Raw genomic sequence first — 72,089 nt, 5'->3', positions numbered from 1 at the left:
CACACACATACATAGACACACACATACACACTGAGACACACACACACACTTAGACACGAACATACACGCACATATACACACTTAGACACACACACACACTTAGATCCGAACATACATGCACATATACACAATTAGACACACCCATATACACACTGAGACACACACACACACACTTAGATACGAACATACATGCACATATACACAATTAGACACACCCATATACACACTGAGACACACACACACACACACTTAGATACGAACATACATGCACATATACACAATTAGACACACACATACACACACACACACTTAGATACGAACATACATGCACATATACACAATTAGACACACACAGATACACACTGAGACACACACACACACACACTTAGATCCGAACATACATGCACATATACACAATTAGACACACCCATATACACACTGAGACACACACACACACACTTAGATACGAACATACATGCACATATACACAATTAGACACACCCATATACACACTGAGACACACACACACACACACTTAGATACGAACATACATGCACATATACACACTTAGATACGAACATACATGCACATATACACAATTAGACACACACAGATACACATATACACACTTAGACACACACACACACTTTGATACGAACATACATGCACAAATACACAATTAGACACACACACACACACACTTAGATACGAACATACATGCACAAATACACAATTAGACACACACACTTCGACATACACCTATAACAAAGTTCTGCACACGCTCCCCCATCCGCATCGTCGATGGAGGTGGAGCGTGTCCCCAGCTTCAGGTTCCTGGGGGCCACATCTCAGAGGACCTGGACCCTCAACACCTCAACCCCGATCAAGAAGGCGCACCGACGTCTCTTGTTCCCGAGGAGACCGGAGGAGATCCACACGTTACCATCGAGAGCGAACTGCGTCACGGTGTGGTTTGGCCGCTGCTCTGTCGCAGATCGTAAAGCTCTGCAGAGGGTCGTAAAAAACGCCCAACGCATCATGTGTATATATATATTATTTATATTATTTATATTGTCCGACATTGTATTTATTCACCATACTGCATTGCACTTTATTACTGCTTCACTTTTGCACTCTGGTCAGATGCTCAATACATTTTGTTGTCTCAGTACTCTGTGTAATGACAATAAAATTGAATCTGAATCTGAACATCCGAAAACATATTTATGTGCCGTTTTACCACGAAGTTATGAATATAAACCTCAGAGATATGAATATAAACCTCAGAGATATGAATATAAACCCCAGAGATATGAATATAAACCCCAGAGATGAGAATATAAACCCCAGAGATATGAATACAAACCCCATGGATATGAATATTAACGCCAGAGATATGAATATTAACCCCATAGATATGAATATAAACCCCATAGATATGAATATAAACCCCATAGATATGAATATTAATGCCAGAGATATGAATATTAACCCCATAGATATGAATATTAACCCCAGATATGAATATTAACGCCAGAGATATGAATATTAACCCCAGAGATATGAATATAAACCCCAGAGATATGAATATTAACCCCAGATATGAATATTAACCACATAGATATGAAAATATACCCCAGAGATATGAATACAACTGTTACACAAACACCGTAGGAGGCCCTGGCTCACTCCAGAAGGTTAAGAGGTGCCTTTCCTTCACTTCCTCCCTTCCTGCCAAATAGTGCCCTCCTGAACCAGTTTAGCCGAGATTAGCCGGTCCTTGACTCGAGCCTCTGAAGAACCCTGGAGTGAACTCATGCTCCAGCGGGTCTTGAACAGACAGCTGACCTTCAGGCTGGACAGGATTAATGGTGTCCACTGAACGAGTGCCCTTTTCAGACGCCGACAGGAGGCCGTCACATTGGTTGAAGTGGATATTTGAAACCACCGGTTTAAGGCTGGTGGGGCGAAGAGCACCAGGAGACTTGTTTAAATGTTATTTCTCTTTCTTTGCTCACTCTTTAAAGCTTTTTTCTTTCTTTTTCAAGTGAATTCCTTCCTTCCTGGTGCTGACATCAGCATTGAAGCATTATTGATCAATTAAAATCACCGGACCTCATCTTCTCAGAATCTATTCAGGACTTTCACCGATAGTCGGGCATTACAGATTATTATAACGCGGGTCGATGAAATCAAGCATTCTGATTGGTTGAGAGTGAGTCACGAGGCGTACTTTATTCAGCCATAATGTCCGACAGCTGTTTACATTTATCTGAGCGTTCCATATCAGTGAAACTCAAAATAACAATTACGGTAAATTTTTACCATAACCAGTAGACCTGAAGACCATAACCAGAGAAGGTATGAATGAAATTCTGTAGACCTGAAGACCATAACCAGTAGACCTGAAGACCATAACCAGTAGACCTGAACACCATAACCAGAGAAGTTATGAATGAAATACTGCAGGATTTCTATGGCACTGTGCGCAGTGCAAAGAGTGACCACTAGGGGGTCAGCAGTTACGTCTGAACGTTGAGTCGGTGCTGGTGTTTGAAGAAGCGCGTTCACGTCCGCAAACGATGTGCTTTTTTCGGCGTTGTAAAAACTCGGAGACGTCAGGGACACGACAAAACAAAGTTCGGTAAAGTTGGAAAGATGTTCACAGATTCGGACTTCCCGTTGCATAACGATTATTTAATTTTCTCTCGGCTAATGAAATGCGATACACAACGTTTGGTGGCGACAACTATTTTTAGATGAAAGGCAGCTTACTATTTACTTACTATTTATCATGTCGCACGCAACCGTATTATAAAAGCAATAAAGTACTCGAGGCAGTACTGTATACAATACTGCTTCGTACCTTATTGCTTAATTATTGCTTTTTTCGTGACAGGTTTTATTTATTTTATCAAACAAAGGTCTATTTTTATTTATCTTGAAAGCAGAAATTAAATCATAGCAATAGCTCTAATTCTCTGTGGCCTCTTAGAAATAAGACGGTGATCCTCAGGGGGAAGAAAATAAATTACATTTTGCTCCATCACATCTATAAGAGTGACGCTTTTTTTTCTTCCCCCCCTTCTTTTAAATTCAGTGTTTACAAATACTGTCGATGTAAAACAACCCCCGTTCGGCTTCAAAGCTCATGTAAAATTCATGCTCATGCCTAAAACATCAACAGAGCCGGCGGCGTGGCATCAGCGTGACTCATAAGAGGACGCCGTGTTGTAATGATGGATGTGGGCTTAAAAGAATACCGCAAAAAAAGAGAGAAAAGATCGGATTATTCTGCACATGCTCCCCGAAGAATGAACAAACAATTAAAGATTCTAGTTTTTATTTGCCATCTATGCCGATAGAACAGCAATCCTGACGCATTGGAAATCTAGTTTAGGGAATTCTCCAAGGCAACAGTTTAGAAATAACACTATAATAAGAAAGATATATAAAAGAAAACACTTTACAGGAGGTTTTAATATGTACAAGAACAAGAAATGTGCGAATGTTTACAGTTTTAAATTACAGATAGTGATAATATGTCACACATTGCACATGATAGGTGTCGTGAGGTTGTGTTATTACACATATTTCAAGCTGTGTGTGGCTCCATGTAAGAAAGGAAGACGTGCGACTATGGTTGTACGAGGAGGAATTGAGTTGTGTGTGTGTGTGTGTGTGTGTGTGCGACAAATATGTAATCTTTCTACCACGATTCCTCATCATCTATGTGTTAAATCCAGTGTGAGCTTCAAACTGGGGGAACCAATACAGCGGATCATGAGGCCCAAAGCCAGGGCTGACACACACACACACACACACACACACACACACACACACACACACACACCATGAACAGCCCGATCCAGTAATTAGGGCGCCGCTGGTTAATTAAGTCCACCTGGTGACAAGTGAGCGGGCAGGAGGTGACCTATTCCGCTATCCATACTAGTGCTTAGGACGCCAGACACGTAGCGGCTGAGCTCCGGTGCTGTGGCGGATGCAGGATGCCAACAAAATGGGAAACATACAGGGATGAACTGTAATTCAAGGATGAAGGCCTGAGATGTAATGTCGGAGGGTGCCAGCAGGGGGTGCTAGAGAACGGAGGGATTTGGTGGTAAAGCTCGGAAGAAAGGTGGCGGAACAATATACTTCAAATACAAAGTTATTTTATTGAGGATCTTTTGAATATATTTACAGAATTGCCAGTTTCACCCATGTGGTATGTTTTTATATATATGTTTATAATATATATATATATATTATATATATGTTTTTAATATATATATATATATATTAGAGATGCTCCGATCAGGTTTTTTGGTGCAGATCACCGATCACTGAAATCAGTATCTGCCGATCCGATAATACCATTACCATAGCATTATTTTTTAAATGAATTATTCTTTACAACATTGGTTTTGTATTTTAAGTATTTAAAATGTAAATACATTAAATACACTCAATTTAAATGTAGTACATTCAAATTGTTTGATTGCCAGTGTAGGGGATTTTAGATATGTATGGAACACATCTGCATCAGTCTTTTCCTGGAACTCTTGGGGAAATCTATATACAGGACTTCAAATAATCAGAAATGTGCTTTTTTAACATACAACAGTCTGACTTTTGTTTTTATAAACTCTTCCTTGGTACAGTAAAAAATAAATAATTTAAGATTAATCTCAGAAACGATCTATAAAGATACAAAATCAGTTCATTGTTTTCTTTTATATGCTAGTGTTTGATTTGTCGACATCTTATTTTGAAAACCGGATGTTGTTTCACGTGGTTCTTTCCGCTAACTTTATCAAAATCCTCGCGCGCTCCCGATCAAATGCGTGAACCGTGAACATCAGTATATAGGTGCACAGACATGTGAGTGTCGACTGAGTTGACCCAGTGATTCAACTCGTTGGACAGGGACGCCGCTCGGTGCGTGAGGATCCCCTCGTTGACCTCTGACCTCTGCGGCCCTCGCCGGGCGCATTGTCTCCGTTGGGATGCGCCGCGATTGAAACGTCTCTGATAGTTCTCGCAGATGTTACGTCATCTGACCGGCCAAGTTTGATTGACCGTTTTGAGAACGCCGATCAAAACCGATAATGGGAATATCGGCCGATATGATCGGCGCCGATCAGATCGGAGTATCTTTAATTTATAGTATGTAGCCTACATATAATGTAAATATATATGTATGTGTATATATATGTATATATATGACGAGTGGAGAACCACTGCCCCAGACCAGTTGACTTTGTGAGTTGTGATTTTGGTCTATACAAAACAAGATGAATTGAACAAATAAACCGGTCATTCACAAAGAGTTATATTAATATTATTATGAAGTAGTATTAACTTCAGTGGCACTTGAATAGCACTTACTTATGGTAGTACTTATGGTATTACTCATGGTTTTACTTATGGTAGTACTTATGGTATTACTCATGGTTTTACTTATGGTAGTTGTTCTGCCCCACTTAGTCATGTGTTGCATTCGAGACGCCAAGTGGTGTAGAAGGCAATTGCCTTTTTTGTTCTTGGATGTGTCCCTCCTCTCTTTCCGTAGTTAGTTCCTGTTTCACCTTTCTACTGAAAGCTCATTCTGCAGCTACGTTTCACCTTTACTGCTTGGTAGCCTCTGAAGTTCTAAGTCTGTAAGTATCTATGTATGTAACATGTAAATATCTGCTAACTGTGTCGTTACTGTTTTAATATAATATTGTGTTGTAGCACTAGACGCTAATTACTAATTAGCGTCTAGCTAATCGCGAGTAGCTAGATGCTAATCGCGATTAGCATTTGTCATGTTAGGGTTAGCTTGGACTCTTAAAGAGTCAGGAGCTTCATGTTGATGGGTAGGGGTAATTTCTGGCATGATGGCTTTCTGTTAATCATAGTGTTGTTTGTGTACATGTGTGTGGACAGTTTGTGAAGTTAAGTCATGTTATGTCTCCACAGTTTTACAATTTCAAAGATTTATACTAAAGACCCTAAATTCAACTCCGGATTCCTGAGTCTTCATTTTATGGATCTGCTGTTAGCTATCTGCTAAACTACCTTAAATAAGCAAGAGCAGAATAGTAGTACTTATGGTCGTGCTTATGGTATTACTCATGGTTTTACTTATGGTATTACTTATGGTATTATTTATGCTATAACTTATAGTATTAATTATGGTATTACTTATAGTATTGCTTATAGTATTACTTATGGTATTACTTATAGTATTATTTATGGTATAACTTATAGTATTACTCATGGTATTACCTATAGTATTACTTATGGTATTGCTTATAGTATTACTTATGGTATTGCTTATAGTATTGCTTATGGTATTACTTATGGTATTGCTTATTACTTTATTAGTGGTATGGTGTACTTATGGTATTGTATACTTATGGTATTATGGTGCTTATGGTATATAGTGTGTTTATGGTGTTGCTTTATGGTATGCTTATAGTATTACTTATAGTATTACTTAGTTGCTTATAGTATTATGGTATTACTTATGGTATTGTTTATAGGTATTGCTTATGGTATTTATGTGTTACTTATGGTAATATAGTATTACTTATAGTATTGCTTATGGTTGTATTACTTATGGTATTGTATAATTGTTATGGTGTTATAATTATGTTATGGTATTATTACTTATGGTATTATTATATTATTATATGGTGTGCTTATGGTATAACTTATAGTATTACTTATGGTATTATGGTATGTTATATTGCTTATGGTGTTACTTATAGTATTACTTATGGTGTTATTACTTATGGTATTATATTACTTATGGTATTATTATATAATGGTTATTATGGTTATTACTTGTATTATTATAGTAATTATTATGGTATTGTATTACTTATGGTATTATATGGTACTATGGTATTATGTACTTATATGTTATATAATATTATGGTATTACTTATGGTATTGTATAATTATTACTTATTACTTATGGTATTATTTAGATTATTACTTATGGTATTACTTATAATATTACTTAGATTATTACTTATGGTATTACTTATAGTATTACTTATGGTATAACTTATAGTATTACTTATAGTATTACTTATGGTATTACTTATGGTATTATTTATGGTATAACTTATAGTATTACTTATGGTATTGCTTATAGTATTACTTATGGTATTATTTAGATTATTACTTATGGTATTACTTAGATTATTACTTATGGTATTACTTATAGTATTACTTATCAGAATCAGAATCAGAAACAGGTTTATTGCCAAAGAATGTTCATGAGTCACAAACAAACGAGGAACTTTTTTTGGCGGAAGGTGCAAGAATCGCGCACCAAGACACCGAGGCGCCGTCATGCGCCATCTAGAAAGGGTGGATAAAAGATGACAGCATAACATGAGGGAAGAGGCGAGAAAAAGAAAAAGCCACCCCCCAACTATGCCCCTAGAGGGGTACAGTGTGGGAGCAGGAGAAACAAAAAACACCATTGCACATAAGCACATACATCTTAGACATGACTTGCAACGAGTAGGAAGGGGGGGAGGGGAGGTAATCCAAAGACTGGGCGATAGCCCCGTCATTGGGGGCAGAAGGTAACCAGCACCGACAAGCAGCCAGCCCGGTCCATCGCCGTCACGGCGCCGGACGCAGACCCCGTCCTGTCACCCTGGGGGGGCAAAGCAGGCGAAGGCGTGGGATGGGGGGGGGGGTAGTGAGTGCATTTCAGTTTGTTAAGTTCGTGTGTGAATGGCCCGGTGTATCGTCCTCCCCCAGTCCACAACAGACAAAGTTCTCAGTCCACAAGATGGTCGTTGCCATGGAGATGGCCTTGAAGGGGCCTGGGGAGAAAACAACCACAGGTGTCTGTGGATAGGGGGAAGGGAATGAGAGAGTCTCGCTTCAGTGATCTTCGGGGGAGTTGTTGTTCCAGTCACGGCCTTGGCCAAGGCCCGTCCGGGTAAGGGAGCCGAAAGCAGATAAGATTGGGATTGTTTGGTCTTCCAGTAGCTGCAATTCAGTTTTGCGCACCCACTATTCCTCCAATTTCCTCCCGTTTGCCAATAGGATTTCAAATCGATCCAATTTCATTTGCAGAGCCGTCAGCTTCTCCACGATGTTGTCATTCTGACGGTTTAATGCCAAAGTCTGAGTGCCAACAACTCTGCCCAACGCGTCAATCATGTCGGGCAGCCTTAGGGGCTTTAACGGCTGTCACCGTTTCCTTAATTTTCCGATAAGCCAGGGCAGCGCCAAATCCAAACAGCAGAAATCCTGTAATCAAAGTTCCGAATATGTAGATGTCTTCTCGTCCTCCACGGAGAGTGGTGCTAGGCACAAGACCCGCCACTAGCCCATCGTCGTCCATCGTGTATCCAGCAACATTCGTCCCAGCAGGACAGGCAGGTTCCCCGAACCCGAGCTTCTCGTCGAGAAGATGGTGTCAATTGCGTTTAAGGACCAGTTGATTACGTCCATGGTTTTTAGTTCGAAGAGCGATGCGGAGAGAGTCTCTCAAGTATAGAGACAGACAAGACATGACGAGAGAGCCAAGCAGGGAGGGGAAGGTCATGGGGAGGAGAGGGGGAGAAAAGTGCGACCGCCTTCGTCGAGAGCCAAATCCATAGATTTGGTATAACTAGAGATTTGGTATAACTAGAGATGCACCGATCAGGTTTTTGGTGCCGATCACCGATAATACCGATCACCGATCACTGAAATCAGTATCTGCCGATCCGATAATACCGATCACCGATCACGGTGTCGATTGAAGCATTCTATTTATTGTGTAGCATTATTGCCTAGGACTATGAGGAAATACATTTATAAAGCAACTCAAACATTAAAGAAATTACAGATTTCTTTAAACATTTCGGACTTTTACTTTGAAAAATGTCCTAATTGATACATTAAAATTGTTTGATTGCTATTGTCGGGGATTTCAGATATGTATGGAACACATCTGCATCATTCATTTCCTGGAACTCTTGGGGAAATCTATATACAGGACTTTTTTTAACATACAAAAGTCTGACTTATTTTTATAAACTCTTCCTTGGTCCAGTAAAAATGTTTTAATGTTAGCATAATTTAAGCTAAATCTCAGAAACGATCTCTAAAGATACAAAATCAGTTAATTGTTTACTTTTATATGCTAGTGTATGATTTGTCGACATCTTATTTTGAAAAACGGATGTTGTTACACGTGGTTCTTTCCACTAACTTGATCAAAACCCTCGCGCGCTCCTGATCGAATGTGTTTACCGTGAGCATCAGTATATAGGTGCACAGACATGTGAGTGTCGGCTGAGTCGACCCAGAGATTCAACTCGTTGGACAGGGACGCCGCTCGGTGCGTGAGGATCCCCTCGTTGACCTCTGACCTCTGCGGCCCTCGCAGGGCGCATTGTCTCCGTTACGATGCGCCGCGATTGAAACGTCTCTGATAGTTTTTCTCGCAGATGTTACGTCACATGATCGGCCGTTTTGAGAACGCCGATCAAAACCGATAATGGGAATATCGGCCGATATGGATCGGCGCCGATCAGATCGGTGCATCCCTAGGTATAACTTATAGTATTACTTATGGTATAACTTATAGTATTACTTATATTATTACTTATATTATAACTTAGAGTATTACTTATGATATTACTTATGGTATTACTTATAGTAATACTTATATTATTACTTATGGTATAACTTATAGTATAACTTATAGTATTACTTATAGTAATACTTATATTATTACTTATGGTATAACTTATAGTATAACTTATAGTATTACTTAAAGTATAACTTATAGTATTACTTATATTATTACTTATGGTATTACTTATGGTATAACTTATAGTATTACTTATATTATTACTTATATTATAACTTATAGTATTACTTATGATATTACTTATGGTATAACTTATAGTATAACTTATAGTATTACTTATATTATTACTTATGGTATTACTTATGGTATAACTTATAGTATTACTGATATTATTACTTATATTATAACTTATAGTATTACTTATGGTATAACTTATAGTATAACTTATAGTATTACTTATATTATTACTTATGGTATTACTTATGGTATAACTTATATTATTACTTATAGTATTACTTATATTATTACTTATGGTATTACTTATGGTATAACTTATATTATTACTTATAGTATTACTTATATTATTACTTATGGTATTACTTATGGTATAACTTATATTATTACTTATATTATAACTTATAGTATTACTTATATTATTACTTATGGTATTACTTATGGTATAACTTATATTATTACTTATAGTATTACTTATGGTATTACTTATAGTATAACTTATAGTATTACTTATATTATTACTTATGGTATTACTTATGGTATAACTTATATTATTACTTATATTATAACTTATAGTATTACTTATGATATTACTTATGGTATTACTTATAGTAATACTTATATTATTACTTATGGTATAACTTATAGTATTACTTATAGTATTACTTATAGTAATACTTATATTATTACTTATGGTATTACTTATGTTATAACTTATAGTATTACTTATATTATTACTGATGGTATTTTTGTAGTTTGTCTTTCTTGAAGAAATGTTACTTTCTTGATTCTTGTTGTCCTGAGTTTGTACTCATGGTTGAATTCACTTATTGTGAGTCGCTTTGGATAAAAGCGTCTGCTGAATGAAATATAATGAAGTAAATATTGCTCATAAACCGCTCTTAGTCTGGACTCTCCCCCGAGACCTGTGGACCAGGGTCTAATGCCCCGAACAACAGCTCCCAGGATCACTGAGCCTCTCAAACTCTTCCACCACGATAAGGTGGCGGTTTCGCGAAAGAGACCCCCCCCCCCCCCGTCGCCGGCTCTAGTCCCCCGTGACAATCTCCCCCCACCCACCCACTCTTTTTTTTGTGTTTTTTTTTTTGTGATGGGTATCATGATATCTCACCCCCCTCCCACCCACCCACCCGTTGTCATTTTTTGTTTGTTTTGGGATAGGTATCATGATATCCCAACCACCCACCCACCCACCCACCTACCTGTTGATGTTGACCTTGAGGACGTCTCTCACCTGGAGGACGTTCCTGAGAACAGACTTGAGGATTGCCCCCTCCTTAAGGACGTTCCTGAGGACGGCCCTCACCTGGAGGACATTCCTGAGGATGGCCTTGAGGAGGGTACTCACCTTGAAGTCAGTTCTCACCTTGAGGACCTCGGAGACGGCCCTGTGGTGGCAGGTATGGTATAGAAGATCTTTTTTGTTGTTTTTTGGATGGGTATCATGATATCCCCCCCCCCCGCCCACCCACCCGTTGGTTCCCCCCGTCGCCGGCTCTAGTCCCCGGTGTTCAGTCGCCGGCTCCAGTCCCCCGTGACAATCTCCCCCCACCCACCCACCTACCTGTTAATGTTGACCTTGAGGACGTCTCTCACCTTGAGGACGTTCCTGAGAACGGACTTGAGGATTGCCCCCTCCTTAAGGACGTTCCTGAGGACGGCCCTCACCTGGAGGACATTCCTGAGAACAGACTTGAGGATTGCCCCCTCCTTAAGGACGTTCCTGAGGACGGCCCTCACCTGGAGGACATTCCTGAGGACGGCCTTGAGGAGGGTACTCACCTTGAAGTCAGTTCTCACCTTGAGGACCTCAGAGACGGCCCTGTGGTGGCAGGTATGGTATAGAAGATCTTTTTTTTTTTTTTTGGATGGGTATCATGATATCCCCCCCCACCCACCCGTTGGTTCCCCCCGTCGCCGGCTCCAGTCCCCCGTGTTCAGTTGCCGGCTCCAGTCCCCGGTGTTCCGTCGCCGGCTCCAGTCCCCGGTGTTCAGTCGCCGCTCCAGTCCCCGTGTTCCATCGCTCCAGTCCCCCGTGTTCCGTCGCCGGCTCCAGTCCCCCGTGTTCCGTCGCCGGCTCCAGTCCCCTGTGTTCCGTCGCCGGCTCCAGTCCCCCGTGTTCCGTCGCTGGCTCCAGTCCCCCGTGTTCCGTCGCTGGCTCCAGTCCCCCGTGTTCTGTTGCCGGCTCTAGTCCCCCGTGTTCCGTCGCCGGCTCCAGTCCCCCGTGTTCCGTCGCCGGCTCCAGTCCCCCGTGTTCCGTCGCCGGCTCCAGTCCCCCGTGTTCCGTCGCCGGCTCTAGTCCCCGTTGTTCAGTCGCCGGCTTTGGTTCCCCCCGTCACCGGCTCCAGTCCCCCGTATTCCGTCACCGGCTCTAGTCCCCCGTGACAATCTCCCCCCACCCACCCACCTACCTGTTGATGTTGACCTTGAGGACGTCTCTCACCTGGAGGACGTTCCTGAGAACAGACTTGAGGATTGCCCCCTCCTTAAGGACGTTCCTGAGGACGGCCCTCACCTGGAGGACATTCCTGAGGACGGCCTTGAGGAGGGTACTCACCTTGAAGTCAGTTCTCACCTTGAGGACCACGGAGACGGCCCTGTGGTGGCAGGTATGGTATAGAAGATGTTTTTTTTTTTTTTTGGATGGGTATCTATCCCCCCCCCCACCCACCCGTTGTCACTTTTTTTATTTTTTCAATTTATTTGGGATGGGTATCATGATACATCTTGTTCTTCATTTTGTCCAGCTCTGTGACTCTGTCTTGCATCTTTCTCCCATAGGTGCGAGAGTCTTCTTGAGCCAAAGGCAGAGGTCCTCCAGGTTCTTGCTTTTTTGTGAGCTGCTTGACTTTGACTCGTAGTCTGTTGATGATACCCGCCAGGATCTGCTCTGCTGCTCCTCAATTTCTCTTCCACAGCTCATGTTCTGAGAGCATGTTCCTGATTTCTATGTTCCATAACATTAGTTTCAGCTCGCTCTGCCGCGCAAGAGCCTTGCATTTGTCCTTCCAGAACTGGGTCTCAACTGTCTCAATGAGACTGTCGATCTCCTTCAGGTTCTTGCTTTGATCTGTGAGCTGCTCGACTTCTGACTCGTGGGTCTGTTGAGACTGAGCCAGGACCTGCTTCTCCAGCTTCAACTGTGTCTCGGCGAGCTGCTCCTTCAATTTCTCTTCCACAGCTTTGTGTTCTGAGAGCACCTTGATGTTTTTGTCCCAGATTCGTCTCAGCTTGCTCTTCTGCTCAAGAGCGTTGAATTTGTCCTTCCAGACCTGAGTCTCAGAGCTCAGCAGCTGGCATTGGGTCTCAGCTGTCTCAGTGAGACTGTCGATCTTCTCCTTCATGTTCTTGCTTTGATCCGTGAGCTGCTTGACTTCTGACTCATGGGTCTGTTGAGACTGAGCCATGACCTGCTTCTCCAGCTCCAACTGCTGTCTTGGCGAGCTGCTTCTCCAATTTCTCTTCCACAGCTCTGTGTTCTGAGAGCACGTCCTTGATGATATTCTCCCAGCACTTTTCTCTCAGCTCGCCCTTCTGCTCAAGAGTGTTGAATTTGTCCTTCCAGACCTGGGTCTCAACTGTCTCAGTAAGACTGTCTTCCAGTTGGCTCAGTTGCACCTGAGGCACCTGAGGCTCAACGTTCAGAGTTTTTTCCAGGTCTTCACTTGTCTCCTGCTCCAGCGCCTCAGTGGTCTGGCTTACCAGCTTGCTTTGAGATTTGAGATGTTTGTTCTCTTCCTGCAGATCAATAATTTTTTTGTCCTTCTTCTGGAGCTGGTTCTTGAGATTATTGATATTATCCTCATAACAAAAAATAATCCACTTCAGATTGGCTGTATGTGCCAGAGATCCTGGAATTTCCTTAGGTTGGCTTTGATGTTCACCTTGAGGACGTTCCTGAGAACGGACTTGAGGATTGACCCCACCTTGAGGACGTTCCTGAGGATGGCCCTCACTTGGAGGACATTCCTGAGGAGGGTTCTCACCTTGAAGTCCGTTCTCACCTTGAGGACCTCCCTGAAGATGACCTTGGAGACAGCCCTGTGGGCGATCCTGAGGACAGACTTGTTGACGACCTTGTAGGGTTAGGCTTATGGTTAATTTTTTACAGGCTTGAGGACGGCCAGCGCCGTTTCCTTCGGTATTTCATGATCCATTTAGTAGAGTAGAGAAGTAGAGGATGTGTTGAAGATCTCTGGTGCGCAGTAAAGACTTTGCTGGTCTTTGAAATGCTGGTTGTCAGTAATATCCTGCTGTGGAAGCTGTGAGAAAAAGTAATTCATCTGCTGCTCTATATAGCTTCTGGAGTGGCTTTAATCTGTCACACATGATGTCACACATGTGTTGTGACACAGATCAAAGGTCTTCCAGAACCTATCAGACAAAGGGCAACTTTAAGGGGGCGGAGCATAGCAACAAATGACATCACACTTGATCACATGATGCCTGGCATTACTTTAAGCCAAACCCTTCTGGGCGGAGCATTCCATCGCCATGGAAACAACAACAAACCGAGAGTGTGCTCACCTGTGTGCGCATCATGGCTGAGCAATGCGAGCGCTGAAATCGGAGTTGTTGACGGGGGAGGGGGGGGGGGGGGAGTAAGTAAGTAAGTAAGTAAATCTTTATTTGTATAGCACCCTTCACAACACGAATGTACAAAGTGCTTCACATCCTTAAAATAGGTAAGATAAAAATAATAAAATAATAAAATAAAATAATAAAATAAAAGAAAATAAAATAACATCAAACAGATCATTTACGATTTAAAATCAGAACATAGAACACGCACAGGGAGCAACAATTAAAAGGACCAGACGCTGAAAGTGTCTATAAATATCCAAACGCCTGCCTGAACAAAAGAGTCTTTAAATTACTTTTAAACATGCTCTCGGAAGGCAATGATTTCAGGGCCAGGGGGAGAGCATTCCAGAGCCTTGGGGCTACCGCCCCAAAAGCTCGGTCACCTTTGGTTTTAAGTCTGGTCCTGGGTATCTGCAGAAGTTCCTGGGTGGATGACCTCAGAGACCGACTAGAGGAGTGTGGTTGAATGAGATCACAGATATAAGCAGGGGCTTGACCGTGGATGGCTCTGTGGGTGACTACTAAAACTTTAAAATTAATCCTGAGATGCACTGGAAGCCAGTGCAGTGCGCAAGGATGGGGTGATTTGGCAAGACCTCCTAGACCTGGTGAGCAGCCTGGCAGCGCATTTTGGACCAGTTGTAATTTATTGACGGATGATTTATTGAGGCAGGTGAACAATGAGTTACAGTAGTCTAGTCTGGATGAAATAAAGGCATGTACAGACATTTCTACTTCCATGGGATATAATGGACCTGAGTTTTGCTATATTTCTTAGGTGGAAGAAACATGAGCGGGTGAGGATATGACATGTTTTCTAAAAGCATCGACTGATCAAATATTACACCAAGGTTTCTCAGATGGGTACGTACATTTCCCTTAAGGGACCCCATGTGGTGTGCCACTTTGGACGCGATGTGGTCAGCAGCTATAATTAGCACCTCAGTTTTAGCTGCATTTAATTGGAGGAAATTATTTGCCATCCAACTCTCTATGGCAGATAGACACTCATGGAGTATGCAGAGTTTCTCCAAATTATCCGGTTTGAAAGAAATCTGGAGCTGGATATCATCAGCATAACAGTGGTAAGAAATGTCCTTAAATTTGCTGATCAGGACACCCAGGGGGAGCATGTATAGAGCGAAAAGGATTGGAGCCAGCACGGAACCTTGTGGCACACCACATGGGAGGGGGGAAAGGTCAGACCTAAACGGGCCAGCGGCCACCGAGAAACTTCTCTCTTTAAGGTATGAGGCAAACCAGTTTAGGACGCTCCCAGATATGCCCACCCACTCCCTGAGCCACAACACATGTGTGACATCATGTGTGACAGAGTGTGCTCACCCGTGTGTGCGCGCATCACGGCAGAGCTCCGATGCCGGCGCGCGCATCGCTCTGCCGTGCGAGCCGAGAAGTGTTGAGGAGGGGGAAGAAGAGAGAGAGAGAGAGAGACACCGCCACCCTGTTATAATGGTAGGGGAAACACTGATATATATATATTAAATACTAACACGTTATTAAAATGTTTACTCATTTTGGAATATTCCAATTATTACGCATATATTAATATTATTTAAATATATATGATATATGTATATTTTTATAAAACTACAACCAACTTTTTTGATTTTCATCTAAACGTGTTCCAGAAACTGAAATAGTTTAAAGTACCGATGAAGAATTACTGGCTGAAAATATTTTTCCACGGAGAAAGGCAACGGAGATAAGCCACGCCCCCTCACCGTATTAGGCGTTTAACCCATAAATAGCCAACTCAGGAGAGTAAACCGCTGTCAGTCTGTTTGTGACAGGGTTCATCACCATGGTCACCAGTGAACAGGTTCATCACATGCTGACCAGTGGGTCTCCAGGACCTTTCCATGACTTTAAACCAAATTTCCATGATTAAACATTTAATGAAAACTCTGTGTAGACATGAACAAGTGAGACGATGTAGTATTTAAAATAACAATGAGAATTCCAAAGCATACCGTATATATACCGTGTAAATTAACATTTGAATAAAACAAATTTGCATTACTTTTCCAAATATTTTGGGATTTTATTTTTTTCAATTACTTTTCTAGGCCTGCTAATAGCCATTTAAAAATGCCATGACTTTTCCAGGTTTTCCATGACCGTACGGACCCTGTTTTCAATAAAGGGTTGAAAATTAGTGTTTTTGTTTTTTTATCCGATTAATCGATTAATCGATAAAATAATCAACAGATTAATCGATTATCAAAATAATCGTTAGTTGCAGCCCTACGTGGGTTCATAATTTCAATATGATAATAATATATAGAATATTATCCGTCGACAGCTTCTCCAGGAACTGCAAACAAACCCAGATGGCATCCAGTAAAAGACTACAAAACCCAGAGTGTGTGTGTGTGTGTATTATTTGAATGTATTTATATTATTTAATGTAATAATTACCATAATATATATAATAAATACTAACACATTATTAAAATGTTTACTCATTTTGGAATATTCCAATTATTACGCGTATGGTAATACTATTTAAATATATATAAATGGCGTGCTCTGCTTTGTATGTTTTTCAGGTGGCAGTGACAGGGGCACCCCCGGGGCAGGACCCATGAGGAGTCATAGAAGATGCTCACAGCCTGGGCGCTTCTGCTCTTCTTCGCCATGTGGGTGAGAAGCACCTCCGCTGGCCCGCTCTCCTTCAGGATCGGTAAATATTCTGCAAATAAATTGAAATATTGTACAGTCTGGTGGCGGCGGGAAAACATGTTGACCCAGGAAGTCTTATAGTTGATGGTTCAGAGAGAGTGAGTTCCACTCGCACGTCTAGAATATCCATATGTATGTGCATCAAATGATTTTATTTCCCATATTAAATAGTAAATCTGTGAATGAAATGAATTTCAAATTGTATTTATCAAGTTTGAAGCAAATTGCTGTTGGAGTGTCGGCTCAAATTGAGAGAGCAGTCTGACTTCACAGCGTCTCATGGGAAGTACTGGCTCAAGAAATCCAATCAGAAGTGTGTGTGAGGGGAAAAAACATGTTTCCCTCGTCACACAAGGCTCGAGGTATCAAGTGGATACGAACTTTATGTGAGGATTTAACTCGGTCCTAATTGGCTCTGAAAAACACCAGACAACAACTAATGTGATCTATGGTGTATTGCAAAGAGAAATGAATTTCATATCCTATAGTAGAGTTTAACCATGTTATATATATATATATATATATATATATTCGTTAACTATACGACAATGTGCCATATACATCCATTGCACACATTCCTCAAATGTCTAATAGATATTAACATATTTTACTCTTTGACTTGGAATAAGTAGCCGTGACCGTGGTCTTAGTGCCGACTCTTTTAAAATCTTAATATCTGCTCAAACCCAGAGGTTAAATATGTGGATCAGTGGTCAGCGGGTTGGTCTTTCGATCAGGGGGTTGGCGGTTCAATCCCCGCCCTAGTCGATGTGTCCTTGAGCAAGACACTTCACCCTGAACTTGTTCCTGTAGCTGAGTCTACGGTGAATGGATGGAACGTGATTGTAAGTCGCCTCAGCTAAATTAAATATAATGCACTATAATATATCGGCTGCTTTCCCCCCTGTTGTGAATGTCAGTTGGAGCTCAGTAGTCATTTCACTGACACATTATAGCGTGTGTATATATATATATATATATATATGTGTGTATGTGTATATATATACATGTGTATATATATGTATGTATTTATATATATATGTATGTATTTATATGTATATGTATATATATGTGTATATGTATACATATGTGTGTATTTATGTCTATATATATACATACATATATATACATATATATATACTGTATGTATATATATATATACACATATATATATGTATATATACAGGACTGTCTCAGAAAATTAGAATATTGTGATAAAGTTCTTTATTTTCTGTAATGCAATTAAAAACATGTCATATTCTGGATTCATTACAAATTAACTGAAATATTGCAAGCCTTTTATTCTTTTAATATTGCTGATTATGGCTTACAGCTTAAGAAAACTCTAAAATCCTATCTCATAAAATTTTAATATTTCCTCAGACCAAGTAAAAAAAAGATTTATAACAGCTGAGTGTTTGTCAAGGCTCAGGAAACCCTTGCAGGTGTTTCAGTTAATTAGACAATTCAAGTGATTTGTTTAATACCCTACTAGTATACTTTTTCATGATATTCTAATATTTAGAGATAGGATATTTGAGTTTTCTTAAGCTGTAAGCCATAATCAGCAATATTAAAAGAATAAAAGGCTTGCAATATTTCAGTTGATTTGTAATGAATCCAGAATGCATGACATTTTCGTTTTTTTAATTGCATTACAGAAAATAAAGAACTTCATCACAATATTCTAATTTTCTGAGACAGTCCTGTATATATATATGTGTGTATATATATTATATATATATGTGTATATATATGTGTATGTATATATATATAAATGTATATATGTGTGTATGTATATATGTATTTATGTGTGTATGTAGGGCCCAGAGCTTTTAATCCAGATACTCCATCAGCGTGTGGCGTGGTAAGTGGCTCGGCGTTAACGGCGAGCCACGCCACCGGTGCCCATGAGGTCGATGATCACGGGTCCCACAGGAGGCTCCCGTCGTCCTGCTCCTTGTCGGGCGGCATAATGTCCGCGAGGCCTTTCAGCAGCCGCACGTGGGATGCATACTCGTCCCGTTCTTTCATCCCCGGGCCGACACGTCCTCTCCACGTCTCGCCGGCGTGCTCCGGGCCGGGCCGGGCGATGGCTCGGCGGAGGCCGTGGATTAATCGGCCTGAAGAGAGGGCATCGATCTTCAGGCCAATCCATCAGATATTGGCTGGTGCAGGATGGAGAGAGGGGAGGGGGGAGGGGGGGTGGGGGGGCGGATTGCAGCGTGGAAATCAATCCCATAATGTCAAGGAGTCCACTTTGGGGAAACAGGTTATAATTGAGGTGACTGTTACATAATGATCGTCAAACGTCTTGATTATAGGATGACGTGGATTTGACGGCTCAACCGGATTTTATAAACGGGCTTTTAAAAAAGAGATTTATGAGGGAGGGGGGAACATGGAAATACTTGATGTGTTTAATAACATTTCTTTAATGTAAATAACATACATAATATATGTATTATATATATTATTTATTATATTATATTTATAAATATATTAAACATATATATATTATATATATATTAATATATATATATTATTTATAATATATGGATAATGTATTATATATAATTATTAATTATATATGTGTATATGCATAATTATATATATAATATATACAGGACTGTCTCAGAAAATTAGAATATTGTGATGAAGTTCTTTATTTTCTGTAATGCAATTAAATAAACAAAAATGTCATGCATTCTGGATTCATTACAAATCAACTGAAATATTGCAAGCCGAGTTGTAGCTTAATATTGCTGATTATGGCTTACAGCTTAAGAAAACTCAAATATCCCATCTCTAAATATTAGAATATCATGAAAAAGTATACTAGTAGGGTATTAAACAAATCACTTGAATTGTCTAATTAACTCGAAACACCTGCAAGTGTTTCTGAGCCTTGACAAACACTCAGCTGTTATAAATCTTTTTTTTTACTTGGTCTGAGGAAATATTAAAATTTTATGAGATAGGATTTTAGAGTTTTCTTAAGCTGTAAGTCATAATCAGCAATATTAAAAGAATAAAAGGCTTGCAATATTTCAGTTGATTTGTAATGAATCCAGAATGCATGACATTTTTGTTTTTTAAATTGCATTACAGAAAATAAAGAACTTTATCACAATATTCTAATTTTCTGAGACAGTCGTGTATATATATATATATATATGTATGTGTGTATATATGTGTGTATGTATATATATATGTATAGGCATATATATGTGTATATATGTGTGTGTGTGTTTAATAACATGTGTTTAGGAAAAACATTTTCCTTCTCTCTCTAAAAAAATAATACAGCCATAAATCGGCATCCTATTGCACCGTAAAACCAGCCTACTGGGCCTCTGCTCATAAAAGTAATGGAAGATATATAACAAATTATTTTGTTGGCCCATCTTAAGATGGACCTCACACCATCGGGCCGATCCCACCTGGTGATGGAGCAGCAGCTCAGGATGCTGCGCGTGTGCCGGCGGCTGATGAATATGGATATCGGCGCGCTCCACCAATCCCGGAAACAACGCGGCGCGCGGAATAGAGAACGAGGCCCGTTCTGGTCGTGATCCACGGAGCGACAACGGGGAAGTTCCCCAACATGAGTAGAGTGGAACCGGGCGCTCTGCGTCAACAGGCAGCGACAGAGTTCACATGCGATGCGGCCGCCGTGCAGGACGTGGAACATCAGGACGGGAATACACGCACGTGTTCATGCATTAGCATGAGCATTAGCATATTGATGGGACACAGGTGTGAATGTTGCTCAGGATCTGATTGCAAAGCTTGTTTTGGGAGATGTGGATGAAAAAAAACGGAATTCTCCAGAAATTTCTCCCCGTTTGTTTTCCGTGACACGGAGGTTATTTAGTCACGCCTCCTGATCTTGGAGTTAAGCCCCACATAAGGATGCGCTCCATCTTCAGGCACCTGCAGCGGGTCTTCGTGGTCCACGGCATCGGATCCTCAACTTCACTCTCAGATATCCTGAATGTTTGCAGATTTATTATCGGACAAAAACTATATTTAAATGGCAAAACGCTTTTGAGTGAAAGTAGGAAATCAACGATGCGCATTTTTTCTCTTGGTTGAAGGATAAAGCTTCGCTAGAGGAGAGGAGCTCAGGGGTGGGGGAAGAGGAGAAGAGCTGAGCGGGAGGAAGAAAAGAGGGAGGAAGAGGAGAGCACAGAGGGAGGAAGAGGAGAAGAGCTCAGAGCGAGAAAAGAGGAGCTCAGAGGAGAAGAGCTCAGAGGGAGGAAGAGTAGAACTCGGTGACAGGTGCTGCTGGAGAGATGAGACCATCACCATCTCTTCTCCCTCTGACTTCATCACTCCGTCCTTCTCTTTTCTCTTCTTTTCTTTTATATTGCTTACAAAATATGACGTTGCTGCAGCTTCAGCTGGATCCGCTTCACTCGATGTTTTAATGGTGTTAGTTTGCCACCTGCTGGTTATGATAATTTAATCAAACCTCTTGATTCCGTAATTTTTTTTTTTTTAAACACAAAATGTCCCAAAAAAAAGAAGCACTTCCTTCCGTTAAGGTCAAAAAAGAATTTCTAGACATCCGACCAAGAGGATGAAATAAAAAAAGCTCAAACGTCCGACGCTGAGACGCCGTTCAGTTGTGGTTGCTAACGACAACAAAACATCTTCGGCCCTGTATCCATTAACGTCTCGTATTCATGTATCAACACACCATCTTTTTATTTAAATGAGCATTAAATCATCTTTGTGGACCTGGCAACCCAAAAGAAAAGGAGTAAAGGAGTATGCACACCTTCTCTGTATTGTTCACACCAGAAGATTTGACGGGAAGTTATAAAACCATATTTATATATGAGACATAACGGAAACTTGAAACCATAAATAAAAACAAAAAGCATCTTTTTTTTGCCGGTCGACCGGTTTTCATTGAAAAAGCCCCGATAACAACCAGCTGGTTACTGAGAAGTTAAAGAGCCAGAAGTTAGTGAATATTAAAGAAAATGAGTGAATATGTGACTCGGTGTGTGTTTCTGTGTGTATTAAATGTGTGTATTATGGATCACATGGTCACCACAAGGTGATAAGTTGTGTTCTCCGTTTCCTTCCAGCTTCAGGTGGAAATGAAAAGCACTTGTTATATTTAGATTCATGAATCGTGATCTGACACCCGGTAAGAAGGGATTTTATCAAGAGATTAACCATAAATCTTCCATGACGTCTCATCGGCGGCAGCATAACGAGCGCGTGACGAGATCCCGACATGAGGAATTTATAGCATCTGACAGGTGAGGACCAGAGGTCAGGACAGGTATATTATGACCAGCGGGCGTATAATTGGTTTTAAATATTGCATGTCATGTCTCCCATTTCATAAACTGTGATTCAATAACTGCCGTACAAGTAAAATGTGAGACCGACCGCCTCCTCGTGAAATTCATTTAAAAAAATTAAAGTTGAAATGAGGAAAAAAGAAAGCAAGTTTTTTTCTTTTTTGAATGTGTCATTGCACCATTTATTTATTAAAGTTATGCATAACCTTCCAACGTGATCATTGTACATATGTTGAAACTTCTTGACATTATTAGAACATCAGGCAGTCGGGATGAAATAATAATTAAAAAAAGCAGAAAGAAGAAGCAGCATGGAGCCGATACGGAAAAGAGAGAGAGGAGTTGTAGAGGATCGGGGGCGAGATACCCCCAAAAATGAAAAAGCGTGACATATAGAAGGGGGGGTAAGATAAATAAGCATGAAAGAAAGACACTGGGGTTGTGAGGAGGAAGAGGGTGACACCCGTAAGTGGAAAAAGAAAAAAAGGGGGAGGGGCACATGCATAGGAGGAGAGGAGCCGCCGAGAGGCAGAGCACCGCTCGCAGTGAGGAGGAAGAGGAGGAGGAAGAAAGAGGCAGCACGAAAAATGCAACAGGACCAGATCAGAGACGTCGCTCTTCATTCTAGTTTCAACGTCACACGAGAAAAACATTTCCAGACGGGAGCACATTGCAAGAGGTTTTTAAGAAGAAAAAAACCGTCCGTCCGTCAGTCCGAGTACATCCTGCCGAACGCCAACACCACGGCTACAAAATAAAGCATGCAAGCAATGTTGGAAACACTTTTCTTTTTTTTCTCTTCTTTTTTTTTTTTTTAAATGAAAAGAAAAGAAAATAAATACATCTCGGGATAAAAAAAATCTTAATACATTATCTTAAAATTTTCCTTTTCTTGTTTTTGTGTTTCTCAGATATATATATACATGTATATATATGTATATACATATACATAGATATATATTCTAAACACACATCTTTGTACATTTTGGTATAAGTTCTCTTTCTTGCAGGGAGATCCGGGGGAACATGGGGTGTTATATGGGGGGGGGCACTGGGGCAATCCCACTTTCCTGATTGCCTTGTGCTGATATGGGGGGGGGGCTCCACCCTTCAAAACATTTCTTGCTCACTCAAGTCTCTCATTCTCTGTGGGCGAGGGTGATGGAAAAACAAAAAGGGGGGGGCTCAGCAGTGAGAGGACGAGCTTATGGGATGTCCAGAATGTCCAGGACACCAGAAGCAGGAACAGGAAACACACGAGTCGGTACTTCCTCTTTGGAACGAGATAAAAAATAAAAAGCTGCGGTGCCGTTTCCCCCACTATCTTTTATCTGGAGGAGAGGAAAGAAATGAGAAAAAAGGTGAAAACATTTAGCATTTAAATTAAAAATGAGAAAACATACAGAATAATATGTAAATGAACATAATATGTAAACTAACATCTGATTATAACAACATTTCTATGGTTTTTTTCAAAACTTTTGGGAATCAAATTTGTTTCCAATAGACTTTTCCAGGCCTGGAAATAACCCTAAAAAAAATTCCATGACTTTTCCAGGTTTCCTGTGCGAACCCCGACGTAATCATAATGAAAACGCTGACGCGGCGAATCGAGGTACCTTTGTTTCCATCCGCGTCCGCTGCCGACCTCTCTGGCCTTTGGCGTATTAGATTATTGTACTTGGCCTCAACATCCTGAGCGAAACAAACAAACAAACAATGAGCACGACGTTGAAACGCAACGTGATGATGAATCCGTGTTGCCGGGGCGACCGCTCCACACCTTCAGGTAGTTGAGGTTGGCCTGAAGGTTCCGGAGGTGGGACAGAACCCGCCTGCTGAACGAGGAGAGGCTGCCGGCCTGCGACGCCGTGGAGAAGCGCAGGTTGATGCCGGAGTCGGCGGCGCAGCCCCGAGACGACCGCAGCTGCTTCCCGCCGGCCGACGCCAGGATGTCGTCGTCGGTGCTGCTCTCCCCCGGGCCGCCGTACCCCTCCAGAACCAAGAACCCTGCTGATGGAGCCGAAGGACGAGCTTCAGTACCGACGAGCGACGGCATTTATAATCCGTTTAAATCTACAATTTAATGTATGAATAGTAAACGGCTAACGCGGTTCATACTCGTGTCGACCAATGGGCTTCCAGGATATTTAATCACATTTCCATGACTCAACATTTTGTGAAATCTCGATGTGTAACATGAAAAAGTGAGAAAATGTCATATTTAAATGAACAATGAGAATTCAAAAACATAGTGTATATAACCTTACATGACTCAAATGAATGAGACAATAGTTTGATTAAAAGAATAAAACATTTATGTCTTTTCAGTTACGGTGCGTTCACTTACAGCACGAAAAAAGTGTGCTGCGAGTATGAAGAGGATGTCGGCGTATATTTAGAGCGTCATTCTATTAAAAGCATATTAATTATTTAAAACCCAGTGTAAATGCTCATGAACTAATTTCCATGACTTTTACAAAACGTATGGGACTTTTTTTCTCCCCAGGACTTTCCCAGGCCTTGAAATAACCATTAAAAACAATGAATGAGACGATAGATTGATTAAAAGAAAAAACATTCAGTTAAGGTGCGTTCACTTAAAAAGCATATAAAGTATTTAAACCTGAGCGTGAATGCACATATGAAAATAACACATTTAAAAAACTTTGGGGGGTTTCTTTTGTTTTTCTGGACTTTTCCAGGACCGGAAAAAAAAACAATTTTCCAAGTTCCATGACTTTTCCAGGCTCACCGTCATCCTCCGGAGAGTCGAAGAAGCCCGTGTCCCCGGAGCCCAGGTCCTGAGCGGGGTCCTCGGTGTGGGCGCCGTTGTGGACCGGCACGCGGGCGCGGCTGTCGACGGGCGTGCGCAGAGACGTGGTCCTGAGGAGGCGGACCCCCGTGGAGCGCTTGGTTTGCTCCAACGCCTCCTGGGACATCAGCTGGGTCACCAACACCTGCTTCAACGCCGCCACTGAGGGGGGAGGGGGGGGTTATGACATCTACGTGTAATATAAGATCAGACTGAGGAGTCCTCCTCCTCCTCCTCCTCACGTGTTTTCAGAGCTTCGTCCGCTCTGGAGGGGAACACGTTGAACGAGTCTCCTCCTTTGCCGTCTTTCGCCGCCCGATAAGGAAGCTCCGGGTCCACGAAACCTTCCTCCTCCTCCTCCTCGTCTTCCTCCTCCGCCTTTATTCCCTCGAATGGATTATTGCTGGGTAGGGAGCTCTGCGTCGCGCTCCTCGGGGCCGGGCTGCTCTCTTTATCTGGACGGAGATCAGAACGAGGTCAGGATTGTCCGCGCGGTCCGACCAGGACGGGATGTGGGAGCGCCGCGGTTGCCCCCGGTTACCTGAGGACTGGGTGCTGCCGGTGGACGTGCGGTCCGGGTCTCGACTCAGCCTGGACACGCCCGCCGTGATGATCTCCACCCCGTCTCTCTCCCCACTGACACACACACACACACCGTTATGTAAATAGCGAGCTCAGAGAGCAATCCGATTTGATGTTAGAGAAGAGGATGAAAACAACGTACTCGGTCTGAGGTAACGGGATGACGCTGTGAGGCTTGACTTTCATGGCGTCGGCTCTCTGAGTGATTAGATGCTGCCACCTTGTGCGAGGAAGAGGAGGAGGGCCGAAGAAGAAGAAGAAGGAGGGAGGAGGGCAGAAGAAGAAGAAGGAGGGCAGAAGAAGGAGGCGGAGCGCAAAAGAAGGAGGGCAAAAGAAGAAGGGCAGAAGAAGAAGAAGGAGAGAAGAAGAAGAAGAAGTTGTTAGGCTTATTGAACGTACGCATTAGATGAATCAATGAAGATGCTGACTCACGTTCTCTGATCTGAGACGGTGGGCGCCATCAGCTCATAGATCTGGGCGCCGTTGTCCGACATGCAGATGACGAAGAAGGACTTGTTGTCTGGCGAGAGAGAGAGAGAGAGAGGGGGGGGGGGGGAGATTCTGGATATCGCATTCATAATAACTTCATTTCTATAGCACCTTTAAAAACAGGGTTTACAAGAGGGCTCTACAGAGGATCACGGTCACACAAATGGAATAGATAAATACTAAATAAAGAACAGACAGAATAAATGAGGGGAAACAAAGAACTGCATAAAAAAGGAAAAAAATCACGTCGTCAGCGTTTATACACATGTTGACCAACGACTTTTCCACGACTTTAACCCTCCTGTTACCTTTGGGGTCAATTTGACCCCAGGCTGTTTTTCACTGTGTCAAACATATAAGAAATATCAACTTTTTTATATATTTAAAGGGCTATTTAGGTAGTCAACAAACAAACAAAGTACCTCACACGTAAACTTGGGAAACAATATTAATTCTAATAATTTTCTGGAGGTTTTAATTGCTGGGGTCAAATTGACCCCGAGTGTAAAATATTTTCGTAAATGTCAAGGTAACAGGAGGGTTAAACCAAATTTCCATGACCAAACATTTTGTGAAATCTGTGAAGACACGAATACACCAATAGTTAGTTTATATATATATATATATAAATGTTTATTCTTTTAATCAAACTGCAGAAATGAACATATGAATATAACAACATTTCCATGACTTTCCCAAAACTTTTGGGATTTAATTTTTTTAAGGACTTTTCCAGGACTGTAAATGACCATTAAAAAAGATTCCATGACTTTTCCAGGTTTTCCATGACCGTACGAATCCCGAGTTACATAAAAGCGTCTTTTAAGAAGAGATTTAAAAGAAGCCACTGAGGGCTGTATGTCTGAATGTTGTATCGTGGGGGGGGGGGGGGGGGGGTGTTCTGTTGTTCTTTGATCCATGACGGCACCCTGCGGAGCGGTTCTGTGTGGACTGACCTGTGGCCACCGAGCGCACCAGCACCGTGCTGAGCTTGATGACGGGGCTGAAGATGTGCTTGGTATCCGCGGGGCCCGCCAGGTTCTTACTGTGACACTTCAGGATGAGGCGCTCGTCTTGTTTCTGGAGCAGAACCAAGATGTCCTGCAGCAGGAGGGTGTACAGCTCTGGAGAGGCGGGGGAGACCAATTAGCTTCATCTGTTGGGTTTTTTGGCAGCAATACATAAATCTAACTCTTATAAATGTGTTACGAACCAATCGTCTTGTCCTTGTTCACTTTCCACGACAGAGGCCCCTCGTGCACCAGCGTCCTCTTGGTCAAATCCAAGTTCTGCAGGAGGGATGGGATCATAAATATATATATATAAATAATATACGGCTTATGAGTCAGGGTTCATCCCCGTGGCGACCAATGGGCTTCCACGACTTTAAACCACATTCTCAGGTGTGAAATCTCAGGTGTATACATGAAAAAATGTCATATTTAAACTAATGAGAATTCCAAAGCATACAGTGTATAACTTTAAATAATTCGCATGAATGAGAGACAATAGTTTGATTAAAAGAATAAAACATTTATGTCTTTTCAGTGAAAAATGTGCGCTGCGAGTATGAAGAGAGTATGTCGGCGTATATTTAGAGCGTCATTCTATTAAAAGCATATTAATTATTTAAAACTCAGTGTAAATGCTCATGAATAGAACTCATTTCCATGATTTTTACAAAAAGTATGGGATTTATTTTCTCGCCATGACTTTTCCAGGCCTTGAAGTAACCATTTAAAAACAGTCCAGGACTTTTCCAGGTTTTCCATGACCGTATTGAATCCTCGCCGGTGGTCCACGGAGCCTTCTTCTTTCACCCGGCGTGTGGCGGGCGTACGACCGGTGCGTTCAGGAGAAACTCAAAAGGGGGGAACTTAGAGAACTCACCTTGAGCTCCAGGATCATGGGGTTGTCCGTCTGCTTCAGAGAAGAGAGGTCCAGTCTCCTCTGGTAGTCCTCCAACCTCTAGAGAGAATACATGGAGGCAGAGGGGGAAAGAGGATGAGTAAGCGCTCTTTAAAAAATAAAAAATAAACGAGAAAAGAAAGGAAGCCTGGGGAGCAAAGAAAGGGATGAGACTGAAGAGGAGGAAGAGGAAGAAGAACCAGCCCACCTGCTTGTCCTCGGACTCTTTGACGGCCTGGTTGACGTGGTTGAGAATCTTCCGGCAGCCGTCCGCCGCCTGCTTCACTTTGTCCTTCTCCACGGCGTTGTCTGGAACATCGAGACGGGCGCGTGTTTAAAAAGTGTCGCCGTGGAAACCGACGTTCCCCTCTCGTCCGCGAGCGCGCTGTCGGCCCCGGGAGTTCAGATGGGCGCATTACGACCCTGTAATAGCTGCTTATGCTTCATCGTTGGTGCGTTGTCTCTCCGTGAGAGAGTTAAATAATGGGCGAGACGATTCCCAAAATGTGCAACAGCTGCTCCGCGGCCATTAAAATGCTAATTTCTCCATTTGTCTGTGTAATTCACTTATTGGTCAAACGCCGCCACGCGGACCCGTTGTAGTTTATCCGTCTCCACTTTAGAGGTCCGTCTTCATCTAGTGGACTCTAGTAGATTCAGGATGTAAAATGCAAAGCGCGTTTTATTCCTGTACGACTTGTTTCCATGGTTTCTTACCACACATGTCAATTAGTTTCTATATTGAACGAATTGCATCGATTTGAGGTGTGAAGAGGTGACGACGACCAGCCGTCAGTGAACCTCGAGTTCATGCGGGGGGGGGGGGGTCGTATTTCTCGTTAAGTTCGGAGGGTTTAAAATGGAATGAAATTGTGGAGAGGTTAAGAATAATAGTGGTGAGAAAGGTAGATCACGATGTCTCTCGCTTTACGCCGCCTACACGGTTTATTAAGCTGCAGCAACTAATTAAATACCAAAGTTAATTTAATTATTTTTGATTTATCAATTACATTATTTGTTTTAAGATTCCTATATATATATATTTGGTAAGGACACACTACAGCACCTTTGTACTTGATAAGGAGACACTACAGCACCTGTGTACTTGGTAAGGAGACACTACAGCTCCTGTGTACTTGGTAAGGAGACACTACCTGTGTACTTGGCGATGTTGTCCAGGAGCAGCGGGTACTTGGTGAGCCGCTGCATCTCCACAGGAATGATGTCCTTCAGCTGCAGCCGGCGACACTGCCTGTTGCTTTCTGCCTCCTAAGAAGCAACGGCAATAAAATCAGGATGGGCTGAAGTTAAGCTGTCGCCATAAAAAAGGCGAAAATAAATCTTTAAACGAGTCCACATGGTGACATGTCGGTGTCGTTCTCATTCGATCATTGTGCGCGACACATTCTCAGCATTCATCCGGTACTGTAACCACGGCGACACATTTCAGCCGGACGTCGGGCGCTACCTGGACGAACGACGTGAACCGCGAGTCCTTCTTCTGCTTGGTTTTGATGATCTCGAGAGCAAACGGCTGATTGCTGCAGAACGTCCCCACCGCCTTCTTGATCTTCTCCTCCTCGCCGTCACTGAACTGTAAGCGGGGCAGAGAGCCGGGGGTCAGTCGCTCACGTCCGTCTGGGTCAGCGGCAGTCGCCATGGAAACGTCTCGCACTCACTCATCCGAGACTACGCCGACCTTTCCGTATTCAAATCGCAAATCAAAACCCACCCGTTCAGAACTGCTTTTAATGTGTGATTGTGTGCTTCCACATTCTTATTGTTTTTAATCTATTGTAGGGGACTACGGACGAATTCACGAGGGCCCTTTAAAGAAAGGGGCGTAACCCGGGTGACGGGGTAAAAGAGCACCAGGAAGTAAAAGGTAAACACAGGCGTTGGAAAGAGAAACAAACGGCCACGGCCAAAAGGAAATACTAGACTCCTCCTTCTTTCCGCGCACCTACATTGGTGACCCTGACATCTCGTGGACGATTCCGGAGAGAAGATGGCACCATCTTCTCATCAGAGTTATAGGAGACGCGGGCATCGGTGTGGTTTGGCCTTAAAGACATCACAGCGGACGCCACCGAGTACGACTCTGCCGCGGCGGCGCTCGGCAGTTCTACAGCAGGCCGAGTGGCGAGCATCCTGGAAGATCCGCCGGAGAGGGGCAAGTACTCTCTCTTGAAAGACCGTTATGGTAATTTGTTATTTCTATTGCATAGCTTCCAGGATGTTTTAATTATGTGACATAAAGTGTCTTTGAGTACTTCGAGAAGCGCTGTATAAATTTAATGCATTATTATTAGTATTAGTAGTTCTTTGGTTCCCCTAATTTAGTTTGTCTGTTCTTTATTTTGTCTTTTTCCATTTGTTTTGCCTTGATTTTCTGTAGAGCACTTTGTAAACTCTTTTTAAAAAGGTGCTATATAAAGAAAGTTATTATTATCATTATTAACCGCTACAATGAGCAGCAACTCCCGCACCATTCATTGCCTTCGCATTGAAAATGCGGAACGTTATGTTTTGATCGCCGTGTATTTATTTGTATGCGTGTTACTCGCATAACAAAAAAAGTTTTAAACCGAATCGCATGAAATTTGGTGGGATGATTGGTTATTATCCAGGGACCATTTGATTAGATTTTGGGATCAATCGGGTCAAAGGTCAAGGTCATGGAAAGGTCAACATCTTCTTTTTACCATAGCACGGTGAATTTTTATCCAATTGGCATGCAACTAATGCCAAAATGTTCATAATTCAATGCCCAATCTTGTGATATGCGAAGGTATGCGCTCTACCGAGTGCCCATTCTAGTCTTCAAATGTTTTTAATATGTTTGAAAGGGGAAATACACTTCCAGCCTGAGAATTGGACTTACCCAGGAGAGCAAGTCGTCTCCTATCTGATCAATTACCGACGACTCGTTTCTCTTCCGGACGGCGGCCATCTGCTCCAGAACTGAGGCTGAGAGTCAAAAGAGAGGCGTCAGTGTGCGTTTGTGTACACACGCGGACAGAGATGAAGGACATTAAATGGGAGGGTGCTGCTGCATCTTCTATTTTGAATCTCAATTTGTGTGTTTTCTTATTGAATCTCAAATGGTGGAGGACGTGTACCATGCAGCTGTAGAATCTCGTCCAGGTTGCTGAAGATGTTCTTGATGTCGGCGGGAGGCAGGATGGCCTCTTTGGAGAGCTTCTGGTAGAACACGTGGTCCAGAACCCTCAGCATCCTCACGTGCGCACGCTCGGTGTAGAACAGCTCTGCGGGCGCAACGCGGGACGTTAATTGAAGACGGCGGATCATTTGCGCGCCTCGACACGGCGCACGTCTGGGTTAAACCCCCGGCAGATGCTCTGCTTCTACTCATTATATTCTATGAAACCTCTTGTATTCAATAAAAAAAGAAGAAGATCCGGTTAAAATGAAATTGCAACATGGTGTGAAGTGGGAGAGGCCATGTGCTCACCGTTGATGACTTCCTGTCTCTTGATTTCCTGAGGCCTGAGGCCCGCGAGGACCTCTCGGCCCACCAGCTGCTGCCAGTTGGGAGGGTCGTGCTCCGAGTCGGTTCCCTGGTCGTCCTCGCTCTGGACGTCGGCCGCTCCCGGGCCCTCCAGCCTGCGGCGAGACAGAGTGTGAGCTCTTCATCTGGTCCACTCGCGAGCAACTTGGACGCGAGAACAATGACGAGGTATTCTCACCTTCTTATGACCTTTGGTGTTCCCTCGTGGGCTCTGCCCCAAGATTAAACGTTAAAAAATACAAAATTAACTTCTTAATCAGAAACAGAAACATTTATTTGCGACGCGTGTTAGACGCACAAATAATTTGACTTGGCGGCTGGTTGTTTACATGAGACAAACAAACAAAACAACGACAATCTACATAGTGCCAGAATTTAAACATTACATTTATAATGGTATAATATAAAAGTGCACAAACAGATAACAGTGGTGTAGACAGGTACTGCGAGTGTGTGTTAAAGTGACATGTGAAATTCAATATGAAGTATAAAGAGGTGTGCAGGGGAGTGACCGGTAGGAAATGGTCCTGGGGAGGAGCAACGTGGTTGCCGTGAACTGTAAACGCACCTGTCGCTTTCTCTGTCGTCCTCCTGCAGTTGGTCCAGGTTGTAAAGGTCAAAGTGCGACGCGGGGTACAGCAACCCATCGAGGGGGTCGGCCTGGAGGCCGTCACTCAGCCGGGACGGGCCCGAGGTCGGAGTCCCGCCTGAAAGACGAGCGACAGGTTTAAAAAACACTTCCTCCTCCTCTGGGTTTTCCCAAAAAATTCTACGTATGCGTTTAATTCCGCCGCTCACCCATGTCGGCGTCTCGGCCGGCGTCCGAGCCGTAGGCGGCGCTGTTCGGGGTCGAGGCGTTGGTCGACATGGAGTGCATGAGTTCCGAGCCCTCGCTCGACTGGCTGCTTCGGAGACGCCCGGCGTCCGTGTGATCGCTCGCCCCGAGTGACGGCTGAGACAACTGCTTCTGTGGCCGCGGGCGACCGTCCAAGGCTTTGCCGACTGAACGCGGAGGGGGAAGAAGGAAAAAAAACGGGGTCGAGATTAGAAGGAAAAAAAAGAAGCTTGAAAAGCAGCGTCGTCGTTTCGGCTCCATCGCTAAGCGCCGACTCACCAGACGCCGCTTCGATGCGGCTGGGCCGACGCTGAGGTCCGAGGATGCTGGGAAATCTGGGTTTCTTCACCTTCTCCTCTCCTTCCTTCTCCGCCTTGATGCTTTTCTGCAACGTATCAACGATAAAGTGGGAGTGTCAGATATGTGATAAAAGGGAGGAGAGGAGGTCAAAGGGCAACGGTACATACCTTGATCTTGGGAAGGAAGTTGATCCGGACACGCTTGGACTCCAGACTCCGCGGCTCCTTGACCCGCACCCCGAGGTGCTTCATGTACGTGTAGATGACGTACTGCATCGTAGTGCTGAGTTCAACCACAAAAGAAAAAGTGACGACTCTTTAGTTCCGTTGCTCCGTTTGAATTCGAACCGACAAAAACAACGGGACGCCGAGACTCGAGGCGTCTCTATTGTGACTCGCGCCATATGTCACGCCAGTCCTCCAAACAGTTTACCCCCAAACCATCTGTGGTGCGCGGCGAGCATATGGCATTCCAAACAAGACTGTTTTCAAATCAGTCACACAGTTGAATTATTTAATATAAACACACTGCATTAATTAGATGTTCTCGTTAAAAGGGTCTGCCCCCGGCGCGCATGTTTAATTTGTAAACGGTGGGGATGTAGAGCGGCACCGATATGTCACGTGTTCTTGAATGGAAAATATAAAAATATACTATTTTTAAAAAAGGTTGAAAAATGACAACCACTGATACATATTATTAGGACAATATTTTGTATTATAATGAATTTAAAAAGGGAGAAAAACAGTCTTATAAAGTAATACATACAGAGAGATATTAAGATTATTTTGGGGCACGTTACAGATTGAAAATGCAATGAACCCACAGCTGGTATGATGGGCCATGAAGTCCTAAACGATCCCCTTCATCTGCTTTGAGAAATACTTCAAATCAATCAACCAAATGCTCCCCAATACAACGTTCGCTTACCATCTCTCTTCCTCTGTGTTCTGAGTCGTTAACCTATAAACAAGACAGAGAAAACAAACTGAGTGGCGGATACATGAGCGTTTCTTTTCGTATATCTGTCTGCGTGGCGCGTGGGAGCCAGGGAACCGTCTCCATGTGCTACTTACAGGACCTCCTCGATCTTGGTGATGATGTTTTCCGCGTACGAGCGCTCTCTCTCCAGAGCGACGCGGTCTCGGACTCTCTCTTGGTCCAGCCTGGACAGCTCCACCTCAGCCACCGTGAGGCCCATGCTGCGCTTCTGCCTACATGGGCCAGCACATCAAGTCATACACACCGTGACTCTGTAACGCTTCATTCTGGTCACATGACATCTATTGTTCTGTCCATCCTGGAGAGGGATCCTCCTCTGTTGCTCTCCTGAAGGGTTCTTAATTCCCCCCCCCCCCTGAAAGGGTTGTGTCTATTTCTTGGGAGTTTTTCCTGATCCGATGTGAGGTCAAAAGGTCAGGGATGTCGTACGTGTACAGATTTGTGATATTGGGCTATATAATAAACTGAATTGAAAGGTCGATAATGCCTTATTCCCCCCATTTTCCTTGATGTGGGAACCAAAACCTCAAGTTATGCAATTCATCAACGCTTATAAAAAAAACAAAGGAAAGTAAAACATTCGGAGTTGACGAGCGTACCTGAAATCCTCGAGGTTCTTCTGCAAGTCAGGGAGCAGAGAGTCCTGCAGCGTCTGAACATGTTGTCGGTTTATTTCCTCAGGGATCAGTTCTGTCCGCCGACGGTCTGCAAACACACACACACTCTCACATACACAGTACGCCAAGTCTCCAACAGGATTACATCGAGTGCATACTAAATATGCCCTATAAAGGTTAAAATTTATCAGATCGCTTCATTTTTTAACACCTTGTTCGGGCGTGTGCACGACCTACGGGGGACTGTGTAACGGCCGGGAGGACGCGAGCCATCAGAGGTACGAAAAGTGTCCGGAACAAAAGAAATCGCTCGACTTGAATAATAAAAGAATGGCACCAGGCGGATAACAAAATGAAGCAAAAAGCATGAAACACCTACCGAGATCAGTGGAGATGGATTCGGGGACAGCGACTTTCAAATTCTGGGGTAAAAAAAAAGAAATAAAAACCATAAAATATAAATGAGTAAATATACTATTATTTTTTAAATAATATGAAATGTCAATTTGAGAAAAGATCATAAATTCAAGGCACTCGTAGTGACGTTAAGACCTATAAATAATGAAATAAGTCAATTAGTGACAGTGTAAACTGGTGTAAAGTGAGTTTACTTGAACATGTGGATCATTCTATTTACCATTTTGAGCTTTGGACTTAAAGAAGCACATATTTTGGGGCTGTCCTTTGTGTAAGTCAAGCCATTTTGACAATTTGGTGACATGCAACATTTCATCGGTAACGGGGGGGGGAACAAAGACTGCACTCACTGCTCCGCGGTCAATGAAGAAGTTGTGCAGGTCCATGAACACCCGCCTGGTCTCTTTGGAGTTGGTCTGCTTGTAGAAGTCAGCGTAGAGGTAGCACAGCTGAGGACGAACCATGGACATTTATGAAAAAGAGAACGGAGAATCCAAGTTTGCACGAACACGGGGAGACGAATCCATAGAAGATAAACAGTACGGCGCGAGGGAGGGAGGGTCTTACCACGGGGGCAGGGTCGAACTGAGAGATGACGTGGTGGAGGAAGGCCGCGAGGTGCGCGGGACGAGACTTGAGCTGCTCGATGTTGTTGAAGCTGTTGCACTGGCCGTTTGTCTGCAACGAGACGGGGACACCGGTTTGCACTGGTGGGCGTTTTTTTTTTGCTGACTGCCACAGACAGATCTTCCTAGTGCGCGTCTCGGCTGACCACTCGTGATCGAATCTCACTTCTCTGCAAATTGAACAAGTCCGTCAGTTCGCAGACTGTGGGAGATGTCGTATAGCTTGGAGAAGAGATTGGGGGGGGGGGGGCAATAGATGCCTCTCACTTCCCCATTACCACCCATCTCCAAAACAAAGCGGTTGTAGATCACCTCTCTGGCCAAAAACGCCAAACCCACCTCCATTATGGTTTACATGTTTCAGTTGCAATCTAATCCAAATTATATGTGAATATTCTTCATAAACTATATATTTTTTCATAACTATTCAAAATAAACGTAGAATTTCAGATTAATTTAGTCACACGCAGATAATGCTGCGGCGATCGCAGTAATACGCACGTTGATCTTTTCTAATGGCGAATGGCAAAATGTGACGAGACGATACTGGAGAGAAAAAAACGACAAGATGAGCTCATCTCCGACCCGAGTGAACCGGCGTGCTCTCCGATAAACAGCGGCCAGCCCACATGCGCGTGCTTCATAGAACTGGTAACTGCCGTGCACAGGGCCCCGACTAAACGGCGTCCGCTGGAGCTGCCGTTGAGGTCGTTGCTGCTCTGTGGATACATACCTGCTCCTGGTCCGAGTCGAAGTAGTCGTCCTCGGCTCCGATGATTTGAGAGACGAGGCGGGCGGAAGAGGGACTGCTGACCGTGGTGGGAGACAGAGAGTCCTGGGGGGAGACAGTTGGTACATGGTGGAATCAGTGGTTTCCATTTAGAAATTCTCCCGCTGGATCTGATGACTTCAAAAAGTTCTCTTTACACCAGGAAAAGAGAGCTGAATAAGTATCGTTGCTGAGTTTTCACCGGGCCGAAGAGCAGTTACCTGGTCAGCGGCGTCGTCGGCCTCCGGAGAGTGGCAGGAGTTGACGCTGTTCCTCGGGGTGATCTTTGGGCTCGGGTAGCACGGCTCTCTTGGGTAGAGGCTCTCTGGAGATCCGGGCCCATATCCGCGAGAAAGCTGCAGGTGGGGAAAGAAGAAAAAAAAGCGTTAGTCTTAGTTTAGCACAGCTGAAAGTCGACTGGTGAGCTACCCGGGACACACACACACACATCAATTAATCCCAATTTAACAAAACAAACCTCCAAAAACAAAGTGTTGCCAATTAATATATTCCATTAGTTTTCATACATGACCAAAATTTGAATGGAGTATCAATACATAGACTTAGCACAGGGCTAATTAAGATTAAATTAACTAATTTAGTTTAGCACGAGGCCACGCATCTATTGTCCGAGAGCGCGCCCGGTCTCGTCTTGGACTCCAGGTTTAATATAAAGCTCAGAGGCCTTTTCATAACGCCGGTTAGTGGAGCCGACCGCTTACAGGAGAGCTGCTCCAGGACAGGTCTGCACTGGTGTCTCCTCTGGAGTGCTGCGCCTCCAACATGCTACCGTCGTCTGCATCGCCACCGGGAACAGCCTCCTACAGATGTCCACGTAAAAAACCAGATGCGTTATTAATTATAAACAGACTTTTTACACTACAACAGTGACAAAGTCCAGAATGAAACATGTTTAGAACAAAACGAGGCAAACACAAATAGAAATATGGGAGTATTCTTAACGTAGACTCTGAAAAATACGACTCAAATTGAGAAAGCAGATTAATATGTTGACGCAAATAACACCAGTAAGTGAAGTAAATTAAATAAGCTGTCACACAGACACATACAAGACGCTTCTCCAGCGGAGAAAGTCTAATCCTCCGATAAGATAAGGATTAGGTTTGTCTGGAGCGTTGCCTTAACGCACCACACTAAAACCAGGGTTCTTACACATTTTGACCGATGGATTTCCAGGACTTTAAACCAAATTTCCATGACCAAACTGAAATCTCGGTATAAACATGAACAATTTAGAAAATGTAGCGTATTGAGAGCGTACGCCGGCTTATATTTTGAGCGTCTTTCTTTAAAAAACACATTAATTATTTCAAACTCGGCGTAAATGAACATGTGATTATAACATATTTCCATGACTTTTCCAAAAACTTTTATGATTTAAGTTTTTTTCATGACTTTTCCAGGCCTGGAAATGACCATTTTAAAAGTCCATTACTTTTCCAGGTTTTCCATGACCGTACGAACCCTGTAAATCATACTGCTTGTGCATGTTGCCGGTGGATCAGCGTCCCTGGAAAACCCTGATTCTGTATGCGAGTACATGGCAATGGGAGAGAGGGGGGTCGTGGGTATTTGATTTACCTGCGTTGCCCCGGTGGCCTTGAGGAGCTGACCCTGCAGCTGTGGAATGTGTTTCTTAGCTTCCTGGATGTCTTTCAGTAGTTTGGGGGAGGGGTTCCTGCTGTACTCCTCCTTCATGGCCTTGAGAGAGAGAGCGAGAGAGAGAGAGAGAGAGAGAGAGCGGTGGAATCAAAATGAGCAATCACGACGAGCCGCGAGCCTCCGGCGCGACTCCACTCGGACTCGGCCACGAGAACCAAGAGAGACGTTTACTGAACGTGTCGAAACATACAGTATATACAGTCTAAATTAACATATGAATATAACACATTTTCCATGACTTTTCCAGGGCTGGAAATAACCATTTTAAAATTCCAGGACTTTTCCAGGTTTTCCATGACAGTACGAACACGCCAAGGAATAGACCCGGTCTGAAGTGTTTGGATTCCTTCAGTGGACGTGGTGCGACCCTCCCACTGGGCGGGGGCAACGGCCCTGCAGGTAGGAGCTCAGTGCATGTTGGGGTTGTATTAAACGTTAGTGTTTTGAAAGCGTTTCACGCGTCACATAAAACACACCGAGTGAACGCCAGGTGGGAACTGACGCGCTTGAAGCTCGACGCGTGTCGAATCGGTTCTGAGGTGCGAGACGTTGAGGAGAACGGGCTAAATCTTTTGTTTTTTCATTCCGTCTCTTTGTTGTTGTTTATCCTATGTTTGACACTTCTCGCTCTAAATACGTAACTAAAATGAGCATCGTCGAAAAATCTGCACATGCAATGTCAACTATCTGAAAGACATCTGTAAACGTCTAATTGATGACTACTTTCAATAAAAAAAAGAATAAAAAGAAAGTGTTCCTGCCTCCTACCCATCACAACGTTCTACCTAAAAGACGGAGAGCTGATCCTTTCATCTTCAACACACGTAATGAACCGATTACTTCTGAAGATTTAGATTATAATCTCAAACACCTGCGAAGAAGAAATATTGTTAAAATACAGAGAGGATTGTTACGCTAACCTGTAGCTCCTGCTGCTCTTTGGAGAGCATCTTCTGCAGCATGTCGACCCTCTGGCTGCAGACGCCGCTATTCTCATCCTTTTAAGGGGGGGAAAAACGACAGGAGGAACTGTGCATTAGACGACAGATAAGGTAAAGATCATATATATATATATATATACACATACATATATATATATATACATATATATACATTTTTATATATCTCTATACACGTATACATATATATATATACACACACATATATATATACATACACATATACGTAATCATGATGCATTTAACGAATATTTAGGCGTGCAGAAGATATGAGAGAAGGGGAGCGATGGGATGTAGAGAAGCCACTAGACGGTCCTTTAACAGAGATGGATCAATACGGCCGTAAAGCAGATACACCATTAAAGAAAGTACACTAAACAATACAACTATATATTATAGCAATTATTCAAACAAAAGTGCTTTTACACAGGTGTCTTTGTTGCTCCAGTAACACCTCCGCTGACTGCTTACCTGTAAGAATGGTGCCCCATTCCAATGTTCATACCTTTTATACAGATTGGCAACGCGCATCATTCCCACTTTGAAAAGGGGAAGTGACGACCCATATGAAAGGACGTCAAGATGAGGATGAGGAGGAGGGAGAGTAGGGAAGGAAAGCAAGAAACGAGAGGTCAACAGAGGGTAACTAACTGTGGTTGGTACCCATGGTGGTGGCGGGAAGGAGAGGCGCTCCAGAGCGCTGTAGGGCCGTTCTGCTGCCGGGGAGTTGGGAGACGAAATGCTAACCCCCAACATTTCGGACTCGGCTTCAGACAGAGGGATCTGGGCGAGCCCTGGGGGACGCCCCAACACCGTGAGGGCCACATAGGAGCCCGCTGCAGAGGAAAGGTCATCGCAAAAAGAGTCAGTTTGACTTGAAAAGGTGAACTCATTTTGAACGTGGCTGTTGCTAGAACACCAGACGGGGAAGACTTACATTTGATAAGTTTCACCACCTCGATGTGATTTGAATGTGTAACAAGGGTCCCGTTAACCTGGAAGACAGAAACGGTAACATGATGAACATGTGGAGGTCTGGATCGAGGTCCATGCCGACTACGAACTATTCATACACAGTCATATCCATTGAATGTGTTCATGTGACTCTGTAACGCTTCATTCTGGTCACATGACATCTATTGTTCCGTCCATCCTGGAGAGGGATCCTCCTCTGTTGCTCCCCTGAAGGTTTCATCACTTTTTTACCCCGTGAAAAAAAAAATTCTTCTAGTTTTTGGGGAGTTGTTCCTGATCGGATGTGAGGTCAAAGGTCAGGGATGTCGTACGTGTGCAGATCGTAAAGCCCTCTTGAGGCAAATTCGTAATATTGAACTATACCAAATAAACTGAATTTCTTTTTTAAACAGATGCCGAGACCAAAACCTTCCGTCTCAGTCCAGCTTCACGCTTTGACGTCTCACTCCATGCCCAGATGCGAGGAGATAAAAGACGGTAGACGCACACAGCGACCAGCAGGTGGCAGCCTACAGCCTCTTTATTGGCCTTGGACAAGAAAATAGTGACATTAGTTATTTTAAAAAAGGCATGGCGAGAGATGTAGATACCTTGATGATCCTATCTCCTGTCTGAACTCCCGCCCGCATGGCCGCCCCATCTGGAAAAACACAACAGCAAAAGAAAAGAAAAATTGATAAAAGCAACAGAAGCAGCGAAGAAAAGATCTAGAACAATTGGAAGAATAAAATGGGTGGAGGAGAGAGGCATAAGACGTGCAGCTTGGTGGTGTAATTGTTGATATTTCTGCACAACGAATAGAGATAATAAAGCCCCGACAGACCAGATGCTGCAAAGTGACTATTTGAGTCCCATTTTGAAAAGATCATAACAGTGGTTATATTATAAGAAGGACCCGTTTCACAGCTCCACCCAAAACAAAGGGATTTAGGCACGAAACGGGTTATTATGAGATCCACGCCTGGCTCTAAAGTCAGCAAACAGCTGAAGTATTTTGTAAACCAAAATACAATCGTACCCGAAACACTATTACGATTTGAAATGTGAGTCTTTAGTACGGACATTTCGTCGTCCTGTCTGATCGGGTGGACTGAACGTTGGAGGAGCAAGAAGAAGCTGCAGCGAGATACTGACGGGTACATTTTGTTCATTTAAAAACTAAAAAATAAGTTGTATGAATTATTTAAATTAAATTACATTTAGCAAACGCTTTTATCCATAGCGACTTACGGTCACGTCACATTTATACACCGTAGACACAGCTACAGGGAGCAGCTCAGGGTGAAGTATCCTGCTTAAGGACACATGGACTCGGGCGGGGATTGAACCGCCAACCCCCTGAGTGAAATACAGACCTGCTAAAGTGACCTACAGAGGAAACTAAGTGTATTGCTTTGAGGCGAGTCGGTGACCAATGGGAGACAGTTGAACACTCCCATGCACCGACGAGAGTGCAACTGAAAATCCTCGATCGGTTCCTTCCCGTCTCAGTCTCTCTATTTTACAGACCGAGAAGGTTTCTATGACCAGATAACAGCCCACATGGTCCTCTACCAGACAGGAAGACAGCTGGGAACCACAGACCGTCGTCGTCGTCGAAGAAGAACAAGAAGAAGAAGAACCACCACCCTGTGTCTCTCCTGCAGTTTCAAAAGACCAACAGTAGATATTGTAACAACCCTTTTCTTTAAGTCGGAGACTCCGCCCTCACCTTCTTTGACGAGTTGCACGAACACCGGGTTGTCACCGCTGACCGTGAGCCCAAAGCCGTGTTCATCTTTCTGGATGATTACACATCGCTGAACCAGACCTGCGAGTGAGACACAAACACACACCAGAGTCTTCAAAGAGAACAAGGAAGTCAATACAGAGAATGTACTCACCTCAAATACAGCCAAACCTCCCCAAACATAGTCTTCAACACATCAGCACATGTCGTCTACAAGTCTGTTTTCAGGGGAACAACAGCCCGTAATAGGAGCATCTACAGTGAAGGAAGCTTGTTTTAACCCTCCTGTGACCTTTGGGGTCAATTTGACATCTCAAAAAAAAAATTATTGACAGAATTTTTTTTGCTGCATATTTCATGAATTTTCCTAATTTATTGGGGACAACTGGAAAAACATAACATTCACATGTTGATATGTTTTCACTGTCCTGAACACAACTTGTACGCATCGGTGTTCTTTGGAGTCAATTTGACCCCAGGCTGTTTTTCACTGTGTAAAACATCTAAGAAATATCAACTTTTAAATGTATTTAAAGGGCTATTTAGGTCGTCAACAAACACACAAAAAGTACCTGACACTTATACTTGGGAAACAATATTAATTCTAATCATTTTCTGGAGGTTTTAACTGCTGTGGTCAAAAAGGGTAAAAGATCTTAGTAAATGTGAAGGTAACAGGAGGGTTAAGGTAAGGAGACGTTGTTGAGGGCAGTTCTACCTTATTTTAGACGCATCGTCTTCCTTCTCATTTGGTGACAAGCCAATACCCAAAAGATTAAAATAAATCCTCCAATAGCGAGGGTCCTTCTGTGTGAGGAGGTGTTTTAAACAGGCACTCCAGACATTTGTTTGGTTTCAGCCTCCCAGGGGCCAGAAGGAGGAACGTTACTTTTCAGGTTTCTTTACGAGGTGTAGCGTAGTAAAAAAAAAGAGCAGAAGAGATTAGAGCTTATCCGACGTCTGCCCGACACCCGACTGGACTGACGGGACGAGAAGAATCGCACCAGGCAACCAATGCAACAAATACAACATTGTCTCATGTCATTGTGAATTATTAAATCAAAGCAAGCTCTCTTAAAACGCACCTTTATAAAAACGAGACTTTATATGTAACCGAAAGCCGAGTAGGGGGGGGGGGGGAATCAACAGGAGAGTGGAGACGATCGATGAGGGCGGCTGTGGGGTCGGTTGGGAGAGTGGAAGGAATGGGAGGCTTAATACACACAGAGAGGTTAGGGGAAGCAGAAGCCCCAGGCTTGGGGGTGTGTGTGGGGGGGGGGGAGGCATGGTGAGAGGGTTAGGCAGAGTGCAGGGGGAAGGGAGAAAGAGGAGAGGGCAGTGGGTGTCAAAGGAAGAAAAAAAAGGTGAAAGCATCTGCGTTAAAGCGCCGGTGTGAATCTGCCTCTAGATGTTGCTCTAACAGGTTTTGTGTTGGTAAGCCGAGAGGATCACCGGTCGGATGAATCCATCTTCGCTCATGTATTATTCAGAGGTCGGATTGATCCGAAATCTGCACCGTTTGCTGAAACGCGAGCAAAACGTCCTCGAGAGAGAGAGAGGGAATAAACTGACCTATAAACTGACCTTTCATACTCGCCTTCAGCCCCACAATCACCCAAAGAAGGAGGAGCCATTATAATAAATCATTACAATGCAGTTCAAAAAGGTCAGACTACTTTCCTTAAATCTAAAAAGGCTGTTAAAAAGAAATTCAAGCGCTGTTGTGGAATAAAAGCTTTTCATCGGTGAATCTACTCCGTTGTAAATTGGATGCGAGACCGAACGCCACGGAGAGGACACGCCCACGCCTCGCTGAATATTACGAGATAATTGTGTTGATAAGCGCTACTCCGGCGCTTGAGACCAGAGCCCCAAAAAACGATGACGTAGACGCTGCGATCGCGACCCGATTGGGTCTTCGCGGTCCCGGCGTGCCCTTCCCCGATCGGCCACGCCCAGATTACGCAAGAATCGTTTTCCGAAAGAAAGAAAACAGCTCCGCCGGTGATTCGTTTCAACGCGGTCGATAAGCGTTCCCGGCCTCGTCGTCTACGCTAGCCGACGTCGTGCGGTTACATTCATGCGTTTTATAATTCGATAACTGCCCTGCGGAGGAGATGTCTAGTCGCCGTTTGTGGTTTTAAGGAGGGCGATGGACACAAAACGGAGGATTTTAACCGTTTCTTAATATGTATTTTATTCCACACAGAAAACTTTAAACAAATAGAAGCATAAAGTAATCTCCAGTGCAATGCAGACTTCAGCCACCGGCGGAGCTACGAGTGGGAAGACAGATTAACGAGTCAGAGGCCGAATTTATTGAGCCATAATCTCGTAATATTTCATTTAATTTTGAAGTATATTTTGATGACACCAGCTTTGTAACCAAGTATGACGAATAAAAGCGTTCCACGAAATGCGTCCGTTTCAGTGTGCAGAACATTTTAGTGTAAGTTCGTTTCAAGCGCCACCTTTTATTCTAAAAGACGCCTATAATACTCTGGTGTATCTTCTGTAACTAGGCAACCGATCTATTTCCGGCTCAAACCGGCGCCCCCATGCAAGGTGTCCGTGAATAATCACGTGACGTCACTTTTCAGCCGCATTAGCACAGAAGGAAATAATGTTTCGCAAATAACGCCGAAGCACCAGCGTGGACGGGGATTGTTTTTGTTTTTAAATTTAAACGTCATAAAAGTTGACCCACACCCTCCATGACAATGTCATGGGATTTGTCAAAATATGTAAACCAGTCTTAGATGTGGTGGACCCCTCCGGGGTGGACTCTGCTGTGCCAGATTAAAAACACTGGTACAGATGCTGACTTGATTTCATTTGATGATGTAACCTTAAATATGTACTTATACTGGTGATGTGCGAATGTGTTATGTGCTGTGGTTTTTCTAATTATTTTGTGTCCATTATCTATTTATTTCTGTGTCTGTTTTTTGTTGTTCTTTACCCTTTTATTTCTCTTTTTATTTTGTATTGTATCCTTAATGTCCTGTCTTGCTAATATGTAAAATCAAAATAAATATATATATTTAAAAAAAAAAAATGTAAACGTTATATTGTGGATGGAGCCAGAGACCAGATATCAGCAGGAGCTGGTACCTTAATAATGAGGTTTTTTTCTTCAAATAGACTAAATGTGAAGTCAGGCATCCACTGGAAGTCTTTTTGTTGGAGAAAGAAAAAAAAGTGAGTTAAAAAAACCAATCTAGTGGCAAGTTCACGCCGCGGTCTTCTAGCGCATGCGTCGATGCGGCCGCCACGCCGGCCTCTCCTCCTGTCTTACCGCAGGACTCGGGCCTCCCCTCTGCGAGCACACGGCCGCTGCCACTCCTCTGCACCACCAGAGCTTCTGCTCACAGCGGCCGCCACGCAGGCCACACAACACCACGAGAACCAACACGAAGGAAAGGAAAGACAAACACAGGAGAGAGAAAATCATGAGGGAGAAGAAAATCAAATGAACAAACAGAAGTTTGATAAAAAAACAAAAACATAATGATGATTTGGACGGGCAGGAGCTCTGTGTCTTTAAATTCAAGCGCTTTTGTGGTTCAAGTGCAGATTTTATTGTGAAATGCACCAGGACCTGAATAAAATAAACAGAATTTGTGGGCTTTGTGATCCAAAAGTATAAGATAAGATAATCCTTTATTATATTAGTATTATTATATATCGTATTATTGTGTGAATACTGTCTGTGGCCTTACTTAACTGGGACAGAGCTGGTGGAATTGAATTTATATTCAATGCATCGCAGATTCATCTTTCAAGATTGACAATATTGAGTAAAATATGCAATCAGAAGATTAAAATGTGCTTTTTTTTAGTCGCTGCACTCTGACGTGAAGTTGTAACCAACCAATCCATGTTGAATTTAAAGGCTGGAGGTGGTTACCATGGCAACGCCGCTGACGGCCAACTCACACGGTGCAGTTTCATGACGATGCATTCAGGTTCAGTTCAATTAAAATGAGTATTGGGGTGAAGGTAATTTATGTTAGGATGTGTTAACGTGTAATCTCGTAAAATGTAGTAAAATACTATAACAAAGTTAAAGGAGAACCGTAAGAGTTTTTCACGAGAAATAAATAAATTGAAGACTTGTGTTCCAGCTGCGATGATTAAACAACAAAGGGATCTGTATCTGCAAATATGGATCATCAATAAATCAGCAAAAAAAGGTGATGGAGGGATTTCTAAAAGTTATATTTTCTCTCTTTTTTTCTTTGGCGCTGATCCGATCTGTGAACGGTTTGATGATCCGTTGGACCAATACATTTTAAATAATTACACACGATTCATATGGAAACGTGTGGATCTCGGGAGCCAGCATTCACACCCATTTCCAGAGTATCTGACGACTCCTGCCCATCCTTAATGAATCCAACCCAGTATGAAATGTTGACAGAAAAGATGACACCGAGAAGAACATCGAGGAAAATACCATCAAAGACTTCATGCGAGTTTCAGATAACAAAAAAAGGGGTTAAATAGACATACAGACTACCACCATGCAGGCATGCAAAAACGTCATGACACAAACCCAAAACATGAATAATGTCAAGTATAATATTGTCGGAATGACCGAGCGATAAAAGGCTTCAATTAAATAAACAATGTTACTTTTCACATTCTAGAAAGTGGAACAAACCATCGGAGAAATGCGTGGAAAGAGACTGTAGTGCATTTTCTTGCGTCTGTGTTTTGGAGAGAAGCCGCCATGTGGTGTGGATGACTTTATATATATATTTTTTAATGCTGAAGTTTTAGTCATATCTCAAATCAGTGTCCCCGATTGCTGACAAACACGACACGAAGTGTCCGCACATCCCACCCGGCAGAAAACTTCAAGCGGGAGTGCATGAGGGGCTTCATGGCTTTTGGTTCCCGTCGTGTGTGCATCAAGCCCGCCCGACCGCTTTTAAACATTCAGTGAACCGATTTACGTTAAACTACAAGAACCGCGTGGACGTTAAATGCAGCTGCAGATTTTGAGGGTCCTATAATTAAACCTTTCTTTGCATTATCGGCTTAAAAAGCTGCAACATCTACAAAGAGACGTACGCTTCTACCAAAGAGTCGGTATAATGCAGCGTGATGGAGGCCGAGCCAGTGACACACAGACCATGCTGTCCATTATTTTGAATTAACACACACACAAAGAAAGACAATGTATAAAATGAGTCGTTATGCTTCAGTGGAAAGAATCAAACAATTGTCAGACGTCAAAGAAGTCAAATGAATGCACTATTTTCAAAGAACACACACACACACACACTTGTTTCATGAGACCGTTTGTGTGTGCGTGAGAGAGGTAGGAGGCAATCACATAAAGTGATGACTACAGAGAGCTAGAGAGACAAATGAGATAGAGAGTAAAGAAAGGAAAGATGAAAGGAATACGAGCCGGACAACAACAAGTGGAAAGTTACCTGTAGGGTCAAACTCATTGGAGGGAAGTGAGGTTTTGTCACATTTGGGTTTCCTGTCGGGGGGGTGGTCTTTACTGAGAATGCTGCTGGTTCTAGAGACAGAGAAAAAGACGTTGGCATTCATCCAGCATGCAACACTGTCCACTTCTATGAGCGGCATTCTGCAACAGGCTGCGTCATCGTGTACTACGACGCTGCATGTGCACCAGACGCGGGCAAGTGGCGGTTCAGGGGGGGGGGGGGGGGGGGTTGCATCAGCACACAGAACCAGCTATTGTTTGCCGTAGCATTGAGGAGAACGTGGCGAGTTGACCTCCCGAGTGCGTGAGTCGCGCCGAGTGCGCGGCGTCTTCTGTGTAATGAGACAGCCGGGAGAGGATGTGGAGTCGCTCTGGGAGCGCGGCCAGAGAAAGGACGCTCCTCACGGGGAGGCGCCGCGAGGCCGGACTCCGGCGTGAACCTCGGGGAGGCCGTGTAAGTTCTGCCTACGCCGGGCCCCGACTGTGAAAGGCCACTGTTCACTGTGAAAGGCAGTGATGGACCGCCCTCAGAAGAGGGACCCCTTTGTCCCTCACTCTGTGTGTGTGTGTGTGTGTGTGTGTACATGAGTAGGATGGGGGGGAGAGAGAGGGTATGTTTGGTCTGAGCTCTGAAGACTTCTGTTGCAGCACAGCACTTCCTGTCAAGACCTGCATCATTTCCCTCATCTGGAACTCTGCGTATGCAAACCACCGGTGTGTGTGTGTGTGTGTGTGTGGCGACAGGATTTTAGACCCATACACAGATATTTGCACCAAAAAAAAAGGATTCTTACCGGTTTTCTTTCTTGGGAAACCTGCGAGATGAAACAGAAGGCTCGTTAGTATCTTACCGCAATGCACTGATCACAAAGTAAATAGAAGATGAGCATTTATATTTATCTTTATATACATATATGGAGGGTGGGAAACAAGATGCCAAACTGACAGCTCCCTCCCCATATCGTGGTAAGCATGATAATCCTCATCAAAAATCAGTTCTTCAGCTGCCGATTAAGTCCTTTTCCAGGTCAAATGCCCTCAGCCTCTTAGATCTCAGCTCTGTGTGTGTGTGTGTCTGTAAAAATCATATCCTCATCACGTCCATGGCCCGTTTTCCATCGAGGCCCCGAGACCGATGACTGCCACACAGTGAGGTAGACATGAAATCAATTGGGGATGCTCATCAATACCAAAAGGTTAAAGGCCATATTTGCCGAGGAAGTTAAGAGATTTGTGTATCGACTTCGTTTCGGCCGATGCAGACTGAAAGTAGACGGAGGGAGATGTTTGGTGTTCATTCTCTCGATCTCATCTTGACAAAAAAAACCTTTGGCACAGGAAGTTCTTCCTTTTCGTCTACCTCACTTTGACTCTGCCTTGGACTGTAACGAGTGTAAATTAGCATCTGTGGGCGTGTCAAAAAAAAACAACCTCACCCATGTGGACCCAACAATTTATCCAGAATAACTAGAGATGCTCCGATCAGGTTTTTTGGTGCCGATCTTCTATTTTTACAAACTGTGTGTCTTTAAATTCAAGTGCTTTTGGGGTTCAAGTGCAGATTTTATTGTGAAATGCACCAGGACCTGAATAAAATAAACAGAATTTGTGGGCTTTGTGATCCAAAAGTATAAGATAAGATAATCCTTTGTTATATTAGTATTATTATATATCGTATTATTGTGTGAATACTGTCTGTGGCCTTACTTAACTGGGACAGAGCTGGTGGAATTGAATTTATATTCAATGCATCGCAGATTCATCTTTCAAGATTGACAATATTGAGTAAAATATGCAATCAGAAGATTAAAATGTGCTTTTTTTTTAGTCGTTGCACTCTGACGTGAAGTTGTAAACAACCAATCCATGTTGAATTTAAAGGCTGGAGGTGGTTACCATGGCAACGCCGCTGACGGCCAACTCACACGGTGCAGTTTCATGACGATGCATTCAGGTTCAGTTCAATTAAAATGAGTATTGGGGTGATGGTAATTTATAGAGATGCACCGATCACTGAAATCAGTATCTGCCGATCCGATAATTCCGATCACGGTGTCGATTGAAGCATTCTATTTATTGTGTAGCATTATTGCCTAGGACTATGAGGAAATACATATATAAAGCACCTAAAACATTAAAGAAATTACAGATTTCTCGTAAAAATGTAGGACTTTTAATTTGAAAAATCTCCTAATTGCGACAGTAAATATGTTTGATTTCCAGGGTAATAGAAGTCAGGACTGTCTTAAACACATCTGCATCAGTCATTGCCTGGGACAATGAGGAAAAAGATATATAAAGCACCTCAAACATTAAAGAAATTACCGATTTCTTTAAACATTTAGGACTTTTACTTTGAAAAATATCCTAATTGATACATTAAAATTAATTGATTGCCAGTGTTGGGGATTTCAGATATGTATGGTACACATCTGCATCATTCATTTCCTGGAACTCTTGGGTAAATCTCTATACAGGACTTTTTTTAACATACAAAAGTCTGACTAATAACCTATTGAACTCCAGTACCCTGTGTGTGATGTGTATCACTGTAATAAACATAAGCCGCACTTTGAAACAGGCCCAATTGCATTTCAGGTTCCGCGTTCTCTAGAAGACATCAATAACAAAAAGCTATTTAAAGGCAACATATTAATCATATATTTAATCTATAATGCATTTTCACACTGCTCAGCACACGTATTCAGGGTTCTTTTTGCTCTGAGGGATAGCAGTTCTTCTCAAGCAAGGTTTGTCAATGAACTGGTATTATTAAAAGTGTAAATGTACAGTATTAAACTACAGAACACAAGTATAATTACTCCACGAGTCCTCCGTGATAGGACTCGTGACCAACTAGCCCACATTAACTCGTTCTCCCGGCGACAGTGCGTCCCATTCAGAGCCGGCTGCAGCTGAATGGCCCGTTTATGAAAAAGCCTCAGACTGTAATAAGTTCCAGAGCCTCCAGCAGAAGAAGAAGAAGAAAAAAAACTAGCTCTAAGTAGCCCACTCCCTAAGAAACCTCTGAATCGGAGAGATGGAAAAGTCGGCACATAAACACAGTGAACTGGGACACACACACACACACGTGGACGGCAAAGCTGAGTAGGCAGATGTTGTTCTTGGTTCATCGTACAGGAACAAATAAAAACGTGACGGGCAAACCCAGTTTCTCAGCGGCTGGACGATGCCTCTAACGCTTACGCTATGAATCATGCTTTCAGAAATAATGTTTGCGCTACTTAATGTTTTAATACGGGTTTTATTCATGTAAAAAAAAAAAAGATTTGAAGAGAATTAGAAGGAATAAAATTTTTTATAATAACAAGTAGTAACTGTATTTTAAATAGCCGTGGAGCCTAAGAGCCATTTAAGGGCGAAGGAGAGGGAGACGATGTTGAAGAGGCAGCAACACACACACACACACACACACACACACACACACACACACACACACACACACACACACACACACACACACACACACACACACACACACACACACACACACACACACACACACACACACACACACACACACACACACACACACACACACACACACACACACACACACACACACTAATGGCAAAGTAAAAAAATATCCCACTGCACAGAGTCCTGAAACTCTTGATTGGAGTTGGTGAAAAACACCATCGAGTTGCCGCGTGCCACCAGACCTGGATGAGTATCAACCATGTTTTACAGCTGACAACCACTTGTTCAGTGTCAATTTAAAAAAAGGAAAGTTAAAAATAAAATTGAAAAATATACTCAGACGACAATTCTCCGCCTGGGTGGAGCAGAGCGCTGCCGTCGCGATGATCCCCACTTTAAATAAGTGAAACGGAGCGTAGGAAAGAACTTTTTTCTTTTAAAAGCCCAAAAACAACAATAATACGGAGACTCACCGGCATGACGGCAACATTACACAAGACACGAGTCCTTCTGAGAAAGATGCAGAGAAACGTCATCGCGACGGAAAACATCAGAAGCAGAAAGCGCGACTTACAACCTACAATAGAAACTGTTAATTTGAATAAAGTGTTGAGAGCAGCCGGTCAAATCCGGTGTTAATGCAGCATGTGACATGAGTCATGTGACATGACACAACCCGAAGAAGCAGAAATTGCGCGGAAAACAACTTAAAGTATTTGATTTGGGTTCTTTCAATATACAAAGGACGGATAGCTACGTCACCTCGGTTGAGGTTTGTTTTACAAGTCGTACGTCAGTAGCAACAATAGTACAATACTGTGATATGGAACTGGAAACATGACAGTGGCGTCGTGACCAAGAGAATTCAGAGAGGAAATGTTTGTCACAAAGAGACGCCAGTCACTGGGAAGCCGACTGGTCAGATTAAAAAGTCTCTCTCTCTCTCTCGCTCCCTCCTGCTCTCTCGTCGCTCTGTCTCTCTCTCTCTCTCGTCGCTCTCTCTCTCTCCGCTCTCTCTCTCTATCTCCGCTCTCTCTCGTCGCTCTCTCTCTATCTCCGCTCTCTCGTCGCTCTCTCTATCTCCGCTCTCTCGTCGCTCTCTCTCTATCTCCGCTCTCTCTCGTCGCTCTCTCGTCTCTCGCTCTCTCGTCGCTCTCTCTCTCGCTCTCTCTCTCTATCTCCGCTCTCTCGTCGCTCTCTCTCTATCTCCGCTCTCTCTCTCTCTCTCTCTCTCCACTCTCTCTCTCTCTCGCTCTCTATCTCCGCTCTCGCCACTCTCTCTCATCTCTCGTCGCTCTCTCTCGTCTCTCGCTCTCTCGTCGCTCTCTATCTCCGCTCTCTCTCGTCTCTCGCCGCTCTCTCTATCTCCGCTCTCTCGTCGCTCTCTCTCTCTCCACTCTCTCTCTCTCTCTCTCTATCTCCGCTCTCGTCGCTCTCTCTCTATCTCCGCTCTCTCGTCGCTCTCTCTCTATCTCCGCTCTCTCGTCGCTCTCTCTCTCCGCTCTCTCTCTCTCGTCGCTCTCTCGTCTCTCGTCGCTCTCTCTCGTCTCTCTCTCTCTCTCTATCTCCGCTCTCTCGTCGCTCTCTCTCTCTCCACTCTCTCTCTCTCGTCGCTCTCTCTCTCTATCTCCGCTCTCTCTCTCTATCTCCGCTCTCGCCGCCTCTCTCTCTCTCGTCTCTCTCTCTCTCTCGTCTCTCGCCGCTCTCTCTCTCGTCGCTCTCTCTCGCCTCTATCTCCGCCTCTCGCCTCATAAAATCTCCACTCTCTCTCTCTCTCTCTCTATCTCCGCTCTCGCCACTCTCTCTCTCCTCGCCTCTCTCTCTCTCTCGGCCGCCTCTCTCTCCGCTCTCTCGGCCTCTCTCTATCTCCGCTCTCTCGCTCTCTCTCCGGAATCTCTCCGCCTCTCTCTCGCCGCTCTCTTCTCTATCTCCGCCTCTCGCCTCTCTCTATCTCTCATCTCTCTCTGCCTCTCTCTCTCTCTCCGCCTTCTCTCCGCTCTGCCGCCTCTCTCTCCGCCTCTCCGCCGCCTCTCTCTCTGCCGCCTCTCTCTATCTCCGCCTCGCTCTCCGCCTCTCTATCTCTCCGCCTCGCCGCCGCTTCTCTCTCTCTCCGCATCTCTCTCTCTCGCTCTCTATCTCTCTCTATCTCTCCTCTCTCTCTCTATCTCCGCCTCTCTTTCTGCCTTCTCTCTCTCTCGCCTCTCTATCTCCTCCTCTCTCTATCTCCTCTCTCATCTCCCGCCTCTCTCTCCTCTCCGCCTCTCCGCCTCTCTATCTCCGCTCTCTCGTCGCTCTCTCTCTCCGCTCTCTCTCTCTCTCTCGTCTCTCGCCGCTCTCTCTCGTCTCTCGTCGCTCTCTCTCTCCATCTCCGCTCTCTCTCCATCTCTCTCTCTCGCCGCTCTCTGCCGCTCTCTCCTCTCGCCGCTCTCTCTCTCGCGCTCACTCTCTCCTCTCTCTCGTCGCTCTCTCTCTCTCGCTCGTCTCTCTCTCTCCGCCTCTCTCTATCTCCGCCTCTCGCTCTCTCTCTCTCTCTCTCTCTCTCGCCGCTCTCTCTCTCTCGCCGCTCTCTCTCTCGCCGCTCTCTCTCTATCTCCGCTCTCTCTCTCTCCACTCTCTCTCTCTCTCTCGCCGCCTCTCGCCGCCTCTCTATCTCCCTCCGCCTCTCTATCTCGCTCCGCTCTCCGCCTCCTCTCTCCTCTCGCTCTCTCTCTATCTCCGCTCTCTCTCTCTCGTCGCTCTCTCTCTATCTCCGCTCTCTCTCTCTCCGCTCTCTCTCTCCACTAACAAGGAATCCCTGACAGTCAGAGCTTACATAACATCCCAGTACATCCCCAGTAAAGCCTCATAATGGCTCCACACTGGTCTCCGTCCAGTAGACAACAACGGTGCATTGTTCCATGTCCCTGATGATACCCTTAAACACTCTACTTCTCTTTTAAGAACAATAAACAACGTACAACCAGAGCTTAAACAAGTCGATTGATGAACAACCGCACACTTTCGTACTCTTCGATAGATCTTTGGCCAAAAAACAGGCAGCTTGGATAATTCTGCTTCTGCACACATTTCTGACACTTGGACTAAATTAATTAATTGAGACATTTATTTAAATGTAGCTCTAGAAAACACACATATTGTGAGACGCAATGTAAACAGTAGTCCAAAGAAGGTGGGGATTTTGCCTGCAAATGTGTTTTGGGACATTTGGAAGTGCTCCCATAACTATACATCATTATGGTCAATTTTGAATCCATAAACAGTCTATAGACGCTTTTGCTCTGCTGCAAATGTGTTTTTGGGACATTGGAAGTGCTCCCATAAGATATGAATGAAACCGATAACTGCGCGGAGCTCATTATGCGTATTGAAGTCGGGACATTTCGTCGACAGATGTTTTCCTCAGCTCAATCCTCCAGATCCAGATATAAAACGCCTCCACGCCCGAGCGAGGACCTCTTTCTCGCTGGGTCCATTAAATGTGCACGGAGTGAGAGAAGAGAGAGAGAGAGAGAGAGACGGCAGCGTCAGAACAGGGTGGGATGGGAGGGAGGGGCGCGGCCCTGGAGCGGGCCTGGGCTTGAATGCTCCATTGAGGTTTGGTGTTTTGATGGAAAACTGTGGCAGAGCTGTGCAGCAACGGTGGCAGCGAGGGCGAACGAGACCAGAGCATGAGAGAGGGAGGGAGGGAGGGACTCTTGCGCTCACACACACACACACACACACACGGCCATTTCTGTGAACGGGTCTCCCAAAACTGAAGAGGAAGGAAAAAAGAAAAAAAAAGTGAACAAAACGAAAACGACACCAACTCGCTCACGATTCAGAGGAAGCACTTCAGGTTATTCTCAGTTCCTCTAGAAGATTTTGTCTCAGCAGATAAAAGGCGCAGAGAAGTTTCACTTCACATCGAATTACAAGCATCGACTTGAATGTTTAAAAAAGAGCCGACTGAGAAATAAGTTGGCAGGTTACATCCAATGTGCACCCCGGATCCCCCCCCCCGCTAAATGGAGTTGCTGCGGCGATCTGGAGTTTCCTTCCAAAAAGAGTGACACGGCTCAGAGGTGGAGGTGTTGTTGTTGTTGTTGGGGCGAGGGCGGAGAAGCTGGGCGTGTTTGGAACCGGGAGAGGATTGGATAGTTTTTGGGAGTTGCCTGCAGGCTACGGAGATCAGACTCGAGGTGCGTTTCATTCTCGCGCCCTGCGAAAACATCCTCAGACGATGAGAGCGCCGTGCAGAAAAAGAAAGATGGCGGACCTGGAGCGTAAAAAAAACAAAAAACGTGCGTGGCGACGGCACGAAATCCTCGGCCGGGTTTTTGAGCAGAGTCTCGTTAACGACCTCTTCTTTGCAGTCGCTCGATTGAAGCCGAATTCACAGTTGCGGCCTGTCAACACACACACACACACACACACACGTTGTTATCTCATCTATACCTGAGTCACACAATGTGGGCGCTCACACAGACACAGAGCCGGCGTTACGTCACCGCTTTCCACTCCTCGCCACCGAGCGTCTCCGCCCGTGCAGCCACACGCCTTTAAACCTCCGACTGTCTGTACGACGGATTAATATCAAACACACGCTCGACCCGAGGCCTCGGGACTGTTAATCACACCGTTTAGCACGGCGCGCATTGGGTTTTAAGAAAGAGAGCGTGTGAGACAGAGAGAGAGGAGGGAGGGGGGGGGGGGGGGGTATGGTGTGTGTGTGTGTGTTAGAGGACAAGAGCAAGAGCTCTGGTGGAGCTCGAGCTACAGCCTCGGGGGGGAAGACGGTGCCCTTTCTGCCCCAATAAACCTCATCGGGATTCCTGCCGCGAGGGCCGGGGGACAGACATTTCTTCACGCTACGCTACTACCCTACATATTGTTAAATAACTCTAAATTTGTTTATTTGAGTGTAGAAATATTGCACATAAGAAATGTTCTCTGGTATTATAACATGAATCCATTTAATTTGAAACCTTCAAAATAAAAGCACGGGATATTTTTCTTACATTTCTTGAAGAAAAAGGGGATTGTAAGTCTTTCAAATTGTCAGGGGCCCCATGAAATGATGTGGCCCCTGACAATTTGAAAGACGTATAACATATAAACATATAAACTACCACCCAACATTGTTAAATAACTCTAAATTTGTTTATTTGCGTGTAGAAATATTGCACATAAGAAAATGTCTCTTATATTACAACATAAATCCATTTACTTTGAAACCTTCAAAATAAAAGCATGGGACATTTTTCTTGAATTTCTTTAAGAAAAGGGAATCGCACGTCTTTCAAGGCGTCGGGGGCCACATAAAACAATGCGGCGGTCCGGATTTGGCCCGCGGGCCTTGTGTTTGACACCTGTGGTGTAAAGAGCCTGCGAGGGACACGTGGACACTCGCATGATCTGTTGACCGGCGCCGATCTAAAAAAAGTAGGAACGGCTTTCGAAAGCAGGCCGACGACGCCATGCGAGCGGGTGAAACCTTTTAGTAAAAGCACATGAATAATTACAATCCAATTAATTAATGATTAAGTGTCTCGCTCAAGGACACATCGACTAGGGCGGGGATCGAACCGCCACGCCCCTGATTGGAAGACGGACTTGCGGCTGACCCAGTCGGCCCATCGACATTAGCGTTGCATCTTTATCCAACGCAATATCACATCTTATTACATACTTATTACACTCTTTCTGTCTTATTGCCAACATCATAATTTAAAGTGATTTGAAAAAGCAGCCTTTTGCCCTCGACCCGCCTGCCGGTGGAGAACCTGCGCTCTGGCCCTGGATCTTGTTGCGTAAGAGTCGGGATGAGACCGTCGAGTCGCCCCTGAATCAGCAAAAAAACAGGCAGCGCAAGATTAATGGCCGCGCTGCAGCAGCCGGTACGACAGTCTCTCTTCAGAACACATTCACAGGCAAAGGATCTGACAGCCAATCAGCTACTGCTCCGTTTTGACAACAAACATCCACTTCCTCCCGCAAAGATTTCCCAGACACTTACACCAAAGAACAGATCTGTATTGCATGTTTGTCAATTTACATTATCCAGGGTTCTTACACATGATCAATGCTTTTCCAGGACTTTAAACCAAATTTCCATGACCAGACTGAAATCTCGGAATAAACATGAACAATTTAGAAAATGTTGCGTATTGAGAGCGTACGCCGGCTTATATTTTGAGCGTCTTTCTTTAAAAAAAACATTAATTATTTCAAACTCGGCGTAAATGAACATGTGATTATAACGCGTTTCCACGACTTTTCTAAAACTTTGATGATTTATGTTTTTTCCAGGCCTGGAAGTGACCATTTAAAAATTCCGTGACTTTTCCAGGTTTTCCATGACCGTACGAACCCCGATAATCAATTTAGCGTGAAAGATTAAATGTAAACGGTGGATCCTCCTCTGTTGCTCTCCTGAAGGTTTCTTCCCTTTTTTTCCCCTGAAGGGTTATTTGGGAGTTTTTCCTGGTCCGATGTGAGGTTTTGGGGCAGGGATGTCTATGTGTACAGATTGTAAAGCACTGAGACAAATTTGTAATTTGTGAAATTAGGCTATACAAATAAACTGAATTGAATTTTTTTTTAAAGTAAGATACATCCAGAGCATCACATCTCTCGGACCGTGCGGTCTGCAGAATAGCGTGCGTCTTCACAAGTGTCACAGTGGGCTCGAAGGCACACGCCTAGCCTTAAATGACACGTGAAGAGATGACACTCTACCCGCGTCCCCTTTCCCCAGCTCGATTGTACTGATGCTGTCTTTTGTGAAGTGAAAGTAACGTCCGGGCCCTGAGGCTCTCTTGGCTAACGGGGCAGGATTGAAGAGGCGTCCCAGCGTCAGGGTGCTGGGTGATAGACCCCCCCCCCCCCAACTCCCCCCAGCACTCAGAGCTAATGCCTGGACTTTACCCACACTCCGACATCGCTGCCCCAAAGGCATCGCCGGTTCTCCTCCTCTCTGCTCGCTCGCTCTCTTCTGCGATCTCAGTGTCCCTTTATTTCCTTTAGGCAGGCCTGTCTCGACTAGACACAGAAAGAAAAGCAGATACTTTCACCCGTCCACTTTTCATTTACAGGGTTCTTACACATGTTGACCAATGCATTTCCAGGACTTTTCCATTACTTTAAACCAAATTTCCACAAACAATTTAGAACATTTTGCGTATTGAGAGCGTACGCCGGCTTATATTTTGAGCGTCTTTCTTAAAAAAAACTCATCAATTATTTTAAACTCCGCGTAAATAAACATGTGATTATAACACGTTTCCATGACTTTTCCAAAACTTTTAGGATTTACGTTTTTTCCAGGACTTTTCCAGGCCTGGAAATGACCATTTTAGAATTCCATGACTTTTCCAGGTTTTCCATGACCGTACGAACCCTGATTTACACCCGGCTAATTTATGAAGGCAAATTTGATTCGACGGCAATACTGCCTGACCCCAGGCCTACGGCCTTAAAAAGTAGGATGGCAGCCAGAGCCTTCAGTCATCAAGCTCCTCTTTTATGGAAGCAGCTTCCACCGTCAGTCCGTCAGGCAGACACAGTCCCCTCATGAAGAGTAGACTCAAGACTTTCCTCTTTGATAGTCTTATAGTTAGGGCTGAATCAGGTTCACCTGGTCCCGCCCCTAGAGATGCTGCTATAGGCTTAAAGGCTGCCGGGGGACGTTTTAGGATACACTGAGCACCTATCTCTTCTTCTCTCTCTCCTTTAGAGAATGTACATCTCTCCATCACACATTATTAACTCTAAAAAGAACTGAATTGAATTGCTGAAAATGTGTTGATGGAAGAAACAGGCCGACTGCAGCAAAGAAAGGAATGAGTGATCGGTGTGTTAAGAAAAGTGAAATGGGATCTGGCAAGAATGGACAAAGTATGGTGAGAGTTGGTGTGTGTCTGCCAGAGTGACATGAAGGTGTGAGCAGTCTTCCTCAGGTCCTCATTGACGTACGATAAACAAAACCAAGAAATAGTTTTTGCCTTTCTGTGCTGATTTTCAGGAGTTAATCATTTACAATGCAAATAGTTCAAGAAAAAACTGACGACATTGCAGATAAATGCTGCAGAGAGAATATCGGCGATCCATCTGAAGCACAATGTGACCACGTTGTCAATAACAAAACTAATTTCCAGAGCGTCGCTTTAAAAGACATCGCCGAGAATCGTAAGCAACGGTAGAATAACTCCAAGGTGGCACGAGGGGAGAATCACAAGCTAGTGAGACGATGCACCACTTGAATTAGTACTAGCTTTTAGGATAATAATTCACATTACTAAAGTAGTCAGAATACAGGACAAGTGCATTTCCTTCTTTCTTGAAATCCAAGTGTTAAGACTTAAGACACACCATTTCACCAACGGTTCATATTAAAAGTAACAAACGCCCAAGACTGTGGACAAGATGTGAGACCAGGAAACAAGAAATCAATAATCCAGTTTACAGTCAAACCGATTCTCCTTCGACAAAATGACATTAGTCCATTCACTAATTATATAAAACAGACACGTCTGTGTTTCTTAGAGCTTTCAAACTAGTGTTCCTCATACCGTACCCACGGGAGACAAAGTAACTTTCTGTCTCACAAACCACAACTTCACCGTGGAATTGAACCAACAGCTCTCCGACACAAAATACCAAATTATACCGTGAAACTGCAGAGCGCGGGCTTCACACACATTTTGACCGATGGATTTCCAGGACTTTAAACCGAATTTCCATGATTGAACATTTTGTGAAATCTCGGTCTACGCGTGGAAAAAGCGATAAAATTTAGCATTTAAACTACCAATGAGAATTCCAAAAGCATACAGTATAGTGTGTACATATGAATATAAAAAATATGAATATAAAAAATAAATAATATATTATATATATACATATTTATTATATAATACAAAAATATGAATAAATATGAATAATATATTATATATTATATATACTTTTATATTAAAAAAAATATGAATATAAAAAATGAATAAATGTGAATAATATTATATTTATATATATAATAAAAAAATATGAATATAAAAAATGTCCATGACTTTTCCAAAACATTTGGGTTTATATTTTTTTCAATGACTTTTCCAGGCTTGGAAATAACCGTTGACTTTTCCAGGTTTTCCATGATGGTACGGCCTTGAGAGTTGTCGCGTTTGATTGCGCAATGCCTCGGACACACGCTGGAAACCACGAGGCACGTAGGTCGGGTTGCGCCCGACGTTGCTAAGCGACTGCAATTCAATTATACGAGACTATTATATCATTAAAACTTTGTCCGTGGGAAAGCTGCGCAGTAAAATAAATCAACAGATACATATTTAGCCTCGACCGAAAAATATCCGTCCGCTGTAATAGGGTTGTCCCTCGTCACATGACACGCGGCGCCCGTGTTAGCAAAGTCTAAGTGTGTTTCTCAGGGCGCAGTCATCTCGCCGACACAGCATCACTCACTCGAGCACGCCATCATGGCGTCCGTTTAGACGACAACGGATTGGAGAGACGCGAGAAACGCGACAGGGCCCTGAGGCCACTGTACTGCATCGTAGCACTGCACTTTAAAACAAGAAAGAAAGATTAGGTACTGCTTTAGGTGGCATTTGCTTTTCAGAAGACGTGTTGTGAAAATACAACGTATTGTTAGCCCACCGTGTAAAAAGAGGCCCTTGATTTGAATGAAATATTGAACAGCGAATAATATTAGAGTATAATCCATATTCTATAATCCATAAATAGGTCTGGGGCTTTCCCACCTTCTCAAAACCTGGAGCATGTAGATCACAGGTGTCAAACACAAGACCCGCGGGATCATTTTATGTGGCCCCCGGCGGCTTGAAAGACGTGCGATTCCCTTTTCTTAAAGAAATTCAAGAAAAATTTCCCATGCTTTTATTTTGAAGGTTTCAAAGTAAATGGATTTATGTTGTAATACAAGAGACTTTTTCTTATGTGCAATATTTCGACACTGAAATAAACAATAACCAAATGCAAAGAGAGTTGTTTAACAATATGTTCGAGGAGTTTATAAAGTGTTTCCGGCCCTTTAAGAGGGCGGCCATGATGCTGATGTGGCCCACGGTGAAAGTGAGTTTGACGCCCCTGATGTAGATGGTTAAGATACCACCGTTGTCACATTTTGAGCAAAGAAATAATATTTTTTTTAAAGGCATCAGCTGGGAACGTCCTGGAAACAGCTCGCCGTGACAAAGTAGGAATGGAAAAGAAAGACTTACAGGCTGCAAAAAACAGCTTTTAAAGTAAGGGAGAAAACTTATTTTGTCAGTCGAAATCCCAATTTTTTTTCCAGACTTGAACTACATATATTTTTGCCAACTTGCAAAATATAAAACATTATCGATCAGTTGAAGCACACATGTTAGGCGTGTAACAAAATGTTTCAGTGCATGATGTGCTAGGGGCCGTTGCTCTTCTGATCAGAGCTTAAAGCGACTCCTGGAGCAGCTGACGCAGCTCCCCTCGAATCGAAGCAAACTGCATTATATCAGAGAGGGATGCCAAATACAGGAGACGCATAAAAGCAGATCGACCCGTCAGAGCGACTCATGAAAACATTCATCCTGAGGCTCCTACGTTGCTATCCTTCGGTGTTGACATCATTCTGTATCAATCGATCGACAAATATCAATATATAATAATTTGGATTATATATTTATTTGCTGGTTGCAGGAACTCAAAAAGCTGTTTTTTGTTGTTGTTTGGGCTGTTGGACTGACAAAACAAACAGTTACATTAGAATCAATGATATTTTAGAGTTGCGACTCCATTGCATTAATTAGCCACATACATTGCCTCTCAAACAGGGCAGCAATGAACTCAAACTCCCAGCAGCCTCTCTGAATATACCTGGCCTACACTGGCGGAGGAGCATTCAACGAGACGGACAGATTGCTCCCACTAAAAGCTATTGTTTACTATTAGTGATGTCACCGGCACCACTTCCCGGGAGGGCCTGGGGGGGGGGGCAAGAAAAACGTGGAGATCAGCAGAACTCTATGACAAAGAGCTAACGACACACTAAACTGACCAGTCGGCTGGCAGCCCCGACCCCGACGGACGCATCCTCCCACCGTGGCCGACGGAGCAAAAACAAAAACTAGCAAAACCACATTGGGAGGTGGAGAAAGCGAGGATGGAGAAATATAAAAGAAGACAATAGCGTTAAATCAATAAAAGTCATTATCAACCACTGTGGAAAACACCCTTGAAATCAGCCGTCTTAACCCTCCTGTTACCTTCAGATTTACCAACAACTTTTACCCTTTTTGACCACAGCAGTTAAAACCTCCAGAAAATGATTAGAATTAATATCGTTTCCCAAGTTTAAGTGTGAGGTACTTTTTGTGTGTTTGTTGACTACCTAAATAGCCTTTTAATATTTTGATATTTCTTATATGATTTACACAGTGAAAAACAGCCTGGGGTCAAATTGACCCCACTGAACACCGATGAGTACGAGTTGTGTTCAGGACATTGAAAACATATCATCATGTGAATGTTATGTTTTCCCAGTTGTCCCCAATAAATTAGGAAAAGCCATGAAATATGCAGCAAAAAAAAATGTTGTCAATGATATTTTTAGAGACGTTAAACATTGAATAAGGTAACAGGAGGGTTAACAATATGTGAGTGCAACAGCGGTGGTGGAGGGCTCGCTGCTTGCACAGTCCGCTGGCTGTCACTGTATATTTGTTTGCATTAACATCATGGTTTGCATTATTCTCTGCTGGTATGTGACTTTAAGGACACGGAGCTTTAAAAGCCAAATAAAACAGCCTCACATTAAAAGATGTCAGCCAACACTGACAAAAAGAAACATGAATAGACAACAAATAGCGGAGCACAAATATAGTTGACAAATATACCGTGTGATATACGACACCGTTTAAAATAAAACTAAAATTGGGTGTTTCGTAACATCCAGAATATCTCTGATTGGACGGAAAAGATTCATTCATTTTACTTATTTTTAAAAACTAGACGCATGATGATGTCATCGACAGCATTGGGGTAATACTATGTTGTTGTTTTTAAACACACACACACACAAACAGCACCACAATAGCAGTTGGTGCCAGCTACTGTTGCCATCAGTGCAGTGGGGGAGGGGGGTCATGTAAAATGGGGTTGGGCTTTAGCCTCTAGCTCGTGCTCGAGCCAGGAGGAGATTTCAGATCCCAACCTGTGCAATAAAGCTTCCTTCTGCTACGATCCTACAGTCCGCATTCCAATGTATTCGGGCTTCTCTCCTCGAAAAGTACGTGGGATTCAGGTGCAACGGCCAGAGTGCATCATATTGACGAAAAAAAAAAACTCTTTATGCTCCAGGTAGGAAAACATAGGGGAATTAATTATTGTAAAGATTGCAATAACAACATAGACAATTTATAGCCCAAAGGATTAGGAGGATACAGACTGATGCGTCTGTGTTTATTGTTTTCTTTGGGTATCGACACTTCATTTTGTCAAATCTTTCAGTTTAAGATGACAGACGCCTTATATAAGGCGATGAATTGGCTACGGGCCTGTCGAAATCCAGAGACTGTTTTAATAGGTGCAGGAGAAGGTTAGGTTTAAATGGCTTAGATGTAATAGGGATGTTGAAAGGTGCACATGGATCCCAGGCGACTGCTCCCTGGCACACACACACACACACAGTGGCAGGCCTTCTCAATCCTCGGACAAGTACTACTTTACTGTCTGCAGAGAACTCCCCATTACCCATGCTGAGATCAGCAGAGTTTCCATCAAGATCTGAATGTCCCTTCCTTAGTAATTAGATTGTTTAACGTAGTTATTACTGAGCACAGCACCACAAATGAGTGCTTTACTTGGACCATGTCGAACATGTATTCATCACAATGTGGGAAACGTTGACAAAATGTATGTGTGACTGAAGAATCGAGTTGTGCATGTGGGTATGAAGGACTGTGCATACTGTACCTGTCAGTGAAGCTGGACTGTGTGTCACTCATTGGGCTTCCGGTTCTAGATTTGCAGCTAATTATATCCGATTAACATTTTCCCCCCCAAGAGTGTGATGAGACGATTTTCTGGAGCGTCCTTCTCTGGCATAAGTTCTGAAGTAGGCAGGGATTTATTTTGAGAACGGCGTTGAAGATATGTAATACTTGTAGGACACGGTTGGGGTTGTTGCAAAAAGGCACGTCCAAACACCGGATGAGACCACAAAAAAACAACAACACTATGCTATCTGTGAGCCAATAACGTCACTCCTCTCGAAAAAATAGCAATGAATCGACAGGGCATATCTAATAAAAATGTTTTAAAAAATAATAATAATCGGGGCCTCCTGTCGTATTAGCAGTCAAGATGATATCCCACCGCGACTATCAACAATATTTTGGCAACACGAGGGGAAAAAATGCACTGCGTCAGCTGGCGAAAGTTGTCTTTACAATGCACGAACTCCTCGTATGAAATCCTTCAGCGTTCACATCGCAGTTTCTCCGCCCGATATGAAACGTGTGCAACCACACACACACACACACACGGTATCCGATGTGATAGACGCCGTGGCCCTGCGATGCAGTCGGTCCGCCGCCGCCCCGGTTCGGATGAATGGCCTCGGTTCCTAAATGGTCCGTGGAGATGCTGGAGCTCCCACCACCAGTCCCGCTCGGTCTTCCTCGTCCCCAGAAGAGTCTGCTGCCTGCGGCCGCGGTGGAGACGACTCTCCCGTGACCATGAGAACGGCTCGAGACGGAGAGCAAAAACGACCCGTGTTACAAATTAGCAACAACTGCTAATGTTATACCGGTGGAAAGACGGAAGATAGGGGGAAATTTTGGGTGCGGGGGGGGGGGTGTTAAAAAATATATATAAATAAATAAAAACTTCTCACGCAAAGCTGGCTGTTGTTGAATCTCGACAGCTAACTTTAACAGCTAACAAAACAGACGAGCTCTATCAGCGGAACGAAAAAAAAGAAAAGAAGAAAAAACTTTGCTCCGTTTGCTGTTGTTTCGAGTGCAAACTAAGCAAAGTCCCGTTCACGACAATGAGCCGGGGCCAACGGGCGAGAAACACACACACACACGGGCATGGACGTCGAACTGGCTTTACGATACGTCTCCGTAATATGTCCTTTAAAAAAAACACAAAAAAGAAGAAGTCTCCTCAGGGTGGGGGGGGGGGAGGGAAAAAAAGACACGCCAGTTGGAAGTCGGTTAGCGGCGCGCGACGCTCCTTGACTCCATGTTTCCAGAATCCAGTCGTTTGTCGGCAGAATTCCCGTGGATGGGAAGCAGGCTAGCCGAGCGGCTAACGGGACAGAAAAGTAACACCAGTCCGCAAACAACACGACACGAAGGCCCACCCAGAAAAGGTTTATACTCTCGAGCTAACGTCAAACGCTGTTTTGCTTCTCTAACAGCAAGACGTTAATTTTGTTCGAGGAAATTAAAAGTTGTTAAAAAAGCGGTACCGGAAGAAAAAAAATCCCACTTTCTGCCGCTAGCAACGCCCTAGCCAGCTAGCCGTTTGGAGTCCAGTAGCGCCTCCGATAACCACTTCCGGCGGGGAGATGGGAAACTCATTTTGTTTCAGCATGTTGGGAACACCGCGGCAGAATAACACGGAGAGATAATGACGACAGTGAGGTGGAGGATAGCAGTATTACTTTATATAGTATTTAATTGTTTTATATGATGTATACATTCCTTTATTCTAGGTATGAACGGAAAATAAACGGAAAATAATGACAACAATGTGATGACAGTATTTATTACTGGTCGTAATAGTGGAGGATAGCAGTATTACTTTATATAGTATTTAATTGTTTTATATGATGTATACATTCCTTTATTCTAGGTATGAACGGAAAATAAACGGAAAATAATGACAACAATGTGATGACAGTATTTATTACTGGAAGTAATAGTGGAGGATAGCAGTATTACTTTATATAGTATTTAATTGTTATATATTATATATAAATTCCTATATACTAGTTATGGATAATTTTGAAAAAACGATTGACAAATTTGAAGAAAAAATCTTTGATTTTTTTCTTTCTTTTCTTGAGAGAAATAGCTAAATCTAATCAATAGTTAATTCTAGGTTATGGATTTAAAAAAATAGATCACCAATTAGTCCACTCACGATCAACACATTTTAAGAAAATAATTTGATATTTTTTTCTTTCAGAGGAATAGCTAAATATAATCAATAAATCACTAGTTTAAGCTTCTCAAATGTGAATATTGTGTCTTCTTGATCTTGAAGACCTCAGACACTGGGGATGTAATGGAGATATAGTATTTCATTGTTACCTATGCTATATATATATATTACTATATACTAGGTTATAGATGAAAAAAATTAATTCCCAATTAGTCCACTCATGATTGAGACATTTTAAGAAAAATAATTAGATTTTTTTTCTTTCTTTTCTTTAGAGAAAAAGATTAATCTTCTCAAACAGTGTGATGCAACTATACTTATACTACTGGTACCAATAGTAGAGGATAGCAGTATTACTTGATATAGTATTTTCCTATATACTAGGTTATGGACATCAATTAGTCCACTCACGATGGAAAAATTTGCTTTTTTTCTCTCTCTTTGTTTTAGCATCAGCTAATCAATAAATCACTAGTTCAAGCTTCTCAAATGTGAATTTTGTGTCTTATTGATCTTGAACACCTCAGACACACTGGGGAAATTATTATGGAGACGTTTGACCGTTTGTTGATTATTTCTTGAGACAAAACTATCAATCGATGAACAAAATATGTGTTTTACAGACTAAACAATCATATTGATTGTATAATCAGTATATTGATTGGTGAAGGAAATACTGCGTACAGTTGTGTTGGACAGATATTGCATGATTGCTTGCATTTCCATGGCAGAGAAACCAGCATTCATCCTTTTCCAGTAAGATGTCGCTTTCCTTTAGGTGGTTGATTAACTTGGCGAGTGTGTGTGTTGTTGTGTGATTATTTGCGATGGTTTTCGTGGCTTTCTGTCGGTCTGCGGTTGGTCTGGGACTGGGAGAATATAGTCATTATGTTCATTATTTACAGCTTACGGTCCACTCCCAGTCCATCGTCAACAAGCAATGATGAAACGGTCTTAATCCACAGAGAAAAGCTTGAAAGATAAAGACGCAGAGAGAAAACACTCAGTGTGTGAAGAAGAGTGTAACAGACAGAAAAATGAAATATAAATTCACAAGTCCAGCTGGAGGCTTTCATTCATGTCTGTGTATTTATTTAGTTTCAGATTAATCTGCAGACTACTGCGGTGCAAGTGTACACATTTAAAAAGAGACATGATACTCATTGATATTCATTGATCCCACTAGCAGTCCATTGATTATATGTTTCTATAATTTCTGTCGCTGTGCGTTTTTGTTATTTTACTAAACTTGTCTTCCTGTAACCCAATTTATTATCCCAAGTGTGTAAAGTCGTACCACTGTTTATGAATATTTTTGTTACTGTGTTTATTAATTTCTGGCAGCTAACACTATGCTGGACAGAAATATAGTATATATGCCATATATTGTATACAAAACATATGAAATCATGTATTTAACGCACACATATGCGTGTGCTCTATGTTGTAATTGTTTTCATTTTTTGTTTTTATGGTCATTTTAGTTTGATCTTATAGATTTCAGGATGTTGGAATTAATGTATAGTGTCTGAGTAACTTGAGAAGAGAAATATTAATTTAATGCATTATTATTCCTATTAATACATATATACACTGTTGAATTCATGCTGAGGACAATAACAATTACACATTTTGATAATGGTATATATAGAATATATATGTGATACTATGTTCAGCTGTCAATATTGTTTTTCCTCTTTATGTAATATTTTAGCATTGCCAAACGACTGTCTTCATGTTTCCTCATTGATCATTCATATATAATTGATGACACCACCGTGTGGACAGTTCGGGTAACTGCAGTCTCAGTCCGATAAAACCTCGAAGTGTCAGTTGTTACGTAATGATGCAAAAAGCAGCGGATTCTTTAGCTTTCATTATTTCAACTCTGTAGTTTTAAAAATGTATTTCAAAAGCATACAAACAATCCATCGCATCTTTATTTGACGTCACTCATAGATCAAAAAAGACAAATTATTAAAATCCCCAAACTAAAAGCGGTTCTTCGTTACGCCTATATGCTTCATGGAGGAAGGTTTACAGCACGAGACAACAAATAAACAACCAAAACATAATGAAAGAACATTCAGATAACCAAGGCACACACCAGTTAGATTTATGCTACCTTGTAAATGTGATGCTCAGAAGATTCAACAAGATAACGAGACTTTGTATATAAATATAGGGATGGCAGGTGATTTAATACGTTACTGCGGATATCCAATAATATTACGACAATAAACAAGATAAGGTCATAATTAAAAAGAAAGACAATGTAAAGACTGAGCACAAAAGGTAAAACCTAGTAGTTAGTAACATTCTAGACGGGCACAGAGCGGACTACTACTAATCTCAATCCACCTGCTTTCATCCCAAAATGCACGTGTGGGTTCAGTCTGGACAACAGTGGAAATCAATATCGAGATGAACATTTTTCTGATAATCAATATCACATGTTGGCAAATGTAGCCAAAAATCACACATGAAATACTATTACAACTCTTCACATGTAAACAAATCCCCTAAATAAACTATTTTTCTATGTTAGTATGCTTGAAATGAGTAGAACAGAACTTTGCAAATAAATAACTCTATATATTTGTATTATTTCAATTTTACTGACAGTATACATAATTGATAACTGTCTGGCATTTTAGCGGCTAAAACATAAAGATGGCTGCATGATTGCACAAATGTTCCTCTTGGTGGATCCCGACAGTGTCCGCCTCAAATATTAAGACAACGTGACATTTGAAAGAAATGTAACTGAAGCTCACAATAAATAATCTCTGCCAGACGAGATCTTTGTGAGACTTAAACACGACTCCCATCGAATGAAGTGGGAGGAGCTAATGCAGTGGGAGGAGCCATTAGTACAGAGGCAATCTTTTGAAATTATACAACGCACATAACTTAATACACCACATAAAGTACCCAGAGTGAACATAAATATCTGAAAAAGGAGTGTAACAATTAACCAGTGTAGAGCTAGTGAGACGTCCCCGTTTACACGAGGGAAGTAACATTAAGGACATTGTTTTTGTGCAAGCTTTTAGGAGGTGCGATGTCATAGATTAAACAAAAGCGATCAAACACCACACAGTTTCTCTGGAGTGCACCACAACTCAGATAGAACTTCATCTCCCTGAATTCACCTTTTGACATCTCATTTACCTTGCATGGAAAACAAAAAAAGCCCACAGGATAAAAAAAGAAAAGAAAAAAAAGTAACCAAATCCCCTTTTTTTTTTTTTTTAAATGACGGGAACTGTCTCACACGGGAGGATATCGCATGAAAAAGGCCCGTTTCCTAACGTCGGGATTCCCTTCGGAGAGTCCCACTGGGCCACAGTTCACGGCTGCGAATGAAAGAAACATCTGTTCTCAGTGTGCAGAAGGCTCTCGGCCTTTTCAGTCACTTCATCTGTGTGTGTGTGTATAAAAAAGTAGTCAGGTGTGTGTGTGTGTGTGTGACCTTACAGACATAGAAAACTATGACTTTGAACCATCAAATCCAAAAAAAATAATATATATAAGGATTTTCTTTGTACTTCCAGAGTGAAAAAGACCCAAACGAATGTTTCCTTTTTCAGTCCGTCTTCCCGTCGTGCCCGTTAGCCGCCACCGCCGCCTCTCGCCGGTCCGCCTTCTGCTTCTGCCACCTCTTGCTCTTGCGCACGGCGAACCGAACAATGTCCACCATGAACACCCAGGAGAGCGCGTACATGGCCACGCCCCCGCACTTGATGAAGAATCTGGGCCGCGGCGAGCTCAGCTCACAGTACAGCATTGTGCCGCCCACGAACACGCGCATGAGCACGAAGAGCAGCACGAACAGGACGTCCACGACGTCGCCGGTCCGCGTGCCGTAGCGGCCCGTCTGCTTGAGGAACCAGCGCGCCTGCAGCAGCGGGTTGGTGATCTCGCTGCCGAAGAGCACGGCGCACGACTCGATGCCGGACTCGCCGAGCCACAGGGTCACCAGGATGCCCAGGATGCTCACGGTGTGGTGGGCCAGCATCACGGGGCCCTCGGTGCGGAAGTACACGCACCAGGCCACGTCGAAGATGAAGTAGCCCAGGCTCACCAGCATGGCGCTGATCTGCAGGGGAGTGTTCTTGGTGCCTGGCAAAATCGGAAAAAAAACCGAGATTACGGTTGTATATTTACACGATAAAACAATCAAGGAGCACAACTTTATGAATATCAACACATGTTAACAACACTTCTGAGGACAGGGTTCATACACATGTTGACCAAGAGATTTCCAGGACTTTAAACCACATTTCCATGACCATGATAGTTACCAAAAACTGAAAAATAATGTACATTTGAGAGTAATACAAAAAGGCCTTTTTCAGAGAAGTAATTAAGGGTTAACGACTTGCAGCTGAAGTAAATTAAGCCTTGAAAGTTGATGCTGACAGTTCCTACAGGTGTCTCCACTTGTGTTGATTACTTCCCCAAACCTGTCTGTATCAAAGCAGTGTGGGAACAGACTGTGTCACTACACCCTCTTAAGCGTTATTTGAACTATACTGTACTGCAGGAAGTCGTATATCGCTCTTATAATGGCAAGAAAAAAAAAGGCGATTAACAAAACCCTTAAAGAGCTTTCCTTTAGAGAAATGGAGGTGTTATAAATCTGCAACTGTGTCGATTTGTCATCTTTCAAGCAATAGTGTTGATCCTTTGAGTCCACTTTGGGTTATTAACCCTCCTGTTACCTTTGGGGTCAATTTGACCCCATTCAATGTTTGACGTCTCTAAAAAAAATGATTAACATTATTTTTTCTGCTTCATATTTCATGACTTTTCCTAATTTATTAGGGACAACTTGGAAAACATAAAATTCACATGATGATATGTTTTCAATGTCCTGAACACAACTTGTACACATCGGTGTTCTTTGGGGTCAATTTGACCCCAGGCTTTTTTTCACTGTGTAAAACATATAAGAAATATAAACTTTTTAATTTATTTAAAGGGCTATTTAGGTAGTCAACAAAGACACTTAAACTTGGGAAACAATATTAATTCTAATCATTTTCTGTAGGTTTTAACTGCTGTGGTCAAAAAGGGTAAAAGACGTTCGTACATTTGAAGGTAACGGGAGGGTTGAGGGTCCTACCTGGATAAGTGAAGGGCCAGGGTCCGTCCACGTAGCCGATGTAGCCCGTGATGCAGACCGCCAGGATGCCGTGGACCAGCGTGACGAGGCGACAGTTCCACTCGCAGCTCCGGGACCCGTTGAGGTTGCACAGGAGGAAGTAGAGAGAGACCCAACAGGAGATGCACAGGAGAGCGCCGACCACAAGCAGCGCCATCTTCTCTTCTGGAGACGGGAAAAGAAAAAAAACAACACTAAACCGACGTACAGCTTCTCTCACAAACAACTTTTCATCCCATTACACAGAAAGAGAAAAAGATGCGTCGACCGCATCGGCGTCCGGAGTCTCGCACTGTGCACTCCTTTGTGATCGAGCAACAATTAGCCTTTTTTGCTTGAACTATAATAGCACTACAGTTGGTCTGGTGGGGTGAGGGGGACGTCTCTGCTGCCGCCGTGACGTCGGCACTGGGGAGGTGAGACCATGCAGACGGTCAAGCCCACTGGCACAAGATGCTCACTGGAGTCTCCAAAAGGCTTCAGAGAGTTTCCAAATGAGATGAGGGGGTCACTGGGTGTGCGGCCTCGGACGGAGGAAGATTAATTCAGCTTTTATTAAATTAAATGCATGTGATAATGATAATAAAATGTATTGCTGTTGACTGATGTCAGGGAGGCAAAGCCATATTGCTAAATGTAGTAGAAGAACTTTATTTGTTTTTTAACGCAGCAGTTTTAGTGACCTGGAGGAAAAATACGGTAATTATTTGACTGATTACGGTAAAAAATGTCAAATAAAAGTGAAAAGTGGGCATTATAACCCAATGTGATGTATTCAAATAGCTTGTTCTGAGCACTGTTAACTATTATGTATCAAGGAAGCATTAAATCCCCACTTTCCGAGAGGCAGGGAATGTTTTAAATGTTTCTATTTTTGTTTTGCTTGAAATGTACAAAGAAAGTATTAATAACTAAACTATTTATCAGAACAATGGGTCGAGTTTGATAGTTTTTGAATGAGAGAATATAGGTGTGATTATGTCTACAGGTGACACACTTGTCCAAAACAGTACAAACACAACAACTAAACTAAAACAAAAGACACACACGTACAACATATAACACGCAAAGACAACAAATAAATTAAATTAAAAAGAACAATGCAAATGCAAACTAGAAGCAAGCTAGGGATGATGCA

At 43.2% G+C, this 72,089-nt stretch overlaps 2 protein-coding genes across 8 annotated transcripts in view; both read right to left on the bottom strand.

Moving 5' to 3' along the window:
- Nucleotides 1-23,136: 23,136 nt before the first annotated feature.
- Nucleotides 23,137-65,124, bottom strand: arhgef12a (Rho guanine nucleotide exchange factor (GEF) 12a). 6 transcript variants are annotated; one of them, XM_056441560.1, is made up of 41 exons: nucleotides 63,580-65,124; nucleotides 47,970-47,990; nucleotides 47,156-47,247; nucleotides 45,007-45,072; nucleotides 41,691-41,789; nucleotides 40,570-40,619; nucleotides 39,942-39,999; nucleotides 39,656-39,840; nucleotides 38,966-39,043; nucleotides 37,965-38,084; nucleotides 37,085-37,183; nucleotides 36,584-36,718; nucleotides 36,327-36,428; nucleotides 35,535-35,645; nucleotides 35,318-35,416; nucleotides 34,930-34,972; nucleotides 34,533-34,638; nucleotides 34,008-34,145; nucleotides 33,862-33,894; nucleotides 33,099-33,213; nucleotides 32,911-33,016; nucleotides 32,595-32,798; nucleotides 32,365-32,503; nucleotides 31,975-32,007; nucleotides 31,740-31,891; nucleotides 31,387-31,533; nucleotides 31,149-31,234; nucleotides 29,733-29,858; nucleotides 29,419-29,533; nucleotides 28,473-28,573; nucleotides 28,247-28,324; nucleotides 27,570-27,645; nucleotides 27,313-27,480; nucleotides 26,300-26,387; nucleotides 26,010-26,087; nucleotides 25,827-25,921; nucleotides 25,528-25,740; nucleotides 25,226-25,447; nucleotides 24,254-24,480; nucleotides 24,090-24,165; nucleotides 23,137-23,801 (listed from the first exon to the last, which is right to left on the bottom strand). In XM_056441560.1, the coding sequence occupies exons 1-41, from the start codon at nucleotides 63,609-63,611 to the stop codon at nucleotides 23,791-23,793; spliced, it is 4,323 nt and encodes a 1,440-aa protein (XP_056297535.1). In that variant the 5' UTR covers nucleotides 63,612-65,124; the 3' UTR covers nucleotides 23,137-23,790. The 6 variants fall into 6 exon arrangements, with proteins under 6 accessions (XP_056297535.1, XP_056297534.1, XP_056297536.1 ...); XM_056441559.1 differs by having other exon boundaries at nucleotides 24,254-24,483; nucleotides 63,580-65,123; XM_056441561.1 differs by having other exon boundaries at nucleotides 24,254-24,483; nucleotides 39,668-39,840; nucleotides 63,580-65,123.
- Nucleotides 65,125-67,703: 2,579 nt separating this feature from the next.
- tlcd5a (TLC domain containing 5a) overlaps nucleotides 67,704-72,089 on the bottom strand; it is a 4,981-nt gene continuing 595 nt past the window's right edge. Inside the window, exons 2-3 of one of the 2 annotated variants that reach the window (XM_056441593.1) lie at nucleotides 70,913-71,116; nucleotides 67,704-69,906 (exon numbers count right to left, since the gene is read on the bottom strand). In XM_056441593.1, coding sequence (XP_056297568.1) covers nucleotides 69,371-69,906; nucleotides 70,913-71,108 — 732 coding nt within the window. In that variant the 5' untranslated portion in view covers nucleotides 71,109-71,116 and the 3' untranslated portion in view covers nucleotides 67,704-69,370. Of the gene's footprint in view, nucleotides 69,907-70,912 lie in introns of both variants that reach the window. The other variant, XM_056441594.1, reaches the window with a different exon arrangement.

This window comes from Pseudoliparis swirei, chromosome 20 (assembly GCF_029220125.1).
Source record: "Pseudoliparis swirei isolate HS2019 ecotype Mariana Trench chromosome 20, NWPU_hadal_v1, whole genome shotgun sequence".
NCBI classification, from domain to species: domain Eukaryota; kingdom Metazoa; phylum Chordata; class Actinopteri; order Perciformes; family Liparidae; genus Pseudoliparis; species Pseudoliparis swirei.
Note: the sequence above shows the minus strand (reverse complement) of the source record. Positions and strands in the feature narration are given on the sequence as shown.

What these genes read in the sequence shown, in the direction of transcription:
- arhgef12a (XM_056441559.1), bottom strand. Translation starts at nt 63,611, where the DNA reads ATGAGTGACACACAGTCCAGCTTCACTGACAG. An exon ending in TCTTCATTGACCGCGGAGCA is followed by an intron (nt 34,973 to 35,317) that starts GTGAGTGCAGTC and finishes TTTTTACCCCAG; the next exon opens with AATTTGAAAGTCGCTGTCCC. An exon ending in ACCAAGATCGAGGAGGTCCT is followed by an intron (nt 33,895 to 34,007) that starts GTAAGTAGCACA and finishes TCTTGTTTATAG; the next exon opens with GTTAACGACTCAGAACACAG.